Source organism: Chiloscyllium plagiosum, unplaced genomic scaffold (genome assembly GCF_037043375.1).
Source record: "Chiloscyllium plagiosum isolate Xiang-an unplaced genomic scaffold, Cpla_swu_hap1 HiC_scaffold_26, whole genome shotgun sequence".
Lineage (NCBI taxonomy): Eukaryota > Metazoa > Chordata > Chondrichthyes > Orectolobiformes > Hemiscylliidae > Chiloscyllium > Chiloscyllium plagiosum.
Window position 1 is genome coordinate 53,980,359 of NW_028270164.1, and position 72,089 is coordinate 54,052,447.

General features: G+C 46.8%; 1 protein-coding gene and 1 long non-coding RNA gene across 3 annotated transcripts in view; one reads left to right on the top strand and one right to left on the bottom strand.

The window, feature by feature from the left end:
* Positions 1-14,371: 14,371 nt before the first annotated feature.
* Positions 14,372-41,201, bottom strand: LOC148145184 (uncharacterized). The gene is made up of 3 exons (XR_015751013.1): positions 41,092-41,201; positions 30,691-30,809; positions 14,372-15,358 (listed from the first exon to the last, which is right to left on the bottom strand). It is a non-coding gene; the product is annotated as an uncharacterized LOC148145184 (long non-coding RNA).
* Positions 41,202-67,119: 25,918 nt separating this feature from the next.
* Positions 67,120-72,089, top strand: part of slc25a55a (solute carrier family 25 member 55a) — a 19,724-nt gene continuing 14,754 nt past the window's right edge. For both annotated transcript variants that reach the window (XM_043717055.2, XM_043717056.2), the window contains exon 1: positions 67,120-67,231. The gene's annotated coding sequence lies outside the window, so the exon portion shown is untranslated. The remainder of the gene's footprint in view (positions 67,232-72,089) is intronic.

Consider the following 72,089-nt stretch of genomic DNA (forward strand, 5'->3'; position numbering starts at 1 on the left):
ACCCCCAACACCATCCGCCCCCACCCCCAACTCCGTCCGCTCCCACCCCCAACACCGTCCATTTGCACCCCCAACACCATCGCTCCCACCCCCAATACCGTCCGCTCCCACCCCCAACACCATCCGCTCCCACGCCCAACACCGTCCATTTCCACCCCAACACCGTCCACTTCCACCCCCAATACCGTCTGCTCCCACCCCCAACACCGTCCACTTCCACCCCCAACACCGTCCACTCCCACCCCCAACACCGTCCACTCCCACCCCCAACACCGTCCACTCCCACCCCCAACACCGTCCTCTCCCACCCCAACACCGTCCACTCCCACCCAAAAACCCAACCGCTCCCTCCCCCAAAACCAAACACTCCCACCCCAAACCCCATCCGCACCGACCCCCAGCACCATCCGGTCCCATCCCCAACACCGTCCACTTCCACCCCCAACACCGTCCACTTCCACCCCCAACACCGTCCACTTCCACCCCCAACACCATCCACTTCCACCCCCAACACTGTCCGCTCCCACGCCAACACCATCCACTCCCACCCCCAACCCCATCCGCTCCCACCCCTAACCCCATCCACTCCCACCCCCAACACCATTCGCTCCCACCCTCATCCCCGTCCGCTAACACCCCATCCGCTAACTCCGTCCCACCCCCAACACCGTCCGCTCCCACGCCCAACACCGTCCATTTCCACCCCAACACCGTCCGCTCCCACCCCCAACACCGTCCGCCCCCACCCCCAACACCGTCCACTTCCACCCCCAACACCGTCCACTCCCACCCCCAACCCCATCTGCTCCCACCCCCAATCCCATCTGCTCCCACAACCAACACCGTCCACTCTCACCCCCAACACCGTCCTCTCCCACACCAACACCATCCGCTCCCACCCCCAACACCGTCCACTTCCACCCCCAACTCCATCCGCTCCCACCCCCAACCCCATCTGCTCCCACCCCCAATCCTATCTGCTCCCACACCCAACACCGTCCACTCCCACCCCCAACACCGTCCACTCCCACCCCCAACACCGTCCTCTCCCACCCCCAACACCGTCCACTCCCACCCCCAACACCGTCCACTCCCACCCCCAACACCGTCCGCTCCCACCCCAACACCGTCCACTACCACCCCCAACCCACCCACTCCCACCCCCAACCCCATCTGCTCCCACCCCCAACATGATCCGCTCCCACTCCCAACCCCATCCACTCCCACACCCAATACCGTCCACTCCCACCCTGCTCCCCACCCACCCCCAACACCGTCCTCTCCCCACCCACGCCCAACACCGTCTACCCCCACCCTACCCCCCCACCCCCAAACACATCCACTCCCACCCCCAACACTTTCCGCTCCCACCCTGCTCCCCACCCACCCCCAACACCGTCCTCTCCCCACCCACGCCCAACACCGTCTACCCCCACCCTACCCCCCCCCCCCCCCACCCCCAACACCGTCCGCTCCCACCCGCAACACCGTCCGCTCCCACCCTGGCCCCCCACCCCCAACATCGTCCGCTCCCACCCCCAACACCATCTGCTCCCACCCTGCCCCCCCCACCCACCCCCAACACCGTCCGCTCCCACCCCCAATACCGTCCGCTCCCACCCCCAACACCCACCGCTCCCACCCTGCCCCCCCACCCACCCCCAACACCGTCCATGCCAACCCCGCCCCCAACCCCATCTGCTCCCACCCCACCTCTGCCCGGCCCCAACCCCGTTCCTTGCCACCTCTCCGCCCCACCCTCCCAACCAACCTATTACCATTACCCCCCACCTGCATACACTTATCACCTGCCACCTACCTTCCCCCAGACCTACCCCTACCACCTATATATCTCTCATCCCCCTTCCCCCACATCCACATTCCTGATGAAGGGCTTATGCCTGAAACATTGACTCTCCTGCTCCTTGGATGTTGCCTGACCTGTTGCGCTTTTCCAGCACCACCGTTTTCTGCTCTGACTCTCCAACATCTGCAGTCCTCACTTTGTCCCTGTCTCTGTCCATACCTTTCCAAGTGACAGTTTATCTGATCTCTCAGGATTGACTCTGAATATTTACCCACCATCAAAGTAAGACTAACTGGCCTATGATTTTTGGTATTTTCCTTGTACACTTTTCAAACAATGGAACCACATTGCATTCCTCAGTCCTCTGGCACTTCCCCTGTGTCTAGTGAAGATTGCAAAATCATCCTCAGAGCATCTGCTGTTTCCTCCCTGACCGCCTTCAACATCCGAGAGAGCAATCCATCCAGCCCTGGCGACCTATCCAATTTTAAGGATTCCAACTTCTCAAACACTTCCTCTCTCCCGATTATTTTGTCCAATATTTCACACTGCTCCTCCGGGGTTACCATTCCTGATGAAGGGCTTATGCCTGAAACGTCAATTCTCCTCCTTGCATGCTGCCTGATTGGCTGCGCTTTTCCAGCACCACACTCTCAAGTCTGATCTCCAGCATCTGTAGTCCTCACCTTCTCCTGGGTTACTGTACCCACATCATCCTGTGAATACAGAGATAAAGATTTATTGAAGATTCATTCCGTATCCTCTGCATCTTCACACAAATTCTTCCTTCATCTCTGATAGTCCTACCTTTTTCTTCAACTATCCTTTTGCTGTTTATACTCTGGTAAAAGATCTGCGGGTTTTCCTTTATCTTGCTTCCTCATCTTTTTTCCACACCTTCACTTTGATTTCCTTTTTTTTAGGAGAAAGTGAGGTCTGCAGATGCTGGAGATCAGAGCTGGAAATGTGTTGCTGGAAAAGCGCAGCAGGTCAGGCAGCATCCAGGGAACAGGAGAATCGACGTTTCGGGCATAAGCTCTTCTTCAGGAATGGCCCATTCCTGAAGAAGGGCTTATGCCCGAAACGTCGATTCTCCTGTTTCCTGGATGCTGCCTGACCTGCTGCGCTTTTCCAGCAACACATTTCCTTTTTTTTTAACCTTTGGCTATCTGCACTATTGACTTTTTTGTGACAGTCATAAACAGTCTTTTCCAGTTTAACCTTCCCCTGTACCTTCTACTCATCCATGGGGGTCTAGATTTGGCAGTACCATTCTTATTGTTGGAGGGACCTGTTTGCTTTGGTGCCTCCCACTGAGTTTTCCTTGAGCCATACTGTCCAGTCCACCTCAGCCAAATCACTTCGCAGTTTTGTAAAATTTGCCTTTCCCCAGTTTGAAACTTTTACTCCTGATTTACTTCTGTCCTTTTCTGTAACAATACTAACTCTAACCGAGTGGTGGTCACTATCCCTGATATGGTCACTTCACCCACTCATCCATTTTCATTTCTCGAAATATAATCTTGAATTGCGTCTCTTCTCATTGGGCTTGTCACCTACTGTTTAAAATAAAATCCGGACAAAGTGCATGAATATTTCACCCTCACTGGCCCTTCTATTGTTTGAAACCCAGTTGATATTGGGATAGTTAAAGTCTCCTACTAGTATTGCCCTTTTATTCCTACGAGCAGAAATTTGTCTACATCTGTGTTCTTTTACCTCCCTCTCACTATCTAGAGTTCTGTAGTACCCTCCTAGTAATTTGACGGCTCCTTTTTTATTCCTAAACTTATTCCATAAAGCCTCATTTGTTAACTTGTTTAATATATCATCCCTTCCCACAACTTTATCACCAATACTGCTGCCCTCCACCCTTTTTTGTCACCCACTCTACCCTGCCTGATATTGAGATGCCACCTTTGCCCTCTTTCCGTTGCAGTAATGATGTCCTGTTGCCATGTGTCTGTGCCATCTGTGCCCATAGTTAATCAGTCTTGTTTGCAATAACTCCCTGCATTGAATCAGGAACAGCTCAACCTCATCAATTTCCTCTGCTTGATGATTTCGAATCCTTTGTCTTTCCAAGTCACTGACCATCTCACTAACTAATGTTCTACCTCTTGTTTCCTGATCTGAATCTGACCATCTAAGCCTACACATTGGTTCCCTTACCCCCTGCCATGCTAGTTTAAAACCTCACCAACTAAACTAGCAAAAGCCCCCATGAGGAGATTTGTCCCACTTCTGCCCAGGTCCAACTCACCAGAATTGTACAGTCCCACCTAGCCCAGAAGTGGCCTCAAGAATCTAAACCCATCCCCTAGTACACCATTTCTCCAGCCCATAGGCATTCACCTGATCTAACCTTTTACTCCTGCTCTCGCTAGCACATGGCACTGGGGGTAATCCTGAGATTACTACATTTGAGGCCTTGCCTTTTAATTTTTCTCCCAACTTTCTATATTCAGCTTTCGGGTCCTCATCCCTTTGTTTAGCTATGCCACTGGCTGTTCACCCTCCTGCTCCAGAATGCTCTGCAGCCGCTCCATGACATCCTAATACTGGCATCTTGAGGCAACATACGACTCTGGATTCACATTGGCAGCTGCAGAAGCCCCTATCTGTACCCTTTGCTATTGAATCCTCTTTCACTACAGCCCTGCCACTCATTTACCTCCCATTCTGTGCGGCAGAGACATCTGTGGTGCCATGAACTTGGCTGACATTGATTTCCCCTGAGAAACCACACCACCCCCAACAATATCCAAAGCGGTCTAACTGGTTGAGAGGGGGATGATCACAGGAGCTTTCTGCTCTTCCTCTGACTTTGTCTGATGGTCAACCATTCCCTTTCTGCCTGTGTAATCCCCACCTACAGTATGACCACTTCACCAAAGGTGTTGTCTATGAAACTCAGCATTGCGCATGCTCCACAGTGGAGCTTCAGCTGCAGCTCCAGCTCCAGCTCCAAAAAGCAGTGAGCCAGTATTTGCAGTTGGGCACTTCCTACACGTGTAGCCATCAGGGACAATGGAGCATCCCTTATATCCCATATTGTGCAAGAGGAGCACCCCATGGGTCTGAGGTCTCCTGTCATGATGTCTGTCTGTATTAAGCTAATTGGTTCCTTTAAGAGAAGGAAGGCTCAGAACCTTCCTTCATTTCAAACACTTCTATTTTAAAATTCCTACTTTTATTCAAGCTGATATATTGTGGTCTAATAAACTAAGAAAACTACTCTGCAGGTATCACTTACCAATTGGCTGTTTCTGTAAGTTACTTATCAGTCTGAACTTCCCAGGCTGAGTCTAAACACTGCACTTGATTTTTCAGCTTCACCTCCTCCTTGTCCCACCTAACTGCCTGCTTTCATTAAACAGCAAAGCACTCTTGTTTAGCCAAGCAGCTCTCACAGAAAGTTCTCGTTTGAATTTTTTCCAAAAAAAATTGTCTGATGTGTATAATTAGCAGCTTCTTCCAGATTAATGATGATGGATATTTCAGACTGATATAGCGCAAACACTAGACTTAATGTCTCTCCTTCACCATTGGATATTGCTATCAACATGTGGTCAATTTCTGGCAGGCCATTCAATCCCCAGCTTGTAGCAAATCAGCACTCTCACCAAGGTTGAAGGAATTCTCATGTAAGTTTGAATGAATTCTCAGTTTTCAGTGATGGTAAAGCCAGTGACATTGTCAGCACAAGTTATTCAAGGAACGTGGACATTCTTGCATCCATTCAAATTTTCTGCCTTCAACAAATTCATCAAAGAAGCTGCAGGACTGCTAAAGTTCAGAACAAATATTTAAAGGCCCATTCAATCCAACATCTTACAGATGTTTGGCACAGGAAAATCCAAACTCGCCTTTCCCTTCACTTCTCTAGTGCTATCTGCCCTTGTCTTTTCATTCTTTGACATTTTTATGTGCTGTAACTTTTAAATACTCTTTGGCCAACTCATATGCTTTGATTAATTCTCTCTGAAACTCAATGTATAGTCTTTGAGCTTTAGGTTATTAAGTTTTATTTAATCAAGTGGTTCCTTCACATCCAGTTCATTTATCAGTTCGAAAGGATTGAATCCTATGGATCATTACGAACATTCCTACTGCAAATAGGAACAACAAAAATCCTTTCTTATTCTCTTGTAAGACGTGTGCATCAGAAGCTAGGCCAGTATTTATTGCCTGTCCCTAGTTGCCCCTTGAGAAGGTAGGGGTGAGCTGCCTTCTTGAACCGCTGCAGTCCACCTGCTGTAGGTAGACCCATACAGCCATGCATGGAGGATTTCCAAAGTTTTGACCCAGCGACTGTGAAGGAATGCCAATAATTTTCCAAGTCAGGATGGTGAATGGCTTGGAGGGGAATGTGCAAGTGGTGGTGTCACTATGTATCTGCTGCCCTTGTCCTTCTAGATGGACGTGGTTGGGGATTTCGAACGTGTTGTCTAAGGACTTTTGGTGAATTTCTGTAGTGCATCTTGTAGATAGTATACACTGCTGCTACTGAATGTCAGTGATGGAGAAAGTGAATGTTTGTGAATGTGGTGCCAATTTTGTCCTGGATGGTGTCAAGCTTCTTGAATGTTGTTGGAGTTGCACCTATCCAGACAAGTCTGGGGTATTCCATCACACTCCTGACTCATGCCTTGTAGATGGTGGACAGGTTTTGGAAAGTCAGGAGATAAGTTACTGATCACATATTCCTAGCTTCTGAACTGCTCTTGTAGCCACTATGTACTAATATTGCAAATGCAGTTGAGTTTCTGGTCAATGATGACACCTAAGAATGTTGATAGACATGGACTGAGTGATGGTAATATGGTGGCTCAGTGCTGCCTCACAGTGCTGGGGACCTGGGTTTGATTCCCACCTTAGGTGACTGTACATGTGGAGTTTACACACTCTCCCCACGTCTGCATGGGTTTCCACCCACAGTCCAAAGATATACAAGTCAGGTGAATTGGCCGGGCTAAATTGCACATAGTGTTAAATGCATTAGTCAGGGGTCTCTGTAGGAGAATAGGTCTGGGTGGGTTAATCTTTGGAGGGTCGGTGTGGACTTGTTGGGCTGAAGGGCCTGTTTCCATACTTTAGGGAAACTAATCTAATACCATTTAGTGTCAAGGTGCAGTAGTTAGATGATCTCTCATTGGAGATGGTCATAGCTGCCATTTGTACGATGTAAATGTTAGTTGCCCCTTGTCAGCCCTGGCCTAGATATTGTCCAGAAACTGTTGCATTTGAACATGGATTACTTCCTTTAATGCAACCCTTAAGATATTGTTCTCAATAACTTGAATCACGATTTTCAAAGTTTGATCCCATCTTTCCAATGCACCATGAAATTTGGGTTCTAAGTGGAAGATAACATTTTGTTTTATTACAAAATTATTCATCATTTATTTGAATGTGTGCGACATACAAACAGATAAAAGTTCCAATTCTATTCTGATTAATATTCGAAACAGAAATTTCATAACAATCTGAATCAAGTCTCCCTTAATACATTCTAAGAAAAACATTCTTTGCACTTGTGACAATGCTGTCTCCTTGGCAAGGTTATTTTGTCTTTGAGTTTTTTTCTGAGATGTCGTAAAGGCAGAGGTGCCTAAATGTCTGGAAATGTCTACTTTAACAATGGCAGGGGAGTGGCCAGTACTCCCAGTTCAGTTTTCTTCTAGTTTGGTTCAGTTGTAACAGAGAAGCTGCTGGTTTAGTGATAGCAGAAGCTGCTGCAGTCCAGAGAAATGTTCCAAGCTTCAGCAGATGATTCTTGACTGACTTTTCTCTCTAAAATCTCTCCTGCCTGTAAAAACCTGTGTTTGAATTTACCTTTTGCCGAGGCATGTGTTTATAGGATGTTACGGGAATTGGAACAGATCCTTAGCTAAGTTGCTATGTCAGGTCAGTTAATTTTTTCAATAGTTATTCTAAATACTGCTTTCTTCTTGTTCATACTTTAACTGCAGTGTTTAAATAAATTCTGTTTTGTTTAAAGCTGTATCACACCTGGAATATCCACTCTACATCTGTCTTTAAAATAAGAAAAAGTTAGGGTCTGGCTACATTCTTAAAATATTTAGAGGGGGTCTGGTCTCACCCACAACACACTAGCTCTACCATTTTAATACCTATTTCCTTTCTTGATACTGCCTTTTCTGAATGGATATTCCTGCTGCTGCTGAGTCTCTCATTTAACTTCCAGGAATTGGCTTTTGTATTCCACTCATATTCCAATGGAAGGATATTACTTTATTTATTTCACTTTTTCATTCTAGTCTTCCACCTTTATTGTTTTGCCATCCATTTGTTTGTTCCCCATAACCTGTAGCTGTTCCACCCACAGATGTCTATTTGTTGAATTTCCTTGTGGATTTCCCATGTAACCATCACCCCCAGCTGTAACTATCACACGCATTTGTTGGAACCTGCTGCCTCTCTGACCTTTGATACTTGACATTTAACCAAAAAAGTTTTCAAGTTTGAAGAACGCTATTTCTGAAATCTTCCATAGTCATAATCTCCTTTACATTTCACAATTCACAACTCTGATGCAACAAATTAAATTAACCATTCCCCAAACTAGGCTGACTGCCTGAAAACAGATATACTGCTCACTCCTGGTGAACTTGTTTGCGCTGTTGGATTTAATTCACTGAACCTGGCTGAATGGAGCACTCAGGGTCACCTTAGTGTGAAGGTGGATCTCGTACAAACTCTTCGGCGGCTGAGTCTTCGTTAAGGGAATGACCATCAGGTGTCCCCTTCTTATAGCCCCTGTGTGACCCCTTCCGGAATGTTATCTGGCTTCAGCCAATGGGGTCACAGGGCAAGGGTCACAGCACCCAACGAGTTTAGGCCAGGTCATCCTGGGCATACCCACCTCCTTTCCAAGATATAATTACTCTATAACGCCAAGGGGTCTGTCCAACACTGGGGAATATCTGAGAACATAAGAAATAAGACTTCTGGCCTGTTGAGCATGCTCTGCCATTTAGTAAGATCGTGGCTGACACTCTCACAGACTCAGCTCTACTTACCTGCTCATTCATTGTATTCCTTAATTTCTTTAATAAAATCTTACAAACATTCAATGAGGTAACCTCAACTACTTCACTGGGCAGGGAATTCCACAGATACACAACCCTTTGAGTAAAGACATTTCTCCTCGACCCAGTCCTAAATCAGCTCCCCCTTATTTTGAGGCTATGCTCTCTAATTCTAGTTTCACCGGTCAGTGGAAACAACTTCCCTGCTTCTATCTTACCTCTTCCCTTCTTAACACAAACACAATGTCTGTTGTTCTGGCTGAGTACCTCTTAATGAATGTAGGTTTGTTCGCTGAGCTGGAAGGTTCATTTTCAGACATTTCGTCACCTTACTAGGTTACATCTTCAGTGAGCCTCCGAATGAAGCCTTTTCGTCTGAAAATAAACCTCCCAGCTCAGCAAGCAAACCTCCATCCAGAACCTCAACCTGAGCTACAAAATCTTCTCAAAACTCGCTACCTCTTAATGAGTTTCGGGTCATCACGGCTCTCCCATTGTAAAGGTCGACACCTGTATTCAATATGCAAGACAGATCTGGGCCAGTCCTTGTTGGCTTTTGACCTCTGATAATCTTAGTTAAAAATCACACAACACCAGGTTATAGTCCAACAGGTTTATTTGGAAGCATGAGTTTTCGGAGTGCTGCTCCTTCGTCAGGTAGCTGTGGAGGTTAAGATCATTCTCTGATAATCTTGGCCTCTTTACATTCCATCAGGCCTTGCCTGCAGAAGCTGTTTGACAATTTTACATTGAGGTTTCCTGAAGAAGGGCTTATGCCCGAAACGTCTATTCTCCTGCTCCTTGGATGCTGCCTGACCTGCTGCGCTTTTCCAGCAACACATTTTTCAGCTCTGATCTCCAGCATCTGCAGTCCTCACTTTCTCCTAATTTGACATTGAGCCTAGTTGCTTAGGCCAATGACCCTTCAGCCTCACAAAGATCTTCTGCCTCCCAATAATTTATGATTGGCTCTCAGGCAGCTTCCGATCTCCATCAGTTCAGGCGCTCTCTCTGTTCTCTTCAGTAAAAGGCACTTTAAGCCTGAAGAGAAACAGCTTGTCTTTCCTTCAGCAGTTGCTGTAAGCTGTGACTTTTAATTAAAAGCCCAGAGACTTTTACCAGCAAACCAGCTATGCTGTGCCTCATGGAAACCAGTGGAAGCAAGTGCAGAAAGTTGTCTGAGAGACAGCATTCTGACCAGTGCAAGAATAATTTCAGTAAGTGCTTTCCCAGTATTTTTATTTCATCCCTAACCCTTTCTGTTTTGTCTGTATAGGAGGGAGTTTACAAAGGGATTAGAGTTATACCCTAACAATTCATAATTTTATACCTGTATCTAGAGTCTAATTGTAATAGATAGTATTTTTTGTAAAATACATAACCTGGTCCATGCTTCTGCCAACCTAGGTCTGAATGTTAGGGTAAACTTTGACTTTTGTAACAACTCCAGGAATAATGGGACATGATTTCCAGCACACTACCCCAGTGAGATAAACTTCCACTGTCAGCCCCGGAGATCTTGCACCTGCTATCTGACACATACTGGTTTTGCTTCTGGACCTCGTTAACCTTTAAACCTCTTTGCCAAAATCAGTCAAACTCATATGCCACAAGTTTGAAATCCAAATGCTTTCCTAAAAATAAATGACATTAATGTAATATAATCCGCTTACCTTTCGTCACATATTGTATGAACTCCTACAGTACCATCAAACATCTGCTGGCGGCGCTGCTGCTTTCTAAAGAAATTGTCACAGCAACCCCGAGTTGGCAGTGGTGGGAAAGTCAGAGAAAAAATCAGTCCTGCACTGTCTGTGTGGGTCTGTGTGTGTGGGTGTGTCTGTGTGTGGGTGTGGGTGTGTCTGCCTGTGTGTGTGTGTGTGTCTGTCTGTCTGTGTTTGTGGGTATGTGTCTGTCTGGGTGTGTGTGTGTCTGTCTCTGTGTGTCTAGGTGTGTGGGTCTGTGTGTGTGGGTGTGTCTGTGTTTGGGTGTGTGTCTGTCTGTGTGTGTCTGTCTGTCTGTGTGTGGGTGTGTGTCTGTCTGTTTGTGTGTGTGGGTGTGTGTCTGTGTGTGTGTCTGTGTGTGTGGGTATGTGTCTGTGGGTGTGTGTGGGTGGGTGCGTGTGTCAGTGTGTGTGTGTCTGTCTGTGTGTGTGGGTGTGTGTGTGGGTGTGTGTGTGTGTCTGTGTGTGGGTGGGTGTCTGTGTGTGTGTGTGTGTGTGTGTGTGTATTGAGCAGTTCTTAATACAACAGTCCTGATTGTAAGCCAGGACTAGAATTTTCCCACTGCAACTGTCCCGATTGTAGATGTTGCCTGTATTTTGTCCATTTGCTGTAGGTTTGGCAACCTATAGCATACATTGTCTTAGTAGTCAAAGGGTGTGAAGTTTAGACATTTTTTACCCAAGAGGGTGATAGATGATCCATGATTGAATATAGTTAAAGCTGGTTTTGGTCTATTGGGTACCAAGGGTGTGTGTGTGTGTGTGTGAAATTGGAGTTGAGCTCTGGTGAGGAATGCTGCTTTGTGGTATTACTGTGTACAGTGTTGGCCTCCTTCTTAAAGAAGGATGTAAAAGTGTCACAAGCAGCTCAGAGAAGATTTACCGGGCGACTTGATTGAAATACGAAAGATCCTGAGGGATCCTGTTGTGTCCTCTTGAAGCAGAACCTAAAACTAAGGGTCACCTTTAAAAATCAGAGGTTACTCATTTAAAACAGATCAAGAGTAATCTCTTCTCAGCTGTGTGAATCTTTGGAACTCTCTTCCTCAATGAGGAGTGGAGGCAGAGACTTTGAATATTTGTAAGGCCGAGGTAGAGTATTCCTGAGCGAGCAGGGTGAAAAGAGCCATAGAATCCCTACCCTGTGAGAGGAGACCATTCAGCCACACCAACCCGCTGAAGACCATCCCATCTAGGCCCAACTCCCTACCTTATCCCTGTATCCCCACAGCTAACCCACCTAGCCTGCACATCCCTGGACATGATGGGCAATCTGCCTTGCCTGTGCAACTTTGCATTGTGGGAAGAAACTGGAGCACCCAGAGGAAAAGTAATGTAGATACAGGGAGAACATGCAAACTCCACACAGACAATTGCATGAGGGTGGAATTGAACCCAGGTCCCTGGCGCTGTGCTAATCACTGAGCCACTGTACTGCTCATGCTATAGGGAGGAAAGGATTGGGGTGAGATCATGCCAGTTGTGATCTTATTGAATGGCAGAGCAGGCTTGAGGGACTGAATGGCTTCCTCCTGTTCCTAATTTGCATGTTTATACTTCCTCAGAGGTAGAAAGTGAGGGCTGCAGATGCTGGAGATCAGAGCTGAAAATGTGTTGCTGGAAAAGCGCAGCAGGTCAGGCAGCATCCAAGGAACAGGAGAATCGACGTTTCGGGCATAAGCTCTTCTTCAGGAAGGAATCTTTGGAACTTTCCTGAGGAAGAGCTCATGCCCGAAACGTCGATTCTCCTGTTCCCTGGATGCTGCCTGACCTGCTGCGCTTTTCCAGCAACACATTTTCAGCTTCCTCAGAGGTAGTCTTGCAGAGGCAGACGTCACCTCCTGCCTGTGAACTGAAGACAGGATTGAAAAGCATTCGATTTAGAGAGTCTGAACGCAGAGCTGTAAAGGTCTGAAATGTTAATCAATCCCACATCTTCTGTGGGGTGACTGTAGGCAAATCAGTGGATATCCAAGACACTCCACAGTCCAGAACCAGGGGTGTTGGATTCGAAGCATTGACTGTGGCCGCTGTGTTTGTCTCATCCGCTGAATGTTTCCAGGTTTTCTGTAATTCATTTTCAAGCATCTGCAGGTTTATATACAGAGGCTATTTACTTCCAGTACGCCTGCACTCACCAAGGCACCATCACTATCCTGTAGAAACCAGGGGCTGGCTGAGAGTTTAAGGCCCACCAAGCCTTGCCTGGGTTTGCTTATCTCAAGCAGTCAGCAGGAGCTGCTAATCCGGGCAGATCTGCTGAGCAGCTACTGAGGCCGCCCCTGATTCTGGCTGAGTCACCGCTCTTACATCGCAGTTACTGGGTGAAGACAAGATCAGCCTAGCAACTGGCCTAATACAACAAGAGGCTCCCAGGCCTGCCCTGTCATGTGATCTGACCAGGCCTGATCTATATGTCACTTCCATTGCTACATATGCTTTCATACACCATCCCAACAAAAAACCTTTCAATCTTGTGAACTACCCTCCCATGCTGGTCATCTGGTTTCAGACTTTGAATAGATTTTGAGTCTTTGTATAAAAAATGTACTTTGGTGCTGAAGAGCTGATCTTCAGGATTTGGAAATGGCCACTTTATTCTCGACTCCCCACTACAGGGGATAGCAAGCTGGCCCCACTGGGCTGCTGTCAGTGTGAGACACACCTTCAGGAATAGATCCAACCAGTGTGGAGACCTGGGTAGAGAGGTGGGCAGCTTGTGTGCCTACCTGGCTCATAAGAGGAATATTTCCAAGAGCAGAGCATGTGCAGGTGCTGTCAGGTACAGAGACACAATCCACAGCTATCACTGATTTAGACTGTCATCACCAGGACCACCTCACCCACCCAGGGAGTAAACAAGGCAAACTCTAAGCACAGCTGCGAGGATACCCTCCAGAGATGGCTTTGTCAAAAGCAGACGTCCTGGGGCAAAGTTTTTACACAGAGGGTGGTTCGCATGTGGAATGAGCTTCCTGAGGAAGTGGTGGATGCGGGCACAGATGCAACTTTTAAAAGACACTTAATGACCATATGAATAAGAAATATTTGGAGGGATATGGGCAAGTGAAAGTAGTTCAGGTTGGGATTATGTCCAGGAAGGCCAGGGTCTGTTTCTCTGCTCTGCGACTCCTCCATTTTGGCCTGTCATGACTGGGGCCTCACTAGTGAGCCAAGTCCTTCACCTTGGGATGGAATGGGAACTCTGGAGAATTGCAGCTCTGCCCCACTCTGGTATCGTGTACCAACTGCTCTGAACCATTCCCGATGGTGCCTGGCACCTGATCAGCTGCCTGACCTTGTGCTCAGAGCGTGGCACCAATTGTGATCAAGATTACAAGGACTGAATGATACAGAGGGTTCAATACCAGTCATTACAGACATAGGTGATACGATGTGGAAACAGGTCATTCCTCACAAACATTTCAAGCTAGTGTTTAGGACTCACTCCAGCTTTCTCCTACCTAAGTCTACACTAAAACCCTTTATTGCATGCTCCCTTATTTGTTTATCTCAATTCCACTGACAGCAGTTTAACTACTCTCTACAGGGACTCCAATGGCAATGGAATCAAAGAATCTTCCAGTACAGGAGAGGCCATTCAGCCCATGGTTCCACATTCTCCAGAATGATCATCATTCTTTAAGGGAAGAAGTTCCTTTTCCATTCCCAATTGGGAATATTAGGATATCCCATTCAAGATATTTTGGTAACTTTCTTATATTGATGGCCCTATTTCTGTTCTTTAAAGACTTCTGTTAAAAATCACACAACACCAGGTTATAGTCCAACAGGTTTAATTGGAAGCACTAGCATTCGGAGCGACGCTCCTTCATCAGGTGATAGTGGAGGGCTCAATCCTAACACAGAATATATAGCAAAAATTTACAGTGTGATGTAACTGAAATTATACATTGAAAAACTGATTGTCTGTTAAGCCTTTCATCTGTTAGAATACAGTGATAGTTTCACTTCTTTCATGTGTAAATCACAAAACCTTTTATTTAAAAAGTTGCATTCTCGGGTTAGCTGTTAACAACGGTGATAGCTAGACAATATGTTGAAGGTGTTGGCCCCCTGTGTTCTCTGTCTATGCCATGATGCTTAGATTGATTCCAATCTAAAAAGTGAGATAACAGAGTTTTACATAAATTCATGCAGTTTTTGAGCAAAGTACAATGTAACCCTGCAAGTACAAATTCACCCACAAAATATATGTGTGCATGTGGGTCTTTGTCTGTGTGTGTCTGTCTGGGTTGGGGGTTGTGAATGTGAGAAAGTGTATTTGTGTGTGTGTAGTGAGTGCAGAGTGTCTTAAGTCTGTGAGGGGGTGCATGTGGGAGTGTGTGTGTCTGTAAGGGTGTGTATGGGTGTCTGTGTGTGCGTCTGTGTGTCCGTGTGTATGTGTGTATAGGAGTGCCAGTGTGTGTGTGAGAGTGTGTGTGTGTAGGAGTGTGTGTATGTGTGTGCGTATAGTGCAATGGTGGTCACCTGTAAAGTGACATGATCCCAAGGTCCCAGTTGAGGCCCTCCCTATGGGTACTGCACTTGGCTATCAGCCTCTGCTTGGCCACTTTTCTCTGCTGTCTGTCCCGAAGTCCACCTTGGAGGATAGTCATCTGAAGGTCCAAGGCTGAATGTCCTGGACCACTGAAATATTCCTCAACCGGGAGGGAACCCTCCTGTCTGTTGATTGTTGTGCGGTGCCCATTCATCCGTTGTCGTAGCCTTTGCTCGGTTTCCCCAATGTACCATGTCTCCAGGCATCCTTGTCTGCAACGTATAAGATAGATAACGTTGGCTGAGTCACATGAGTACCTGCCATGTACAAGGTGGGAGGTGTCCCCACACGTAATGGTGGTATCTATGTCCACAATCTGATACGTTTTGCAGCGTCCACCGTGACAGGGTTGTATGGAGTTGTCCTGAGAGCCGGGCAGCTTGCTACAAACAACGATCTGTTTGAGGTTTGGCGGTTGTTCAAAGGCAAGTAGTGGAGGTGTGGGGAAGGTCTTGGCGAGGTGTTCATCCTCATTGATAATGTGTTGCAGGTCACAAAGACCATGGCATAATTTTTCAGCTCCTGGGAAATACTGAACAACGAAGGGTACCCTGTCAGTTGCAGCCCGTGTCTGTCTCCTGAGGAGGTCATTACGGTTCCTTGCCGTGGCACGTCGGAACTGGTGGTCGATGAGTTGAGCAGATTCAGCATTAAGAGCCTTACTTTTCAATGTTATCATCTGGTAATAAACCTTACAGTGCTTGGTACGCTTTGTGTGAGACTGTCCTAACACAGAGTCTGAGGAGTGACCTTATACAGATTGATAAAATCATGAGGGGCATGGATAGAGTACATAGTCAAGGTCTTTTCCCCGGGGTAGGGGAACTCAAAATTAGAGGGCATGGATTTAAGGTGAGAGGGGAAAAAATTTAAAAGGGATCTAAGGGGCAACTTTTTTCATGCAGTGTGTGGTGTGTGTATGAGCTGCCAGAGGGGTGGTGGAGGTTGGAACAATTACAACATTTAAAAGGCATCTGGATATTTGAATGTCCAGATATTCATTTGGATATACAAATAGGTATTTGAATAGGAATGGTTGAGAGGAAAATGGGCCAGATGCTGTCAAATTGCAAAACTTGACCTACTCTTGGGAAATAAGGCAGGGCAGGTGACTGAGGTGTCAGTGGGGGAGCACTTTGGGGCCAGCGACCATAATTCTATTCGTTTTAAAATAGTGATGGAAAAGGATCGACCAGATTTAAAAGTTGAAGTTCTAAATTGGAGAAAGGCCAATTTTGACGGTATTAGGCAAGAACTTTCAAAAGCTGATTGGGGTCAGATGTTCGCAGGTAAAGGGACGGCTGGAAAAGGGGAAGCCTCAGAAATGAGATAATGAGAATCCAGAGAAAGTATATTCCTGTCAGGGTGAAAGGGAAGGCTGGTAGGTATAGGGAATGCTGGATGACTAAAGAAATTGAGGGTTTGCTTAAGAAAAAGAAGGAAGCATATGTAAGGTATAGATCGAGTGAATCCTTAGAGAAGAGTATAAAGGCAATAGGAATATACTGAAGAGGAAAATCAGGAGGGCAAAAAGGAGACATGAGATAGCGTTGGCAAATAGGGTTAAGGAGAATCCTAAGATGTTTTACAAAGACATTAAGGACAAAAGGATAACTAGGGAGAGAATAGGGCCCCTCAAAGATCAGCAAGGTGGCCTTTGTGTGGAGCCGCAGAAAATGGGGGAGATACTAAACGAGTATTTTGCATCAGTATTTACTGTGGGAAAGGATATGGAAGATATAGACTGTAGGGAAATAGGTGGTGACATCTTGCAAAATGTCCAGATTACAGAGGAGGAAGTGCTGGATGTCTTGAAATGCATAAAGGTGGATAAATCCCCAGAACCTGATCAGGTGTTCCCTGGAACTCTGTGGGAAGCGAGAGAAGTGAATGCTGGGCCCCTTGCTGAGATATTTGTATCATCGATAGTCACTGGTCAGGTGCCAGAAGACTGGAGGTTGGCTAACGTGGTGCCACTGTTTAAGGAGGGTGGTAAGGACAAGCCAGGGAACTATACACCAGTGAGCCTGACCTCGGTGGTGGGCAAGTTGTTGGAGGGAATCCTGAGGGACAGGATGTACATGTATTTGGAAAGGCAAGGACTGATTAGGCATAGTCAACATGGCTTTGTGCGTGGGAAATCATGTCTCACAAACTTGATTGAGATTTTTGAAGAAGTAACAAAGAGGATTGATGAGGGCAGAGCAGTAGATATGATCTATATGGATTTCAGTAAGGCATTCGACAAGGTCCCCCATGGGAGTCTGGTTAGCAAGGTTAGATCTCATGGAATACAGGGAGAACTAACCATTTGGATACAGAACTGGCTCAAAGGTGGTGGTGGAGGGTTGTTTTTCAGACTGGAGGCCTGTGACCAGTGGAGTGCCACAAGGATCAGTGCTGGGCCCTCTAAATTTTGTCATTTACATAAATGATTTGGATGTGAACCTAAAAGGTACAGTTAGTAAGTTTGCAGAGGACACCAAAATTGGAGGTGCAGTGGACAGTGAAGAGGGTTACCTCAGATTACAACAGGATCTTGACCAGATGGGCCAATGGGCAGAGAAGTGGCAGATGGAGGTTAATTCAGATAAATGTGAGGTGCTGCATTTTGGGAAAGCAAATCTTAGCAGGACTTATACACTTAATGGTAAGGTCCTAGGGGGTGTTGCTGAACAAAGAGACCTTGGAGTGCAGGTTCATAGCTCCTTGAAAGTTGAGTCGCAGGTAGATAGGATAGTGAAGAAGGCGTTTGGTATGCTTTCTTTTATTGGTCAGAGTATTGAGTACAGGAGTTGGAAGGTCATGTTGCGGCTGTACAGGTCATTGGTTAGGCCACTGTTGGAATATTGCGTGCAATTCTGGTCTCCTTCCTATCGGAAAGATGTTGTGAAACTTGAAAGGGTTCAGAAATGATTTACAAGGATGTTGCTAGGGTTGGAGGATTTGAGCTATAAGGAGAAGCTGAACAGGCTGGGGCTGTTTTCCCTGGAGCGTCGGAGGCTGAGGGGTGACCTTATAGGGGTTTATAAAATTATGAGGGGCATGGATAGGATAAATAGGCAAAGTCTCTTCCCTGGGGTGGGGAAGTCCAGAACTAGAGGGCATAGGTTTAGCGTAAGAGGGGAAAGATATAAAAGAGACCTAAGGGGCAACATTTTCACGCAGAGGGTGGTACGTGTATGGAATGAGCTGCCAGAGGATGTGGTGGAAGCTGGTACAATTACAACATTTAAGGGGCATTTGGATGGGTATATGAATAGGAAGGGTTTGGAGGGATATGGGCCGGGTGCTGTCAGGTGGGACTAGATTAGGTTGGGATATCTGGTCGGCATGGACGGGTTGGACCGAAGGGTCTGTTTCCGTGCTGTACATCTCTGTAACCCATGCAGTAACTTGCACTGCTTGATGTATTTGTACTCCAAGATCACTTTGTTTCTCTACTCCACATCAACTCCCTGTGAGTAATAAGTGGCCTCCCCATTCTTCCTACCACAACCTCACATTTTGTCATTGGTGGACTTCACTGGCTAATTATTTGTCTATTCTACAAGTTCATTAATGTTCTCCTCTGATTTATTGCACCCTCTTCAGACACACTCCTTGATTTGGCACTATCCACAAATTTATGATTTATGTTTTTGATTCTAAAGTCCAAATATTAACGTAAATTGTGACCAGCAATGGTGCCAGCACTGATCCAAGTCCTACTTCCCAATGTCCTGCTACTCTGAAGAGCTACCTATTACTGTGTCTCTGTGTTTTCTGTCTTGTGCTGCCTGGCAGTCTATTAAACTATGATCCCTTGACGGTATTCTCTAATTTTAATCATTAGTCTATTATGGGGTTCCTTATCAAAGGCCATTGGAAAATTCGATGAAGTTAAGTTTACTGCTTTGCCATTGTGCTCCCTCAAAACCATTCAGTAAAGTTGGTGAAGCATGATTTTCTGATTTGTAATCCATACTGACTAAACAACATTGCTTTTCACTAACTCTTCATAACTCCAGAGATGAAGGGCTTGTCATACGAGGAGAGATCGGGTACACTTGCTAGAGATTAGTAGAATGAGAGGAGATCTAATTAAGGTATCTAAGATGCTAAAGAAGATTTGCAAAGTGGATGCGGAGGGGATGTTTCTCCTTGTGAGGCAATTTAGAACAATCTCGGTTTTAGGATAAGACGTGGTGGACTTAAAACAGAGTCAAGGAGGAGTTACTTCTCTCAAATGCTAGTGGTTTCTGCAGAAATCACTATCCAACAGTGCGGTGGATGGTGGAACATTGAGTATATTTAAGAAGGAGATAGACAGACTTTTAAATTAGAAATGGGTTGAAGGGTTATGGAGAGTGGGCAGGAAGGTGGCATTGAGGCCAAGATGATGGTGTTAAATGGTGGAGCTGAGGCCAAGATGATGGTGTTAAATGGTGGAGCTGAGGCCAAGATGATGGTGTTAAATGGTGGAGCTGAGGCCAAGATGATGGTGTTAAATGGTGGAGCTGAGGCCAAGATGATGGTGTTAAATGGTGGAGCTGAGGCCAAGATGATGGTGTTAAATGGTGGAGCTGAGGCCAAGATGATGGTGTTAAATGGTGGAGCTGAGGCCAAGATGATGGTGTTAAATGGTGGAGCTGAGGCCAAGATGATGGTGTTAAATGGTGGAGCTGAGGCCAAGATGATGGTGTTAAATGGTGGCGTTGAGGCCAAGATGATGGTGTTAAATGGTGGAGCAGGCTCAAGTAGCTGAATGCTGCTGCTCTTGTTTTGTTGTTTGCCTACAAATCCAGCCAATTGGATTAATTAGATAAGAGAGTCATTTCTGTCTGTAAGGGTGCCATAAGGGTTGGCTGTTTATAGACGGCGTACAGTTTAGGCTTAGCATCATTGTAACTGACAGCTGGTCGATAAGTTCCTGATGAAGGGCTTTTGACCAAAACGTCGATTTTCCTGCTCCTCGGATGCTGCCTGACCTACTGTGCTTTTCCAGCAACAGTCTAATCTAGAATCTGGTTTCTAGCATCTGCAGTCATTGTTTTTACCTAGCTGGTCGATAAACCCATTTGGAGAAACGGATGGAAATCACATTAGGGTAGTAAGAGTAGACAATTAGACAGCTAACAGGAAATGGAGTAGGCATAAACTTGTCATTTTCAGCTTGGCAAGGTATGATGAGTAGTGTGTTTGAGAGATTAATGCTAGGTTGCCACTATTTACAGTTTATTATCAATGACTTGGATGAAGGGACTGAAAGTCACCATTTGCTGATGACCAAAACAACAGGCAGGAAGATAAGCTCTGAAGAGGACATGAGTCTGCGACGGGGTAATAGATAAACCTATCGAGGGAGTGGATGACAATTCGGTGGATGGATGTGGGTAAATCTAAACTCATCCACTTTGGCAGGAAGAATAGAAAAATAGAAGTCTTTTCCAAGGCATATACAGGCTGTAATTGCTGGTGTTGTTCGGGATCTCCACGTTCCCTGAGCAAATACAAAAAAACAACTTGTTTTGTCCCAAGTCAAGCAGGAATTCACATGTATCTGAAATGAAACGTTTCACGTAAACAGATGGAATCCAATTCTGCTCAACAGCAAGACTTGAACCTTTGTTGCAATATACCCGCCTGCGAGTAACAGAAAACACTTTGTGTCCCAGGAAATGCTGATAAAGTAGAAACAAATTCAAGAGTTGCATAGTGTCAAGATTCAACTTTTGAAAACAAAAATAACACTTTGTTCCTGGATGGTGCAATCTGGATATTACCAACTCCATGGAATTTAAGCCCATTCGTTCTTATAAACATTTAGAAATAAATTAATTTTCACAGCATTTGTTATTTTTTCTTGTTTTTCAGTGCGGAAACAGGCCATTTGGCCCAACGAGTCCACACTGACCCTCCAAAGAGTATCCCACCCAAACTCATTACCCAACATTTATCCCTGATTAATGCACCTAACCCACACATCTCTGAACACTATAGCACAGTCAATTCTCCTAACCTGCACCTCTTTGGACTGTGGGAGCAAACCCACACAGACATGGGGAGAATGTGCAAACTCCACACAGACTGTCGCCCAAGGCTGGGATCAAACCTGGGTCCCTAGTGCAGTGAGGCAGCAGTAATAACTACTGAGCTATCGTACTGCCTCAAATAAAATATTTTCTTCTTAATAAATGCATGTTTCTTTACTCCATGTAACTCCAAAGAGTTTATTTTAATTTAAGGCATTTTAATGTTACTGAAATAAAACAGTTGCCAAGTTCTCGCCCTGGATTTTAAAGCAAGACAAAAGTGTAATGGTTCCCCCCAGGGGTTGTGTGACAGGATCATTAGTCAGGGGAGGGCCTGAGGAGCTGTCATTGCCCTGTCCCATAGACAGCTGCTGCAGGGGACAAGTCAGAACCTGTGGGACTCTCAAATAGGGGATTAGTCAATTACTGTTCCCAGTTCTGTCTGTTAATGGTTCCAGTCCAGCAAGTATATCTTGAGGTGGAGTGTTTGCCCGAGGCAGTGATAGTTTTAACCAAGTTAGTGAAACACTGTATTCCAGCTCAAACTTTGTCTCTCATTCATCACTGCCTGATTCTGCTCTTCTGGCTGCTCCAATCTGTCGTTCACCACATTATTGCCCACAAGATCCTCCTGTCGCTTGGAAAGTGCAAAAAAACCATAGCAATAGCTCTGTGTGCACAGACTAAAGCTGATGTGCAAAACTGATTTAAAAATAAAAGAAATTGTAAAGGTCAGGGCTCCCTTTCACACCGTCAGCATGTCCCAGTGCTTGAAGTCATTAAGATATTTTTTAAAGTCAAGTCACTCAAAACAACTGCAGTTGCCAACTTGCGTGGTATGGCAACCGATTCATAAACTAAAACACAGAAGCCAAGTGACACAGAAAAAACCAGCATCGTACTTAAAATTACCATAATTTGAATAAAAACTCCCTAATGGAGCTCCCTGAGGAGCATAGGCTTCAGCTACAGTGGGTCAAATACACTGCAACCTCAACTAATCTCAGAATATGCAAATTTAGGCCTCAGTTTAGGAGAAATTTCTTCACTTACTAGGAGGTGAATCATCTGGAAATTTTGAACCCAGACAAAGATATTTTTAATTTGGAGAGGCTTCAGAAGAGATTTACCAGGATGTTGATGATATTTGAGTTATAACAATAGGCTAGAACTGTTTTTAAAGATAAGATTCCCTACAGTATGGGAACAGGCCCTTCAACCCAACAAGCCCACACCAACCCTCTGAAGAGTAGCCCACCCAGACCCATTCCCCTACCCTACATTTACCCCAGATTTGGCAATTTAGCATGGCCAATTCACCTGACCTGCACATCTTTTGGATTGTGGGAGGAAACCAGAGCACCCGGAGGAAACTCATGCAGACACAGGGAGAATGTGCAAACTCCACACAGATAGTTGCCCGAGGCGCGAATCGAACCCGGGTCCCTGGCGCTGTGAGGCACACAGAAGTGCTAACCACTGAGCCACTTTCTCAGTGGAGTGTAGGAGGTTGAGAGGTGACCATATAGTGGTTTATAAAATCATGAGAGGTGTACGTAAGATGAATGGTAGGTGTCTTTTCCCTAGGTTTGGGATGTTCAAGACTAGGGGAAGATATTTTTAAAGTGAGAGGAGAAAGATTTTTAAAGATACGAGTGTCACTTTTTTTTAACACAGATTGGTTTGTGTATGGAATGAACTTCAGAGGAAGTGGTGGATGACGTTTAAAAGACATTTGGATGAGTACATGAATAAGAAAAGTTTGGAGGGATATGGGCCAAGTGCAGGCAGGTAGGATTCGTTTATTTTGGGATTATGGTCAGCATGGACTGGTTGGACCAAAGGGTTTATTTCCATGTTGTATGGCTCTATGACTTTATAAGTATGACTATTCAGTCAATGAGCCTGCTCAAGATTGTGATTGATAGATTGTTGGGTGCAAAGGGAAGTGTTCACATGGGGCAAGACCTTGAAGCTGAGGTAAAAGCTCAGTTAGTCACAATCTCACTTGGTAGTGGGGCAGACCCTGATCTTCTTTCGTAAATTCTCATTAACACATTGGTGGAAACTGCTCAGAACATTAACTCAAGATTTGTAGGAGTTCAGACATTAGAGATCTATATAAAGTTATCAAGGAGATTCTGTAGCTGCAGGGGAATGTCTGCATGATGAATACATCCTGCTGATGGGTAAACAGCCTCAATTCAAGCAAACGTTCTTTTACAAATTTAGAATCAAATACAAGTTTAAGAAATAGGTCATTAAGTATTGTGTATTAACCAAAAGTGCTTGCCACTTTAGTATTACTTTCCAGCTCTAGTTCAGTAGATAATGTTATATAAAACACAAATCTCAATATTTTTTAAACAGCGCTGTCTCTCTCCCATCCTCTCAGGCAAAGAGTTCCAGATTTAACTTGTTCACATTTAGCCAATGTCCCCTGATAACTGCTAACAGAAATATGTCCTTTACTCTACTCTGCATACACAAAATTTGATACAAATTAATTCAAACTGTCTACAGCTTCCTTGGGGCAAGAAAAACAAGCCCAGCTTCTCTTTTCCTTCCCACCACTAAAATTCTCTACTTTGGCAACGTCCTCCTAAATCTCATCTCTTCCTTATCCTGGCGCAATGACAACATGGCGATCAGACCCATACCCGTTACACCAGCCTGGGCTAACCAGTGTTTTAACAATTTGAGGAAAGTCTCCCTGCTTTTCCTGGAAATCATGACTATCAAGGTGAAGAATTCTACATACCTCCTTATTCACTTCCTCTAACTACCCTGTCAGTTCCAGGCATCGGTGAGACACCATCGTTTCTCTGCTTCTCTCTAGACTTCTCGGTATCCTACCATTTATTATATATTCCCTTGCCTTCTTTGACCTACTCAGATGTATCATCTCACACATTTCTGATTAGTGGTGTCATTCCCATTCCTGTAATAGTTCCACAGACATTGATTTGCCGTATCTTGCATCAACTTGTGATAGTGATCTACCAAGTCCTGGGTGCGGTCTGAACTGGTTACACGTGTCAGGAACTATTTCAGCACACACCTTTAGTTATATTGTAAGAGAAACATATTTAACATTGAGTCAAATATGACCTTCCTTCAGCTGAACAAGAATCATATCAGACATCAAACATTAACTCCATCTGAGTATTTCCAGGATGTTCTGTATTTATTTCAGATTTGCAGCATTTTCCAGCATTTTGCTTTTATCCATAGCTACATCTTTGCTGTCCCATGACCTACTTTTAACAATGCATCCAATTCCATTCTTCAAGGTGCTATTGAAACCAGACCATATGGTGTAGGAGCAGGAGTAGGCCATTCAGCCCATCAATACTGGTCTCCCATTCAATGAGGTCATAGTTTATCTAATAATCCTCCACCCCACTTTCCTGCCTTTTCCCTTAGCTTTTGAAACTCTCACTGACTAAAAATCTATTTATCCCAGCCTTGACTACACTTACTGATCCAGCCTCAACAGCCCTCTGCAATAAAGAATTCCACAGGTTTACTACCCCCAAGAGAGAAGAAGTTCCTCCTCATCTTTGTCTAAAATGTGTGACCTCTTACTCAGAAATTCTCCCACAAGGGGAAACAATCTTTCCATATCTCCCCTGTCAAGTCCCCTAAAATCTATTTCTACTTTCAATCATTATAACAAATCACTACGCTTTAAAAAAATTCTCCATCTCCACTTCATTTGCCAATTATCTTTAAGTTATTTCCTCCCCTCCTGCCAATGGCCACAGTTCCTCCTCATTTACTTCATTAAAATCCCACCGAGCTTTTAATATCAAGAGAAGATAATCCTAGTGTCTCACATTCCCACATCTCAGGTACTATGTTGGTGCTTGTCCTTTTGGGAGCTTTTGGGAGGCAGTGACCTCATGGTATTATTGCTAGACTAATAACCTAGAAATGCAACTAATGTTATGGGGACCTGGGTTCAAATCCTGCCAACACAGATGGTGGAATTTGAATTCAATAAAGAATCTGGAATTAAGGGTCTGATGATGACCATGAATCCATTGTTGATTGTTGGAAAAACACATCTGGTTCAGTAATGTCCTTTAGGAAAGGAAACTGCTAACCTTAGCTGGTCTGGCCTACATGTGACTCCAGAACCATAGCAATGTGGTTGACTCTAGGAATTAGGGACCAGCAATAAATGCTGGCCTAGCCAGAGACACCCACGTCCCATGAATGAAAGAAAGCGATATTCTTTCTAAACTGCTGTGGACAGAATAGGGCAGATAATTCCAACTGAGGCCTACTTATTGATTTATAATGACTTTTGGCTTAATTACTTTAATTGTGTTTCTTCTCTCTCTGAAGACAGACCATGTTAAACTAGATGACACAAAATATGTTCTGTGTCAGAATGATTGAGCTACCTTATTCAGATGTTAGCTGGATGGCTAGTCTGGTAAATAATTAGACTTTCAGCATGGATTTGATCCCCATTCTGACTGAAGTAGACATGGAGCCAGCCTCCTCGTCCAGCTCCTGTACGTGGAAGGTAATGTTGCAATAAAACTACCAGCGAAATACCAACGATACCAAGGATAAAACATCAGCTGACAATGAGCCAAGAACCTGTCTCCATAGAGCACATGTGACGTGAGTACAGAGCAGCAGATAGGGTCAGTCACATGCTGCATGTATTACATTCTATCTTCATGTAAAGGTACAAAATTAGAACAGGATAATTGTTCACATTGTTCAGCAGAAGTGCTTCCAACCCTCAGATTAATAAATTCTCCTGTCAGAAGTTGAACTAATTAATGGTTATTCTCATTCAGTACTTTTGGATATAACACTGAGTGCCAGTTTGGATGTGGCTGAAACAGACTGAGGAACAGAGCCAACAACAGCAACTTAGATTCTGAGAGTTTCTTTAAACCAGTGAAAGGTCACATCATTTGTTCAAGAGTTATCAGACACCATTTGACACCAAGCCACACACAGAGACATTAGAACAGCTGACCAAAACATTGATCAAAGAGAAGACTTTAACAGAAACACTGAGGCACAGATATGTCTAGAAAGGCCATTTCAGAACTTGGGCTCAGATAGTTCTGAGAAAGCAGGGCCCCGCGATGGTGCCGTGATTAAAATCAGTGATGTGCAAGAAGCCACAATCGGAAGAGAGTTGAGATAGTGGAGGTGTGTAGGCTTGGAGAATGCTACAGAGGTGAGGGATGGTGAGGCCACCAAGGAGCACGAACAGTAGAGTCACAGAATCATGGAGTCACAGAGATGTACAGCACACAAACAGACCCTTCGATCCAACCCGTCCATGCCGACCAGATATCCCAACCCAATCTAGTCCCACCTGCCAGCACCTGACTCATATATCAGAATGATCAATTGGAGATACTGGGTAAAGATCAATGAGCACAGGGTTTGAGGAGCTGGTTGCTCGTGGAGAAATAACTTTGAGGGTTAATATTTCATTCTAATTATTATAAAATTCCCACTATTTTTTGGCAGACGAGACAAAAATGCAATAATGCTGTATTTGGTTAAGCCAAATTTAATGATTAATGATAAAGACAACTAAAGTAGTTGTCTTTATCAACAGTCAAACCTATGTCAATTGGACTTTACAGAGTGGAGGGAGGACAAAGCCATATAAAATATCGCAGTGAACAGATTATGGCAGATTGCTGGAGAAAGCATCTGTTTAATTACAGGTGAGCCCCAAAGGCATTTCACCGAGTGACGTCTTTCATCCTTTTTTAAATATACTTCAAAATCTATGGGTTCTTTTCAAATTCTGTCATTTATAAGTGGAGCACACCCACTGAACCCCAGGGTCAGTGTTTTCAAAGCAGCGTTATTCAGTCAGGAAAGCTTTCACTCATTCGGTAACAACACACTGGCATTCATTATCCTGACATAATAAATCATTAGTTGAAACTTTATTGCTGGAACAGCACAGCAGGTCAGGCAGCATCCAGGGAACAGGAGATTCGACGTTTCGGGCACAGGCCCTTCTTCAGGCCCTTCGGGCACAGGCCCTTCCTGAAGAAGGGCCTGTGCCCGAAACGTCGAATCTCCTGTTCCCTGGATGCTGCCTGACCTGCTGTGCTGTTCCAGCAATAAAGTTTCAACTTTGATCTCCAGCATCTGCAGACCTCACTTTCTCCCATAATAAATCATTACAATATTTGTGTGTGGTTGGCCCAGCTGCTTGCTGTTCACAGGAGCATAACAACTTGTTTAACCCCTTGTGAACCAGTTCAAAGGTTATTGCACTAATACCAGCAACTTTCTTCTGAGAATGATTGTATCGGGGGATAAATGGCCACTGACAGATGCAAAAGTGACTATTTACGGTTCTATGAAAGACCTTGTGCTCAAAGTGGAAAATCTCCAAATACAAATACAGTTTAACCTGGGCTGACAAATCCCACATTACTTGGCAAACATCTGCTGAGAGCAGGTGCTGGTTCATCTTGTTATTTATGTTTGGGACAAGAAAATAAAAGTGATGAATCCCTAATGAGATGATGCTTTCTGTATGTCGGCTGTGTTCAGGCAGCATTCCGTCCTCACTTGAAAATTCAGTAGCTCAAGGCCCACTGCCTAGTCTCGGCTGACCTCCCATTGAGGACCTGCCTTGTGCTAACGGCCTGAAAGGTCCACCATTTTAAAAAAGCACGATGATGTTCTCCCTGCAGTTACCGCTCAACCACTCCCATGAAACACATTTTCAGATTGTGAGCAGATTGCCGTTTGTGGGATTACACTGTGCACATGTCCTACATTACGCCAATGGCTACATTTCAGAGCTATTGGCTGCAACATGCTATGAGATAAGAGGTATACAAGCTCTTTGATTCAGGAGGAGTCGATCAAAGTGACTCTGATCTCCCCGATTTGAGCTATATTCTCTGTATGAATGCTCTTGCACTTGACTTACACATCACTGGTTGGCTGAAGGAGCACGAAAGCCACCTTCCCTCGAGCCTGCCCCTTACCCTGCTCTTTAAAGTCCTATGCTGTTATTTCCATTTATTTCTGCCCTCGAGCAGCCCACTCTTCCTGAGTGAACATAATGTGGGGGGGCACCCTCGGGTCAATCCCTGATCAGTGCTGGGTGAAGACAACAGGCCGCATCCATATTCCAGCACTCTCCTGAATTTCGAGAATTTAGAGAACAGAGTAGACCATTCAGCCCATCCAGCCTAGCTCCACCATTCAATAAAAAATTCTGAGTTGGAGCAGGGAAAATTGGATGGCAACAATGGATCATTAACACCCGATGAGAAACTAGAAGTTAAAGATGGCGGGAAAATTTTAAAAATTTTTTAACCAGGAAAGGTTTGACCACACCAACAGTGAATGGTGATCAGAGTCTCACTTGTGTGAAAGGAGTGATTTTTCCTTTCAGTGCCAGATCACTGGTGATGGGGCGAGAAGATGGAGGAGAGTGGCAGCACGGTGGCTCAGTGGTTAGCATTGCTGCATCACAGCACCAGGAACCCGGATACGATTCCAATCCCGGGTAACTGTGTGGAATCTGCACATTCTCCCCTTGTCAGCATGGGTGTCCTCCCACAGTCCAAGGATGTGCAGGTTAGGTGGATTGGCAATGGGAATGCAGGGATAGGGTAGGTGGGTGGGTCTGGGAGGGATATTCTTCAGAGGGTCAGTGTGGGCTCAATGGGCTGAATGGGGTCGAGAGTGTGGTGCTGGAAAAACACAGCAGGTCAAGCAGCAGCCGAGAAACAGGAGAATCGACATTTCAGGCAAAAGCCCTTCAACAGGAATGAGGCTGTGAGCCGAAGGGGTGGTGAGACAAATGAGTGGGGGTGGGGATGGGGATGGGATGCGGGGAAGATAGCTGAGAGTACAATAGGTGGGTGGGGGTAATGGTGATAGGGTGGAGTGGAAAGGAAGATGGATTGGTCATGAGGGCGGAACTGAGATAAGGAGAGGAAATGAGGAACCTGGGCTGAATGGGCTGCTTCCATGCTGTAGGGATTTTATGATTCTATGAGTGACAGACTGAGAAGGAGCAGGGATTATGGGAGGAAGGGGGTTAGGAGGTGAAGAGGAAGAGGAGTGATAGGGTGAGGATGTGGAGGAAGAGTGACAGGGTGAGGAGGAGGGGTTACTGGATCAGGAGGAGCTAAGACGTGTAGTGACTTGCCAGTTTTAATAAGAGCAACAGAGTGACTCAGCAGGACTGACATCCTTCCCTGTATGACTCAGCAACAATGATTCAGTGATGTGTGTTTGTATGATATTGACTCAATGGGAGATGATGAGTGATTGACACGCAAAGCTTCCTCGTCATTGAGGATGGGGATATTTGTGGAACTTGCTCTTTCAGTGAGTTGTTTAATCATCCACCACCATTCACAACTGGGTGTGCTGGGACTGTAGAACTAATATTTAGTCTTTTATCAAGGGTCTGGAGACACATGTAGGCCTGACCAGGTAGAGATAGCAAAATTGCTTCCCTAAAGGTGATTAGTCAACCAGATGGGTTTTTGATAGAATACATTACAAAAATTATTTTCTTATAACCAGACATCTAGCAAACTTCCTGAAGAAGGGCTCATGCCCGAATCGTCGATTCTCCTGCTCCTTGGATGCTGCCTGACCTGCTGCGCTTTTCCAGCAACACATTTTCAGCTCTGATCTCCAGCATCTGCAGTCCTCACTTTCTCCATCTAGCAAACTTCCCCGAGATGTTATGGTTCCAGACAGAAACCTCACATTGTTGAGCTCCCCGGTGAGGGACTGGTTTTCCCTTTCGATAGTCATCTGCCCCTCAATTACCTACAACAAGAGTCATTTCAAAAAAAGATGCTCCCCTCTTTATAGATGTGTTCCTCCCACACCAAATTAGCACTGCTGCCTCACAGCGCCAGGGACTCAGGTTCAATTCCCGCCCTGGGCAACTGACTGTGTGGAGTTTGCACATTCTCCCCGTGTCTCCTCGGGTTCCCTCCGGGTGCTCCGGTTTCCTCCCACAGTCCAAAGATGTGCAGGTTGGGTGAATTGGCCATGGTAAATTACCCGTTATGTAAGGTGAAGGGGTAAGTGTGGGGGAATGGGTCTGGGTGGGTTGCTCTTCGGAGGGTTGGTGTACTCTTGTTGGGCCGAAGGGACTGTTTCCACACTGTAGGGAATCTAATCTAATCTAATTTTAAAAGGAGCCAATTTAACCAGGCTTTCATGAGTCAACAAAAGACGAGTTTATTAGTTACTAAATTAAAATATAAAAAGAATGTAGCACAATTAGATGAGGAATAAAAGGTGTGTTCAAAATAGGATAAGCAAGTCTGTTTCTCTGGGTGTTTGGGGAAAAAGTAGATAGCAAAATATTAATAGTTGAACAATCAATTTCGGGCATGTGGTTATAATCCTTTGGTGCTGGTTCCTTTAGTGGTTAGCTGCTAACACTCAAAGAAAGAGTTATTCTTGACCTGTTTCCTCATGTCTGATTTACTAGCTAGTTGGCACCAGCTCCCAGAGTTAGAGAATCTTTTTACCTGCAAAGCAGCAGTGACTAGTGGGTGATTCCTTGTTTATGACTTTCACAGCACACCTTCTCCCACTAGAACGTACAGACCAAGTTGCAGTCAGTTTTTGACCAGTTTTTTGGATATATCTAGAAGGGCAAAACACAAAAAAAGTCATCTGAGGGGCATGAGAAATAGGTAGCCCCTTGTTATGTCTTCCTGTTGTATCACTCCCTCTCTTCCTCTGTTTGAAGTTTCCCTGACCTTCTATTGGTGCAACTTTCCGTGTGTCCCACACAGTACTTTGACACAGCACTGAATTTACAACTATGGCCTTTTTTTCTATCTCTAGCAGCCTTCTTTTAACAGCATGCAGTTTGGAACTAAAAGTTTAAAATGTCCATAATACTTTGAGGTTCTGATCTGTCAATATGATAATATGCATAAACAGGTGATTCAGCCAACTATTCCATACCAGTAGTAATGCTCCCCTCAAGTCTTCTATCAACTATCCTCAGCTAAATCTATCGTAACTAGCCAATTGTTTCTTTTTTCTCACAAGTCTTCGTTAAGCTTCCCTTTAAAGTTCTTCAACCACTTCCTGTGGCACAGAGTTCCATATTCTCAGTAATGTCTGGGTAAAGAATTTGATTTTGAATTGTCTCTTGGATTTTTTTGATGACCATCTTCTATTGACAAGGCAAATCATTTTCCAAAGTAAATCATTTTCTCTTTATTCTCTCTATCAAAAGGTTTCATAGCTTTAACCATCTCTTTTATATTCCCTCTCAGCTTCTCTCATTCAAGTAAATAGACACTTATTATGCCTCCTGAGATATGAGCACCCATTTCTGGTATCTGTAGAGTCATACAGCACTGAAGCAGACCCTTCGGTTCAACCAGTCCATGCCGAACATAATCCCAAATTAAACTAGTCCCACCTGCCTGCTCCTGGCCCATATCCCTCAAAATTGATCCTATTCATGTACTTATCTTTGAACACTGTCTCTCTGCACTGTCTTCAGTTCCTCTGTATCCTTTTTATAAGCTGGTGGTCAGAACCCCACTCCACATGATCTAGCCCAGGGTTAAATACAGGGGTAGCATTATTTTCTATCCCTGTAGATATAAAAAACCGAGTGCTTGGATGGCTTTTCTGTGGCCTCGTTAATCTGTTCCGCAACATTTAGTGATCGTATTCCTAGATGCCCTTTGTTCCTCTACCTTCCAAGTAATAAATGACATCCCCATTCTTCCTTCCAATATATATTGCATCACATTTCAATGATTAATTATATTTACCCATTATCTGCTCGTTTTTCAGGTTTATTAATTTGGTGTCATTTGCAAATTTGGAAATTATGGTTTTGATTTCAGTGTTTAAATTATTAGTTTAAATTGTGAACAGCAATGATCCCAGCACTTCCCACCTTTTGTCAGTCTGAATAACAACCGTTTATTCCTTCTTGTTCCTGAACTCCACAACTTACAACCTTAGCCTTGGGTGGATAAATAATTGCTTAGCAATACAGAATTTACACATTGCAAAAAGAAATTGAAGCTATTCATCTTGTACTTGTTCAAACCAAATGCAAGAAACAGACTTGAAAAGAGAGAGACTGTTTTACAGGGAAGATGGTGTTGATTGGCTGAAATTCACAGACCAGGGAGATAGATTCTTATTGGTCAGGGCTTTGGAGGTGCAGCAGCAACTGGCTGTCTCTACAACCTCTTTTTTTTTAATTAAGTGCGTTGTATGTACAAATTCCTTGTGCCAATACAGCAAGGCCCTTCCATTTATGTATGAACCTTATGCGACTTGAAAATGTATCACTCGAAGAGGCAGCTGATTATCTTAAACTGGTTTCTTAAAGGGCTTCGGTGAGACCATACCTGGACTATTGTGGGAAGTTTTGTTCTTGTTATCTGAGGAAAGATGTTCTGGCTATGGAGGGAGTGTAACAAATGTTTACCAGGCTGACTCCTGGGATGGCAGGACTGCCATATATTGAGACTGGATCAATTAGCTTGTTCTGCCACTCAGTTGAGAGGGACATGGATTATCAATAGAGACAGAATCAGTGGGAATGCAGGGGCCTTTCAGTAACTGTTATATTAATGAACAGAAGCAATACAATCAGTAACACAGATGTGAGCAAGAAGATAACAGTTGATGCTGAGGAGAATAGTCAGTACTCGGGTGTTAGTTAAATGTTAATTTAATTCAAGAATCGTACTAAAAGTTCCAAGTATCAATGCACACCCATAGCTTGTGGCTTTGGAGAGAGTGCAACAAAGGTTTAGCAGATTGATTGCTGGGTCTGCAGGAATGATAGCTGAAGAGAGACTGGATCAGTTAAGGCTATATTCACTAGATTGTAGTGAATAAATCTATAACATTCTACCAGGACTAGGCAGGGTGACACAGGAAGGATGTTCCCGATGACCAGGGGTCACGGTTACAGAGTAAGGCAATAACACTGAGATGAAAAGAAACTTCTTCACCCAGCGAGAGTGGGTAGCCTGTGGAATTCTTTGCTACAGAAAGCGGTTAAGGCTAAAACATTGTATGTTTCATGGAGGTATTAGATATAGGTCTCAGGGCAAAAGGGATCAAGAGGTATGGAGAGAAGGCAGGAACAGGAGACTGAGTTGGCTGATCAGCTCTAACCCTATTGAATGGCAAATTAGCATTAAAGGGGCCAAATATCTTACTGTTGCTCCTACCTTCGATGTTTCTATGTGCTGGACAAATGTTTGTGATGCTCATGTACCTAGACATCATGCCAGCATTACTCATTGGGGAGCATTTCTGCCTTTAAACTTTTTAAAAAATTAAGTTCCCTACAGTGTGGAAACAGGCTCTTCGGCCCAACAAGTCCACACTGACCCTCCAGAAAGTAACCTATCCAGACCCATTTCCCTCTGACTGGAGCACCTAACACTATGAGCAATTTAGCATGGCCAATTCACCTGACTTGCACATCTTTGGGTTGTGGGAGGAAACCAGAGCAAACCCACACAGACACAGGGAGAACGTGCAAACTCCACACAGACAGTCACCCAAGGCTGGAATTGAACCTGGGACCCTGGTGCTGTGAGGTAGCAGTGCTAACCACTGAGGCACCGTTCAAGTTTCAAATTAGCCGCAGGAGTCCATTCCTCTGGCTGCCATAGTGGAAGTGAGATGTTAAACTGAGGTGCCCTTTGCCCTCTCTGGTGAATGTAAGGGATCCCATAGCACTATGTGAAAAGAGCAGCAGAGTTCTGATTAATGTTTTGTGCAGAGAGTGAAGCAAACAAGGAGTTAATAGAACTCACGGTATTTTGTAGACAAGATATGGGTTGTTTGAAGCAGTGCAAACTGGAATCAACTGGTTGTTAGAGGGATATACAGTCAGAGTAGGGAAAGAGCAAAGCAGGCACATGCAGGCTATTCATGAAATTCTAAATCATTCAAGTAAAACACCGAATGAACTGGATCCTTACACTCCCTCAACAGGACGTGAAGTATGAGACTGCTGTACCGTACTGAAAATAAAAGGTGTGGGTAATAGTTCAGTTCAGTTTTCATCTCAGTCGGCGTGTGTGACAATGGTTGCCCTGGTATCACCAGAATCAAATTATCATCTTCAATACCCATTAGGGAGGACACCATTTAGCCTCTAACATGAGGTTCAATTCAACTCAGATAAGCTTAAAATGAAGCTTAATCAGTTTATTGTCTTCAAAATCCCTGCAAATTATTTGTCAAACCCCTCGGAAATGTTTCAGTTTTAAGGAGATAATTTCTCATTCTTCTGAACTCTAGCGACCATGGGTTGACAATCTCACCAGCAGAGCAGGCAGCAACTCTGGAGAGAGAAATGATTACGCTTTAGAGTCCTAGAGTCATAGAGATGTACACCACAGAAACAGAGCAGTCCATCCAACTCGTCCATGCTGACCAGATATCCTGATCTAAATCCTGGAATTCCCCCCCTAATGGCATTGTGGGTCAATATACACCATGTAGATGCTACGGTTCAGGAAGGCAGTTCACCATCACCTTCTCAAGGGCAACTAGAGACAGGCAATAAATGCTGGGCCAGCCAGTGACGCCCAAGTCCCATGAATGAATTTCTAAAAAATGAGAGGCTATACTGACTGGGAGAGATTCAACATGCTGGGGCTCTTTAGAAAAAGGAAGACTGAAGGGTGACCTGATGGAGATCTTCAAGATTCTGAAAAGATTTGATAATATCAAGCTAGACAAAATGTCTCCATTTGTGAGAGAGTCTGAAACTCGTGTCCATAAATGTTTGGTTGTCACTCATAAATTTAATATGAAATTAAAGAGAAACCCCTCCTGACTCAGTGGTTAGAATGTGGAGCTCTGTACCACTCGGAGTATTTGAGCTAAGTAGAGATTTACTTCAGGGGCAGATAGATAAACACTTGAGGGACAAAAGAATAGAAGGATAGGGGGATGTGAACTGGGGCCGGTGGCTGATGTTCATGTGCAGCTCACAATAACACGGACTGATAGACTTGAATGGTTTGTGTTTATACTATAAATTTTACATAATTCCATAGATGTACTCTATTTCTGTCCAGTACAGGGAATAAGGTACAGAGGAGATGGAATTACTCAATCCCTCACTTACTCAGCTCCCTGCCCTTCGTGGATTACACAGAGCTTGGTCACATGTACATAAATTCATAGAGAAATGTATTAACATTCCAGAAAATGTACCATGTTGTATCTACACAAAGGACAGTCCTCAAAGTGCAAAATCATTTTACTCGGCAGCCCTGGGAAGAAGGTTTAAAATCTGAAAACGCTGAGTGAAACTTCCTGCTTACAGGATCCATACCTGAGGCTGGTGGTTAATGCCTGGAACAGTTGGCATGTGGGTGTGGAAGCTGGAACTGCGAGGAATATTTGTTAGATACCAGCTTTCTGTAATGTGATATGAACTGCTTTATCCCAGTTACAGACGGATAGAAATATGGAATGTAACATAACTAGCCAACCTGCTCATTACAGGGACAGACTGAGGTAATCAACATCCTAGGTTAAAAATCACACAACACCAGGTTATAGTCCAACAGATTTAATTGGAAGCACACTAGCTTCCAATTAAACCTGTTGGACTATAACCTGGTGTTGTGTGATTTTTAACTTTGTACACCCCAGTCCAACACCGGCATCTCCAAATCACAACATCCTAGAAGTCACCATTGACCAGAAACTGAACTTAATCATGACCAATCATTAAGTCAAGTCACCATAGTCTTTTCAGACCATAGAAGAAAGTGAGGACTGCAGATGCTGGAGATCAGAGCTGAAAAATGTGTTGCTGGAAAAGCGCAGCAGGTCAGGCAGCATCCAAAGAGCAGGGGAATCGACGTTTCAGGCATAAGCCCTTCTTCAGGAATGAGGAGGGTGTGCCAAGCAGGCTAAGATAAAAGGTAGGGAGGAGGGACTTGGGGGAGGGGCGTTGGGAATGCAATAGGTGGAAGGAGGTTAAGGTGAGGGTGATAGGCCGGAGAGGGGGTGGGGGCGGAGAGGTCGGGAAGAAGGTTGCAGGTCAAGAAGGTGGTGCTGATTCCGAGATGGGGGGAGGGGAAATGAGGAAGCTGGAGAAATCCCTCCTCCCTACCTTTTATCTTAGCCTGCTTGGCACACCTTCCTCATTCCTGAAGAAGGGCTTATGCCAGAAACTCGATTCTCCTGCTCCTTGGATGCTGCCTGACCTGCTGTGCTTTTCCAGCAACACATTTTTCAGCTTTTCAGACCATAGGGCTGCTCTCTCATTAGAGAGAGAGAGAGGGGGTGGTTTAACCCAATGGCCACCACACCTCAGTCGAGGAGAGAAGTTGAGAAGGAATCCCCTTAATGTTAACATCAGCTGGTATGGAGATTGAGCCCACACTATTAACATCACACTACTTCACAAGCCAGCCATCCAGCCAACTGAGCTGAACCAATCCGCACAATCGAACATGTAAACCTAGCGGCCACAAGAGCAGGCCAGAGACCGGGAATGTTGAAGTGAGTAACTGACCTCTTGACTCCCCAAAGCCTGTCCACCATCTACAAGGCACAAGTCAGGAGTGTGATGGAACACTTCCCACTTGCCCTGGATGGCTACAGCCCCAATAACACTCAGGAAGCTTGACACCATCCAGGACAAAACAGCCCAGCTGGTAGACTGGTAAGCAAGGTTAGATCACATGGAATGCTGGCATTTGGATAGCTGTTTACATAAAAATTGGCTGAAGGTGGGAGACAAAGGGTGGTGGTGGAGGGTTGGTTTTCGGACTGGAGGCCTGTGACCAGCAGAGTGCCGCAAGGATCAGTGCAGGGTTCACTGCTTTTTGTCATTTATATGAACAATTTTAGATTGAACAGTTTAGGCCTACACTCTCTGTAATTTAGAAGAATGAGGGGAGATCAAATTGAGGTATTCAGGATAATAAAAAGTTTGGATAAAATAGATGTGGAGCGAATGCTTCATCTTGTGGGGTATTCTGGGCTGAGAGGCCATTGTCCTAGGATAAGGGGCAGCAAATTTAACACAGAGATGCGGAGAAACTATTTCTCCCAAAGGATTGTGAATCTGTGGAATTCACTCCCCCAAAGTGCAATGGATGCTGGGACAGTGAGTAAATTTAAGGAGGAGTAAGACAGATTTTTAATTAGGAATGGGGTAAGGGGATATGGAGAGATGGCAGGAAAATGGGGATAAGGAGCATGATCGAATGGTGGAGCAGACGCGATGGGCCAAATGGCCTCTTCTGCTCCGATATGTTATGAACTTATGAGTATAGGAGGTATGGTAAGTAAGTTTGCAGATGACACCAAAATTAGTGGTGTAGTGGACAGTGAAGAGGGTTACCTCAAAGTACAACAGGACCTTGATCATACAGACATACAGCCCGGAAACAGACCCCTTGGTCCAATTTGTGCATGCCAACCAGATATCTTCAAGCAATCTAGTCCCGTTTGCCAGTATTTGGCCCATATCCCTCCAAATGTTTCCTATTCATATACTCATCCAGATGCCTTTTAAATGTTGCAATTGTTCCCACCTTCATCACGTCCTCTGGCAGCCCATTCCACAAACACACCACCCTCTGTGTGAAAACATTGCCCCTTGGTTCCTTTGAATCTTTCTCCTCTCGCCTTAAACCTATGCTCTCTAGTTTTGGACTCTGCTACCCAGGGGAAAGACCTTGGCTATTCACTCTACCTATCAGATGGGCAAATGGGCTGTGGAGTGACAGGTGGAGTTTAATTTAGCTAAGTGTAAGGTGTTGTATTTTGGTAGGACAAATCAGGACATATACACTTCAAGATATGGTCGTGAGGGAGTGTTGCCAAACAAAGTCACCTTGGAGTGCAGGTCTGTAGTTCCCTGAAAGTGAAGTCACAGGTAAATAGGATAGTGGAGAAAGTGTTTGCTATGCTTGTCTATATTGGTCAGTGCATTCAATATAGGGGTTGGGAGGCCATATAGCAGCTATGTAGGATATTGCATTCAATTCTGGTCTTCCTGCAATAGGAAAGATGCGATGAAACTTGAAAGGGTTCAGAAAAGATTTACAAGGATGTTGCCAAGTTGGGAGGGTTTGGGCTATAGGGAGAGGCTGAATAGACTGGGACTATTTTCCCTGGAGCATTGGAGACTGAGGTTTATAAAATCATGAGGGGCATGGATAGGGTGAGTAGTCAATGTCAACATGTAAAAGGCATCTAGATGTGTATATTAATAGGAAGGGTTTAGAGGGATATGGGCCAAATGCAGGCAAATGGGACTAGATTAATTTAGGATATGTGGTTAGCATGGACAAATTGGACTGAAGCGTCTGTTTCCGTGCTGTAAAATTCTATAACCTGAGTAACTCATTTATATGTACTGTAAGGTGGTATTTTAATTTTGTGTAACCTTCAAAGATCTCTGTATTGCCTCAAATTGGCAATCTGAAATGAATCCTTAAATCTGTATTTGATATATAGGGATTGTACCTTCTACTTGATCCCTTATAGTCAAGATTAGAGTGGTGCTGGAAAAGCACAGCAGATCGGGCAACCTCCGAGGAGCAGGAAAATCGACATTTCCTTATACCATAGGACTACGTTGATTCCTTACACCCTAGGAAACCTGAAATGGGACAATTTTGACTATATGTCGGATTAGGAGATGGTTTAATCTAACAGAATTGAGAGTTTTGCTTTCTTTTGACTTCTAATGACTTGTGGATTTATCCTGCAGTTAAAGCTGTTCCCTTCCAGGGAACATTCTGGTTTAATGTTCATAAGTTGACTGGTGTGCTGTTCAGCTTGTGCTGAAGGGCTTTATCTGGGTCGCAGATGTGACATGATGACCTGCTTTTGCCATCACTTTGTGAAACATGATAGCTAAGAGAGTCGTAAACGGAAATGGGACAGTGAAGTCAGGGTGATGAGTGATGGGATGAACAGATTGCACATTTGGTAGTTTTAGGAACTATTTCAGGGGACCTTGATCATGCTAACACTTGTCTTGCCATAATGAGTCAGCAAGGACAGTGAGAGTGAGTGTGGCTTTCATAAACTTTGAGCTTTCCTTCCCAACTTTGGATAGTGTCAGGTTTGGAGCAATTATTTCCCTACTCGGTGACGAAATGGGTTCATACCATCTATGTTGACTGATTAACAACCTCGCATACATCAAAGACTTGGTCAAACACAATAAAAGTTTCAAACTATAAATGTGGTTGTTAGATTTCACTATTTTAGAATAGAACAGAAGAGCAATTTATTGTCACGTGTATTTTTACAAAACTAACAGTGAAAGTTTTATAAGTTGCCACACCATGGCGCCTGTAGTAATGATGTAAGTCATAGATTACAAGTAAAAGAAAGTAAGAATTAAGACAAAGTTCATCTCAGATCAATTTCAGTTCCGGGAAAGACAATTAAAATGATGAATGCTGGGACAGCAGGAAGTTGCTGCCAAAGAAGACCTCCACGCTGGGACAAGACCGCCAAAACGAGACAGCCCATCTGGGGCAAGGTGATCGCAATCCCAGGCCGAGGCCACCATGCCAGGCCCGAGTTAGCCATGTCAGGCCCGAGACAGCCATGTCTGTCTGAGACCACCATGCCAGGCCCGAATCAGCCATGCCAGGCCCGAGACAGCCATGTCAGGCTGAGACCACTATGCCAGGCCCAAGACAGCCGTGCCAGACCAGGACTACCATGCCAGGTCTGAGATAGCCATGCCAGGCTGCGACCACAATGCCAGGCCCAAGACAGTCTTGCCAGGCCAAGACTAACATGCCGGGCCCGACACAGCCATGCCAGGCCTGAGACAGCCATGTCAGGCTGAGACCACTATGCCAGGCCCAAGACAGCCGTGCCAGACCAGGACTACCATGCCAGGTCTGAGATAGCCATGTCAGGCTGCGATCACAATGCCAGGCCCAAGACAGTCTTGCCAGGCCAAGACTACCATGCCGGGCCCGACACAGCCATGCCAGGCCTGAGACAGCCATGTCAGGCTGAGACCACTATGCCAGGCCCAAGACAGCCGTGCCAGACCAGGACTACCATGCCAGGTCTGAGATAACCATGCCAGGCTGCAACCACAATGCCAGGCCAGAGACAGCCATGCCAGGCTGAGGCCACCATGTCAAGCCCAAGATAGCCATGCCAGGCTAAGACCTTCACACCAGGTTGAGACCACCATGCCAGGCCGTGACCACCCGCCAGGTTGTTGGAAAAACCCAAACCTGGAGACTGCCACACAGAGACCACCTCTCCGGAACAAGACCGCCACGCTGGGGTGGAAGTCTCCTTGTCGCTGGGCTCAGGCCGGGAGAAGATGCCTTCCACCGAAGCCAATAAAGGAGGTAAGATGATAAATGCAAACATTCAAAAATTACAACCATGTCTAGACTCTCTGCGTATTTTCCTGCATCCTGAGGTTCTGGAAGTGGGACATTATGCCAAGGCCTTCTCTTTGTTGCCCTTTACCAAGTGGTTGTCTCAGGTTTCCAATGCTCCTTCACCAAATGTCCTTGTCCGTCTTTCATTATTCTGATTTGCTAATTCAGAAAGATATGAATGTCAGTTGAGTTACTCTTCAGTGGTTCACAAATCTTCGGTATTTGCAAACCCAAAATGATGGTCGATCACATTTTGTTTAAATTACATCTGCAATATTGGCTTTTCCGGCCTATCTCCTCAATCTTTGCACTTGCTTCTTTGAAAGTTAAATTTGACACACTCGTCTTTCATCTTATTTAACCTCAATGTAGGTCATTGAACAGTAATGCCTAATTGGGGCTCCATTGCCTCCCTGCAAGATATTTATCTGAGGCCTAACTTTGTTCTGCCTCTTTAACTTAGTATATATCTTTTACCGTGTCTTTGTTTAAATTGGGACCATGATTAATTACCTGCTGCCTTGTATCCTCAGCAACAGTGAATATTGCAGACATCTTTGTGTTCTCGATGAACAATGTGATTAAATCTCTTTAAGTTTGTTCTTTTTGCCAGTGACTCAGAGAACAAGCAGCTCCAAATGTCGATAGGGGTGAAATCAATAGCAGTTTATTTATTAATGGATCACTCGTGACAGGTCAAGGGTCATAGCACCTGAACTAAGCTGAGTCTGTGTATTTGATGACCCACTGAGAGGCCAGCAGCATTTGAATTAGATTAGATTAGATTAGATTACTTACAGTGTGGAAACAGGCCCTTCGGCCCAACAAGTCCACACCGACCCGCCGAAGCGCAACCCACCCATACCCCTACATTTACCCCTTACCTAACACTACGGGCAATTGAGCATGGCCAATTCACCTAACCTGCACATCTTTGGACTGTGGGAGGAAACCGGAGCACCCGGAGGAAACCCACGCAGACACGGGGAGAACGTGCAAACTCCACACAGTCAGTCGCCTGAGTCGGGAATTGAACCCGGGTCTCTGGCGCTGTGAGGCAGCAGTGCTAACCACTGTGCCACCATGCCGCCCACAAAATATCGAGCTCTGTGTAGTCGAGGGAAATCCTGGGCCAAAGAGAAGAAATCTTCAAGCAGAAATAAGCCGTTGAGCTGCATTCCTGAAGAGCTGATGTCGTGCCTGTGAAGAAGTCTTGGAGTGCAGTTTTCAGGTTGGAGAGTATGAACTCAGGACAGGAGGGTGATTGCTCAGATAAGGAGCAGTTGCTGAGGCAGGTCCATGAAGGAGAAGTTCACAAAAGGGAGTTTCATGGCTGATTTGTCGGAAATGAAGCATTACATCCTTTTGTGAAGTTTAGCGAGTTTTAGCCAGTCAATAATATCTTGGGGGAGTAACTGAGAAACCTGTGTGATCCACCTTCATCACTTTTGCTTTTGATGTGTGTTGTGGAAGTGTTTGATCATAGTCTATTACCCATATGAACTACATATGAATTCTGGGTGATAGAAAGTGCACAGTGTCACATATATGGTAGAATATGTTACTGTTTAAACTTGTATAAGTCTTGTCGTTTGTTCAAAACTGAAATCTTGGAGCTAATCTCTCAGTCCCCTGTAATTTAATCTACTTTAAAAATAAGAGGCTATTTCTCCTAAACCAGATTTTTAGATAATTTGGTGATCTGGTCTAGGATCACATCAATGAAGCTTCTTTTCCAGTTGGCTTTTTCAACAGACTACAAGAAAGCAGATGGAGAGAGAGAAAGAGAGAGAGAGAGAATGTGTGTGTGAGAGAGAGAGAGAGAGAGACAATCTGTCAGAAGACCTGCTGAAAGGCAGCACAGTTGTGTGTTCCATTTTTGTCAATTTTTTTCCCTTGGTAACATTACTTTAGATCATGAAGGCATTAAACTCAGCTGGAATTCAAAAATTGACAGTCCATATTGTAAATTATATTTCTTATTTTCTGTATTTTTAATTGTGGACTGAAATGGGAAAAGGACCAGCTTGAAAACAAAAGATTATAGAAAGGATTGATGTACCTTTTAACAGCAAACTACCTGAGACTCATTGGCAGTGTTGTTTACACAGCTGCTTGAACAAGCAGTAGCGGAAACCTGGTTATGGATGAGCTGGGACCAGAGGGCTGTGTACTAGTGATTTGGTCAGAAACAAGTAGCTAATTGGTCTGTACAACTAGTGAGCATTTATTGATGACAATGGCTTCCTGTCTGCCAACAATCATGTGATTGGCACCAAGATAGCTAAACAGCTTGAAGGTTTGAATATTCTGGAGGTGTTCCCCTGAAAAAGGAGCAGCGCTCCAAAAGCTTGTGATTTTGAATAAACCTGCTGGACTATAACCTGATGTTGTGTGACTTCTGACTTTGTTTTGGAGAACTCATCAGGGGGGCAGGAGCAGTCTCTTTTCTGTGGCATAAAAACACTTCAATCCTGAAGAAATCCAGTATAATTTCCCCACATCAATTCCTGGAAGCTATATGTGTTGATCAGTAAGCCAAAGACTTTACAACTGTGAACCAGCCACCCTGTGCTTCCTGCAAACCAGTGAAAATATCTGGAGAACAAAGATTGGCAGGTGCAGTTCTGATGAGCAAAAGGACCATCTAAGCAAACCCCATGGACATGGACCACTGAACTGCCTTTCCAGCCTTTCCTACAGCCCATGACATCCATTTGTTTTTGTCTGAGTAATTGTATAGAGGAGTAGTTCATAAGGGGGTTAGAGTTTTTACTATAGAGTTACCTGTTAACAGTTTACAATTGTGTATCTGTAGTTAGAATCTGTGTAGAGTAAATAGTACTCTTGTTAAGTACACAAACCTGGTCTATGTTTTCTGTCAGACTGGGTCTAAAAGACAGGTAAATTGGGGATTCTGCAAACTTTTAAAAAAGTAACTTTTGTGATGTCTTGATTTCCAGATTGCAACTCCAGTGAGGGGGTAAGAAAGCTTGAGGGCTTGTCCAGGATAGGATAGAAATACAGTAAGGATTTGGGTGTGATGCTGTTAAGTAACACAGGGTAAGGAAAACCCTGGGTTCTGTACTACATTTCAAACATGACACTGGAAACAGCAAAGGATTTCCTGCAGATGGCAAAGCTGACCCTGGCAGCCTTAGGGAAATTTCAAAACCTAGGTTGGTGGGGTTGATGGGTAAACTGGAGGTGGCATTTCCTGTCAAAGCTTGGACAGAGATAATTGAAATATTAGCACAACACTTAGGTTTAGAACAAGTACATGAGATGCCACATACTCTGGATAGTGAAACATCAAAATCATGTGATACTCAGTTACAGTTAAAGAGCTTGAACATGAGGAGAGAATGAAGAAACTAGAAATGACAAAAAACATCAGGAAAGGGAAATGAAGTTTGAAAGACATGAAGTGGAATTGAATGGAACAGAAGTGTGAACGCTAAAATTAGAACTATAAGAGAAAGAAAGTGAGAGAATATGAATATCAGCTGAAAATGATGCAGTTAAAAGAGGATTTTTTGCAGACTCTGTTGTGGAGAATCTGAATCCCAATTCAATACCCAGCAAAGAAATGTTTAAGTTTGCACAGGCCCTACCAAAATGTTGAGAAAAAGGGCATTGAGACATTGTCCATGTCATGGAAAATGAATTGAGCAAAAGAGAACTAGACATTGGTGCTGCACAGCATTTTGATCCCACTTGCTCCAGCAGTTTTGTGGGGTTTTTCAGAGTTCCACTCTGGGTCATTCTGCATGCTTTCTGGGGATGATGACACAAGTGAACATTCAAGACATCTGGAAACTATGTGCAATGTGTCTGTCAGCTCCCTGGATAGTGGCCAGATACCTGCCCAAATTGTTGCTCGTGGTCACAATCAAACTGGACGTGGAGCGAGTGAATTTCCTTCCTGTTCAGGAATCTGGCTGGATGTTGCCAGGGAGATCTGAGCACCAGGTATGTTCAAGGGAACCTAGGGATGGCTTGGGCACCTTGGCTCTCTGGGTCCACGGTGAAATGGGCAAATGATTACCTTGCTATAAAGGTCCGTTGTGTTTGTGGTGAATTGGGAGATATGTGTATTCCACACTGTTATCCTTCAGATAAAGGAAGCAGAATGGAGATTTGGGATGGGAGATTGGCAGTAGGATCATCCAGCAATCAGCACCTTCACAACGTAAGGAGCTCAACAAGTACAAGTTATTCTCTAAGGCACCTTGGCAGGGATTTTGTTGTTAATATTGAAGAAACTGAATTAAATTGATGAAGCAGTTGTACAAGACATTAGTGAGTCTACATTTGGAGTGCTGTGGATGTAGGTTTGCTCGCTGAGCTGGAAAATTCATTTCCAGATGTTTCGTCACCCTACTAGATAACATCTTCAGTGGGCCTCCAGGCGAAGCATTGCTGATAATTCCTGTTTTCTATTTATATGTTTGGGTTTCTTTGGGTTGGTGATGTCATTTCCTGTGGTGATGTCATTTCCTGTTCTTTTTCTCAGGGGATGATAGATGGGGTCTAACTCGATGTGTTTGTTGATAGACTTGGTAGAATTGCAATGCTTAGCCCAGAGATCCACTGAAGATGTTACCTAGTAGGATGACAAAACATCTGAAAATGAAACTTCCAGCTCAGTGAGCAAACCTACATCCAGAACCTCAACCTGAGCTACGTGTCTTCTCAAAACTTGTTTGGAATGCTGTTTGCAGTTCTGGTCATCCGGCTATAAAAAAGATATTATTAAACTTGAAAGAATGCAGAAAAGATTGATGGGATCCTACCTGGACTTGAAGATTGAGTTATAAGGAGAGGCTGGATAGGCTGGGACTTTTTTCCCTGGAGAGTAGGAAACTGAGGGGTGATCTTATAACGTTCTATAAAATCACAAGATGCATTGATAATGTAAATAGGCAACAGCTTTTCCTCACGGTAGGGGAACATAAAACTAAATGGCATAGGGGTTTAAGATAAGAGGGGAGAGATACAAAGAGTCTAAAGGGGCACTTTCTTCATACAGGGGGTGGTGAGCGTCTGGAATGGGTTGCCAGAGATGGTGGTGCAAGCAAATACAATTTTGTCATCTAAGAAACAGTTGGACAGTAACATAGATGGAATAGGAATGGAGGAATAGCGACCAAACACAGGTAAATGGGACAAGTTTAATTGTGACAACTGTGTGGCATGGACAAGTTGGGCCAAAGGGCCGGTTTCCATGTCAACCTGTATGACTCTAAATGGAGAAGTGGATTTGGGTAAAATAATACCAGAGTAAAAGCAAAATTTGCTGTCATATCACTTTGAACTGAGTGAACTCGCTGTAAATGTGGCAGCGATCAGGTCTGTGCCTGCATTTCTCAAGGGGTTCTTTCCAACCTGGTCCATTGTTAGCCTATAGAAGCTGGTGTGTCAGCACAACTACAGACAGGCAGCCTATTCATTCTCACACGCAACCTAATTACGCACAGAGTCAAATGGCTTTGAACTGTCAGGACATTGTGCTATTTCAATAGTCTCCCTGAGCCAATAAGTAAATAATCACACAGAGTAAGATGATTCAGTTTCACCAGGTGTATAATGAGGTTGATATTCTTAACAGCCTGCACTTTCTGTAATTTTCAGTTTGAAATGATTAACCCTCAGGCCTAACATGGAAATAAATACTCCAGAGTTTTACAATCTTATTACAGTTTAATACAGAGTTGTATAATTGTACTCAGGAACCTAAAAGTGAAACGTGTTGTATGGAGACTGTTTGTTGGAATTTGTTTGTTGTTTCTGTCTTTTTGGAAGCATCCTTTTGTAACGTTATTTTACAAATTTTATGAATAAGGTATATTTTTGAGAAAAAAAAATCTTAATGAGGGCAGCAGTAAGTACTGTACCCAATCCTGATCTCAACCAACGATCCCTGTCGCACACTGTACATATTGAGTGCACACATGGTCAGGCATTGCCTAACCCTAAACCCCATATTCCCAATGGTCAGGCATTGCCTAGCCCTAAACCCCATATTCCCAATGGTCAGGCATTGCCTAGCCCTAAACCCCATATTCCCAATGGTCAGGCATTGCCTAGCCCTAAACCCCATATTCCCAATGGTCAGGCATTGCCTAGCCCTAAACCCCATATTCCCAATGGTCAGGCATTGCCTAGCCCTAAACCCCAAATTCCCAATGGTCAGGCATTGCCTAGCCCTAAACCCCAAATTCCCAATGGTCAGGCATTGCCTAGCCCTAAACCCCATATTCCCAATGGTCAGGCATTGCCTAGCCCTAAACCCCATATTCCCAATGGTCAGGCATTGCCTAGCCCTAAACCCCATATTCCCAATGGTCAGGCATTGCCTAGCCCTAAACCCCATATTCCCAATGGTCAGGCACTGCCTAGCCCTAAACCCCATATTCCCAATGGTCAGGCACTGCCTAGCCCTAAACCCCATATTCCCAATGGTCAGGCACTGCCTAGCCCTAAACCCCATATTCCCAATGGTCAGGCACTGCCTAGCCCTAAACCCCATATTCCCAATGGTCAGGCACTGCCTAGCCCTAAACCCCATATTCCCAATGGTCAGGCACTGCCTAGCCCTAAACCCCATATTCCCAATGGTCAGGCACTGCCTAGCCCTAAACCCCATATTCCCAATGGTCAGGCACTGCCTAGCCCTAAACCCCATATTCCCAATGGTCAGGCACTGCCTAGCCCTAAACCCCATATTCCCAATGGTCAGGCACTGCCTAGCCCTAAACCCCATATTCCCAATGGTCAGGCATTGCCTAGCCCTAAACCCCATATTCCCAATGGTCAGGCATTGCCTAGCCCTAAACCCCATATTCCCAATGGTCAGGCATTGCCTAGCCCTAAACCCCATATTCCCAATGGTCAGGCATTGCCTAGCCCTAAACCCCATATTCCCAATGGTAGATATGAGCCAATATTCACCATCTGCAGTCAGACAAGTGATACTGACATGGTTCACGTTTAGTGGATGTCTCTCATTACCTTCTGAACCACCCGTGGCAACTTTCATCCAACCGAGTGGCACAGTAGGTCAAATGCAAATTACTGCCGGTTCTGGAAATCTGAAATTCCTGCACATACTCACAAGGCCAGGCAGGATCTGTGCAGAAGAATGGGCGAAATGGGCAGAATCTCTGAGTCCACCAGGTTAACATTTTGGGATTAAATTCCCGGAACTTTCAGGTGAGTTATCAATGGTTGGGAACTTCCTTTATGCTTATTAGCATGTCATACATACTCATTAAGATTCCATTGCCAGTGGAATTACATTCCCAGGCAATAAGACTGTCAAGCAAGGCAGCCACACTGACTGACAGAAGTAACTGTTACTGCAACAAGGGAGTGTGGCTTAATTTGAAAGACAGCTCAACTCCAACTATCCAAATAGATTAGATTAGATATTTAGATTCCCTACGGTGTGGAAACAGGCCTTTCAGCCCAACAAGTCCACACCGACCCTCCGAAGAGACACCAACCCCCCTATATTTACCCCTGACTAATCCACCTAACACTATGGGTAATTTAGCATGGCCAATTCACCTGACCTGCACATCTTTGTGACTGTGGGAGGAAACCACAGCACCCAGAGGAAACCCACGCAGACACGGGGAGAATGTGCAAACTCCACCCAGACAGTTGCCCGAGGTGGGAAGTGAACCTGGGTCCCTGGTGCTGTGAGGCAGCAGTGCTTAACCACTGAGCCACCGTGCCGACCCAAAGGTGAGGAGAGAAAAAGGAGGAGTAAGGAATGGAACTGAAACAGCATGCAAGGATTTCGGGGAGTGGAGGGAGGGAAATGGGGTGCAGAGGGGAGAATCGCAGGAAGGAGGACAGTGAAAGGTGAGCAGATAAATTGAATAAGGGGAAGAGTTAGGCTAATGCCGGGCATGGGGATATGGATGGGTGTGGGATCAGGGGAGAAGAACAGGAATATCAAGGGAGATAGTGAAAGGACAGATACTCACAGGGGGAGATTGAAGAAGGACAGGGGGACCCCAGAGGAAAGGAGAAAAATCTTATACAGTGATAAGAGGCAGGGAAGGTAGAGGATGAAAGAATTAAATAACATTCTCTTAAATTATCTTGCTTTAAATGCACAGTACAAATGGGAAGATGCCATTAATTCATTAATGTGTTAATCCAGAGACCAGGCAATGTTGCAGCAGAGAGCAGCGGGAGCTGGGCGGAAGTGTAGTCGGAGCGCAAAGCCGGTCAGGAAGGTAAGTGATTGTTACTTGAGTGGGTGTGTTCTAGACCCCAGATCCTACAAAGTAGGGCCTCCCTCCCACCCTCCTCCTCTAACCTAAATTAACAGTCCACAGACTCGCCCCAAAAAGAGGGTCCAAGGAAGTTCCTGTGGATTGAAGAGTGAGGCTTTAGCTCAGGAGTCTTTGACAAGGAGGTTGAGTGAAGTGATTACGCCACAGTTGAAGAGGGTGAAGACATGACTGCCCAGCTGGTTCAGTGCGCTACGTCCTTGATGTGGGAGGTCAACGATTCTGGTGTGTCTGGCTCGTATAAGTATGGAAAGTGTGTGCACATTCAGCTACTGACCGAGCATATTGCAGCGCTGATGAAAGAACTCGAGGACCTTAGGCTCATCCGAGAGAACGAGATCTTTATGGACAAGACCTTCAGCGAGGTTATTACACCAATCATGCCAGAAGAGAGCAGAAGAGAGCAGACGATGAGGAAGGCGGAGAGGAGACAGGTGGAAGAGACCCCGGGGGAAGTACCTGTCAGGAACAAGTTGAATCTTTTGGAAACAGTAGAGACAGATGACACTGCCAGTCCGCGAGGTGGCCAGGTCTGTCAATCAAAAGTTGGCGTGGAGGCAGAGCGGAAGAGTCGGACATCGCACAGAGCCGTGGTAATAGGGGACTCCATTGTGAGAGGAACTGACCGGGGTTTTTGTGGCAGCAGACGGGATTTAAGGATGGTGTGTTGCCTTCCTGGTGCCAGGGTTAAAGACACCACAGACAGAGTGTAGGAAATCCTCAAGGATGAGGGTGAAGAGCCAGAGGTGGTGGTACATGTCGGCACAAACGATGTCGGGAAGAAGAGGAGGAACATACTACAGCGGGACTTTGGAGAACTAGGAAGAAGGCTGAAAAGCAGGACGTCCAAGGTGGTTATCTCCGGTTTGCTTCCAGTTCCTCGGGCTGGTGAAGCCGGAAACAGGGAGATAATGGACTTGAACGTGTGGCTGCTGAACTGGTGCAGGAAGCAAGGATTTAAATTGTTGGAACACTGGGGTGTATTTTGTGGTAAGCATAAATTATACAAGAGAGACGGTTTGCACCTTAATAGGTTAGGGACCAGCATTCTGGCAGGCAGGTTTGCTACTGCAACACAGCTACGTTTAAACTAAGTAGAGGGGGAGAGGGGACAAACTGGATGTTTAAGAAGGAAATTGAAGGGAAAGTTAGAACAAGGGAAGTCAAGAAAGACAACGGTATCAATGAGGCAGAAAACTCAGAAAGGGATCATGCTGTAAGGTTGAGTGAAATAGGAGTTGATGGGAAGGGTGAGAGCAGTAACAAATTAAAAATACTATACATGAATGCACGAAGCATTAGAAATAAGATGGATGAGCTTGAGGCTCTTTTGGAAATTGGCAGATACGATATTGTGGGGATAACTGAGACATGGCTTCAAGTGGACAGGGCCTGGGAAATGAATATTCAAGGCTACACGTGCTATCGTATGAACAGACTGACGGGCAGAGGGGGGTGGGGTGGCCATGTTGGTAAGGGATGATATTCAGTCCCTTGCGCGGGGGGACCTAGAATCAGGGGATGTAGAGTCAGTGTGGATAGAGCTGCAAAATACTCAGGGTAAAAAGACCCTCTAGGGAGTTATCTATACGCCCCCAAACAGTAGTATGGATGTAGGGTGTAAGTTGTATCAGGAGCTGAAATTGGCCTGTCGCAAAGATGTTACTACAGTTGTTTTGGGGGATTTTAACATGCAGGTAGACTGGGAGAATCAGGATCGTATTGGACCTCAAGAAAGAGACTTTGTGGAGTGCCTCAGAGATGGATTCTTAGAACAGCTGGTGCTGGAGCCGACCAGGGAGAAGGCAATTCTGGATCTGGTATGTGCAACGAACCAGAATTGGTCAGGGACCTCGAAGTGAAGGAGCCATTGGGAAGTAGTGACCATAATACAATAAGCTTCAATTTGCAATTTGAGAGGGAGAGGGTACAGTGGGTAGTGACAATATTTCAGTTGAATAAAGGGAACTATGGAGCTATGAGGGAGGAGCTGGCCAAAGTTCAATGGTGCAATACCTTAGCAGGGAAGACAGTGGAGGAACAATGGCAGATATTTCTGTGTATAATGCAGAAGGTGCAGGATCAGTTCATTCCAAAAAGGAAGAAAGATCCCAGGAGGAGGCATGGACGGCCGTGGCTGAGGAGGGAATTTAAGAAACATATAAAGTTAAAAGAGAAAAAGTATAACAAAGCAAAGATAAGTGGGAAAACAGAGGATTGGGAAGCTTTTAAAAGAACAACAGAGGATTACTAAGAAGGAAATACACAGAGAAAAAATGAGGTATGAAAGTAAACTGGCCAAAAATATAAAGGAGGATAGTAAAAGCTTTTTTAGGTATGTGAAAGGGAAAAAAATGGTTAAGACTAAAATTGGGCCCTTGAAGACAGAAACAGGGGAATATATTACGGGGAACAAAGAAATGGCAGAAGAGTTGAATTGGTACTTCAGATCTGTGTTCACTGGGGAAGACACACGCAATCTCCCAGAGGTAACAGTGGCTGAAGGACCTGAACTGAAGGGAATTTATATTTGCCAGGAATTGGTGTTGGAGAGACTGTTAGGTCTGAAGGTTGCTAAGTCCCCGGGGCCTGATGGTCTACATCCCAGGGTACTGAAGGAGGTGGCTGGAGAAATCGTGGATGCGTTGGTGATTATTTTCCAGAGTTTGATAGATTTGGGATCAGTTCCTGCGGATTGGAGGGTGGCTAATGTTGTACCACTTTTTAAGAAAGGTGGGCGAGAGAAAGCAGGAAATTATAGACCAGTTAGTCTGACCTCAGTGGTGGGAAAGATGCTGGAGTCTATTATAAAGGATGAAATTACGGCACATCTGGATAGCAGTAACAGGATAGGTCAGAGTCAGCATGGATTTATGAAGGGGAAATCATGCTTGACTAATCTTCTGGAACTTTTTGAGGATGTAACTCTGAAGATGGACAAGGGAGATCCAGTAGATGGACTTTCAGAAAGCCTTTGATAAAGTCCCACATAGGAGGTTAGTGAGCAAAGTTAGGGCGCATGGTATTGGGGGCAAAGTACTAACTTGGATTGAAAATTGGTTGGCTGACAGGAAACAAAGAGTAGTGATAAATGGCTCCATTTCGGAATGGCAAGCAGTGACCAGTGGGGTACCGCAGGGATCAGTGCTGGGACCGCAGTTTTATACAATATATGTTAATGATATAGAAGATGGTATTAGTAATAGCATTAGCAAATTTGCTGATGATACTAAGTTGGGTGGCAGGGTGAAATGTGAGGAGGATGTTAGGAGATTACAGGGTGACCTGGACAGGTTAGGTGAGTGGTCATGTGCATGGCAGATGCAGTTTAATGTGGATAAATGCATGTTTATCCATTTTGATGGCAAGAATAGGAAGGCAGATTACGACCTAAATGGAATCAATTTAGGTAAAGGGGCAGTACAAAGAGATCTGGGTGTTCTTGTACACCAGTCAATGAAGGTAAGCATGCAGGTACAGCAGGTAGTGAAGAAGGCTAATAGCATGCTGGCCTTCATAACAAGAGGGATTGAGTATAGAATCAAAGACGTTCTTCTGCAGCTGTACAGGGCCCTGGTGAGACCACACCTGGAGTACTGTGTGCAGTTCTGGTCTCCAAATTTGAAGAAAGACATTCTGGCTATTGAGGGAGTGCAGCGTAGGTTCACAAGGTCAATTCCTGGAATGGCGGGATTACCTTACGCTGAAAGACTGGAGCGACTGGGCTTGTATACCTTGAGTTTAGAAGACTGAGGGGATCAGATTGAGACATATAAGATTATTAAAGGATTGGACACTCTGGAGGCAGGAAACATGTTTCCGCTGATGGGTGAGTGCCGAACCAGAGGACACAGCTTAAAAATACGGGGTAGACCATTTAGGACAGAGATGAGGAGAAACTTCTTCACCCAGAGAGTGGTGGCTGTGTGGAATGCTCTGCCCCAGAAGGCAGTGGAGGCCCAGTCTCTGGATTCATTTAAGAAAGATTTGGATAGAGCTCTCAAGGATAGTGGAATCAAGGGTTATGGAGATAAGGTAGGAACAGAATACTGATTAAGGATGATCAGCCATGATCATATTGAATGGTGGTGCAGGCTCGAAGGGCAGAATGGCCTGCTCCTGCTCCTATTGTCTATTGTCTAATGTTCTAGGGACCCAGGTTTGAATCCCACCACGGGAGATGTGGACCTTGAATTCAACAGAAATATGCATAAACATTCAGAATTAAGAGGCTTATGATGACCATAAAACAATTGTCAATTGTCAGGAAAAACCCATCTGGTTCACTAATGTCCTTTAAGGAAGGAAACTGCCATCCTTACCTGGACTGGCCTACATGTAACTCCAGACCCACAGCCATGTGATTGACTCTTAACAGTCTTCTGGGCAATTAGGGATGGGCAATAAATGGTCTCATTGCATGAATGGATTTTTACAAAGAGATATGTCTGTACATATACTTCCAGCTGAGGGAATCGTCATAGGGAAACTGGAGAGTACGATTGTGTGAGCACTCAGTAAAGGTCTTGGTACTGAAGGGAAGCACTTGTTACAGTATAAAGGAGAATAAACTCTGACAACATGGAACATCAACATCTAACCATGTCCTGTTGGTCGCCTGAGATGCACCAACATTAGAGAAGGTGGTGGGGATGATTCCATATGCAACTGTTCAGGAGCATTCACTGGTTGTGTATCATAACGTTCAGCACATGGCTGAGATGAAAGAGGAAGAGGAGAGGAGGAATACCCAGTGCCAACAGAACAAGAGGGGACCAGGGTCTTCAGTGCCAGTGAATAGTGTACCGAGAGACAGTCTCCCCGCAGGTGAGTGAAAGATAGCGCTGAAGGCTTCACCAGGAACACCGTCACCAACAGCTGTAACCTCCTGCAGACAGATCTGCAACCTCATGTATAGGAGGCAGCACTATATCTGTGGTGCTGAAGGTCAGAGCAACAATAAACCTCACCATCAACTCATTTGGAACCTCAACCACGACTGGCATCTTCTAATCTACAACACACAAGTGCATTGGGGAGTTCCCAATTCCTTGGTTAAGGAAAGCTGGACAGTTTGGAGAGCCAAAGAGTCAGATTTTCAGCCTTCGCTGGGCTTTGAGGTACAAGAGGCCATCAACTGCTCACCAGGTGCCTGAAACTCCTGGCACCATCCAGCCAAGTTATTAAAGCCAGCTCAGTGTCAGCCATCCAGATCAAAGCAGCCCTTTTGATTGGCATCATGCCCACAAACATCCCCTCCCTCCACCACCGACACTCAGTAACAGCAGTGTGCATTATCTACAAGATGCACTGCAGAAATTCACCAAAGATCCTCAGACAGCACCTTCCAAACCCACAACCACTTCCATGTAGAAGGACAAGGGCAGCAGAAACATAGGAATACCACCCACTGCAAGTTCTCTTCCAAGCAACTCATCATCCTAAATTGGAAATATACCACAGTTCCTTTACTGTCTCTGGGTCAAAATCTTGGAATTCCCTTCCCAATGGCATTGTGGGTCAACCCACAGCAGGTTGACTGCAGCGGTTCAAGATGGCAGCTCACCACCACCTTCTCAAAGGTAACTAGGGACGGGCAATAAATGCTGGATAGCCAGTGATGCCCACTACTCATGACTAAAGTTTTGATGAAGAAAACCAATAAAGCAGGAATTAATTTGTGTGCCTGAGATACCTGTGTTCATCCTGAAGGTATCTTTTATGGCTATAGCCTTTTACTGGACATACCTTTGGTGAAACACTGTCAGATGTGCACATTCTCCTGGTTGTGAGAAAAGGTCAGTGAGCTCAAAGTGTAGGAGCTGCTGAGTGGTATAACGGAGTCATAGAGACAAACAGCACGGAAGCAGAGCCTTCAGTCCAACTTGTCCGTGCCGACCAGATATCCCAACCCAATCTAGTTGCATTTGCCAGCACTTGGCCCATATCCCTCCAAACCCTTCCTATTCATATACCCATCCAGATGCCTTTTAAATGCTGTAATTGTACCAACCTCCACCACTTTCTCTGGTAGCTCGTTCTATACACGTACCACCCTCTGTGTGAAAAAGTTGTCCCATAGGTCCTTTTTGAATTTTTCCCCTGTCACCCTAAACCTATGCCCTCTAGTTCTGGATTCCCTCAACCTAGGAAATAGACATTGGCTATTCACCCTATCTATGCCCCTCATGATTTTATAAACCGCTTTCCTCTGCACTGCCAACCTTACAATGCCAATACACACTCACAGCACTGAGGAGACTGTGGTACATACCCCGGCAGAGCACAGCTGATCGTATCCACAAGGGGCACTGGAGCTGGGTTCTTGCGAGCCACCCATGGCCGCTGACCTCTGCAGCCACCTCTGCCCAGGCTGCCTTCCTCGGTCGGGATGGACACTTGATGCCATCCACAGGGAAAAGGGTTTCTCTCCCCTCATGGCCACTCTTCAGGAAAACCTCAATTATTGATCCATCATTGAGTTTAGGAGTTGGTGGGTCATGTTGTGGCTCTAAAGGACATTGGTTAGGGAACTTTTGGAATATTGGATGCAATACTGGTCTCCCTGCTATAGTAAGGATGTTGTAAAACTTGAAAGGGTGCAGAAAAGATTTACAAGGATGTTGCCAGGGTTGGAGGGTTTGAACTATAGGGAGAGGCTGAACAGACTGAGGCTGTTTTCCCTGGAGCGTCGGAGGCTGAGGGGTGACCTTATAGTGGTTTATAAAATCATGAGGGGCATGGATAAGGTAAATAGGCAAGGTCTCTTCCTTGGGTTTGAGGAGTCCAGAACTAGAGGGCATAGGTTTAGGGTGAGAGGGGAAAGATATAACAAGGACCTAAGGAGGCAACCTTTTTATGCAGAGGGTGGTACATGTAGGGAATGAACTGCCAGAAGAAGTAGTGAAGGCCAGTACAATTGCAACATTTAAATGCAACTGGATGGGTATATTAAAAGGAAGGGTTTGGAGGGATATGGGTGAAATGCTGGCAAATGGGATAAGATTAATTTTGGATATCTGGGCAGTACGGATGGGTTGGACCAAAGGGTCTGTTTCTATGCTGTACACCTCTGTGACTCTATAAGTATCAGTAAAGAGTGGTGCTGATATTTGCCTTGCATGGGGTGAGGGTGTTGGGGTGGGGGCGGGGGCAATGTGTGGAGGTAGCGGGGGTTTTTGCCAGCTCCAGGGGTGTGTGGCGTGGGGTGACGAGCCGAGGATGAGTGATGCTCCTGAGCTACAGACAGCGAGTGCTGTCCGGGTTCCTTTGCAATATGGAGCTCAGGAGGTCCCCGTGAGGGTCAGGCCTTTCTGCCCACCTGCCAACATTGCCACTTTTTGGCAACTCATGCATATTCAGTGAGCTGGAGGAAGCTGCCCTACAGGAGGCTTCAGTGACATGGGTGAAGACAGGTGAAAGTTCTGTCACCAGTGCTGAAGCAGAGGCAGTTTGAGGATGTCTAGAACACCTGAGTCAGGCGGCTGCTGTCTGAAGGTGAGGATATCAGAATGGAGGAGCTTGCAGAGGTAGAGTTATACACACATGGAAGATCGGTAATAAGATGAAGTACACCCCAAATTATTTATTTCTGCTATGTTCCGGTTTCCTCCCACAGTCCAAAGGTGTGCAGGTTAGGTGAATTGGCCACGCTAAATTGCCCGTAGTGTTAGGTGAAGGGGTAATTGTAAGGGAATGGGTCTGGGTGGGTTGCTCTTTGGAGGGTCGGTGTGGACTTGTTGGGCCGAAGGGCCTGTTTCCACACTGTAAGTAATCTAATCTAATCTAATTCCACATAACCAGACAGCTTGTCAACATAATCAGTTTAAAATCTGATATTTGGAATGAAACAGAAATCAATCAACATTTGGAAGAGGAAGATGACAGCAAGGATTTAGGCTCATTCAATAAAATCTTATGATGGGAAGGCAGGAGGATTCCAATTTTGGAGGATCAAATAGCCAAACCGTTGGGCTTCTCCTTGCAAAAGTATTCGGAGGGATGGATTACGTGGTGTACCTTGCATGCAAAGACCTTCACTCAGCGTAACTGTAACTGATAAGATGGTATGAATGGCATTTTGAGCATATCCTGCCTGCAGACCCAATGAACTTTCTGCTCAGATATCCCTGTAAATATGCAGCTGGCAGGCATGGAACCTAACAGCAGGGGTTCTCTCCCAGTCACACTGCCTATGGAGCAAACTGGAACAAGGAGCTGCTTGAGCAACACTGGGGCTACCCTGCTGTAATGATGGCCTGGGCCCTGTGGAGAAATAAGGTGCTACGCGGTTTTGGTGTTAATCTATAGAATATCCTTTATCATCACATGTACTCAAGTCCAGGAGTGCAGTGAAAGGTTTTACAATGCCACCTCTTATGGTGCCTCATCATGTATAAGTACCTCAGTAAAAATCTTAGATACAGAAAAAGAACAGGAGAAGAAAAGTAATTGCAACATATTCCAGTGTTTAAGGAATAAGTTAGAAATAAGATGTAGTTAAAGGATTGACATTACAGTCAGATTTTAAAAATTTCCCTTAAACATGACCTTGCAGCAGCTCAGCTCAGGGGCTTCCACACGTGGTCAGGCTGCCCGAACCAGACTCCGGTCCAACCACTATCCCCACTCCGCTCCAGGCCTCCAGGCAACTCTGTACCGGCTCTCAGCTACTCCAAGGTAAATTCCAAGACAGCATTCCCCGTGCCAGCCTCCACCCAGGACACATTCATCCCGCCAAACAATGCTCCAGGAGTGCATCTCCATCCTGGTCACTGCTCCGGGATTTGTCTCCATCCCGGTCACTGCTCCGGGATTGCTTCCCCATCCCGGTCACTGCTCCGGGATTGTGTCTCCATCCCGGTCACTGCTCCGGGATTGTGCCACTCCTCAGCCCACTGGCTGAATTGATCAAGATCCCATTGTACGCTTAGATAACCTTTTTCACTGTCCACTCCAATTCTGGTATCATCCATAAGTGTACACTCAAATTATTTATATCAGTGATGAACAACCATGGTCCCAGTGGATCTTTGGAGCACACCGCTGGTCACATGTATCCAGTCTGAACAAAAATCCTCTGCTGCTACCCTCTGTCTCCTACTGTCAAGCCAATTTTGTATCTGATGGCTAGCTCTCCCTGGACCCCATTTGATCTAACTAGGAGAAAGTGAGGACTGCAGATGCTGGAGATCAGAGCTGAAAAATGTGTTGCTGGAAAAGCGCAGCAGGTCAGGCAGCATCTAAGGAGCAGGAGAATCGACGTTTCGGGCACAAGCCCTTCTTCAGGAATGAAGTTATGCCTGAACCATCGATTCTCCTGCTCCTCAGGTGCTGCCTGACCGGCTGTGCTTTTCTAGCACTATACTCTTCAATTCTGATCTCCAGCACCTGCAGTCCTTATTTTCTCCTAGCCTGACTAATCAGTCTACCATGTGGAACATAGTCAAAGGCCTTGCTAAAGTCCATGTAGACAGTTTTTAGTACTCTGCCTTCATTTATCTTCTTGGTCATCTCCTCAAAACATTCCAGCAAGTTTCTGAGACATGATTTCCCATGCACAAATCCCTGCTAACTATCCTTAATCAATTCTTGCCTTTCCAAACACATGTAGATCCTATCTCTCAGAATTGTCCTCCTACACCTTAGCCACCACTGATGCCCGGATCACCGGTCTGTAGTTTCCTGGCTTTTCCTTGCAGTCTTGCTTAATTAATGGCACACATTAGCCACCCTCCAGTCTTCTGGCACCTCACCTGTGGCTGGCAATGATACTAATATCTCTGCTATGGCCCTGTAATTTCTTCTCTATCTTCCCACTATGTCCTTGGATACACTTGATCAGGTTCTAGAGATTTATCTACCTTTATGTGTTTGAGACCTCCAGCCCCAACTCTTCTCGAATGTAGACTCTTTTCAATCTGTGATTATCTATTACCCCAAGGTCCCTGGCTTTCATTTCTTTCTCCACAGTAAATACTGATGCAAACTATTCGTTTAGGATCTCACCCATCTCCTGTGGTTCCACAGGAGATGTACTACTAAGACTTTATAAAGCTCTGGTTAGGCCCCATTTGGAGTACTGTGTCCAGTTTTGGTCCCCACACCTCAGGAAGGACATACTGGCACTGGAACGTGTCCAGCGGAGATTCACACGGATGATCCCTGGAATGACAGGTCTAACATATGAGGAACGGCTGAGGATACTGGGATTGTATTCGTTGGAGTTTAGAAGATTAAGGGGAGACTTAATAGAAAAATACAAAATAATACATGGCTTGGAAAAGGTGGATGCTAGGAAATTGTTTCAGTTAGACGAGGAGACTAGGACCCGTGGACACAGCCTTAGAATTAGAGGGGGTCATTTCAGAACAGAAATGCGGAGACATTTCTTCAGCCAGAGAGTGGTGGGCCTGTGGAATTCATTGCCACGGAGTGCAGTGGAAGCCGGGACGCTAAATGTCTTCAAGGCCGAGATTGATAGATTCTTGTTGTCTAGAGGAATTAAGGGCTACGGGGAGAACGCTGGTAAGTGGAGCTGAAATGCGCATCAGCCATGATTGAATGGTGGAGTGGACTCGATGGGCCGAATGGCCTTACTTCCACTTCTATGTCTTATGGTCTTATGGTCACACATAGATGGCCTCATTAATCTTTCCCTAGTTACTGTACCTAATATACTTGTAGAAACTCTTTGGATTCTCCTTAACCTTATCTGCCAAAATAAAACTTTTAAAATTTGTTACAGATTTGTCTTAGATTTTTGGAGCCATGTTATTGATGAAGGAGAAATAAGACATACTGGAATTGAGGGAAGTGGTTGTCTTGTGCCTCCATTTTGAGGTATACAAGACACATCAGACTCATATGGCTCCCTTTGCAAGTTTTACTGTTCTCAGTTCTGTTGAACCATTTTATTCTAAAGCACTCTATCAAGGCACCTCTCAACCCTTCAACTTTCTAAAGAAACATGTGAGGAAATAAAGTGATGCAGCTCCTTAAATAATACTGGATGATACTCCCCATGCACAGCATTTACCTGAGGAGTAAAAGGGAGTGGAATGACGTGCAGTTGAGTGTGAAGGTGAATCCAAGTTCTGGGGCTGAATGATAGGATGTGATTGTGTATTCACGGTTCCAGCGTTGTGTAACATATGCAATGATCTCACATACAGTGGAGTAGGAGATGGCCTGGTGGTTAACGACCTGGCACTAGTAATCCAGTTAACACTCCAGGACATCAGTTCAAAACCAATGTGGCAACTGGAAATTACATCCAAGAAATTTGGAAATAAATGCTATAAAACCATCGATTGTCATAAGAAACCCATCTGATTCTGAGAACATCAATGTTCTTAGATTGGCATCCACACTGAAATGTTTAACTGCGCTCTGAAATGACTGAGCAAGTTATTTACTTCCATCAAACTGCTATAGAATTTTCAAACTGAAACCAGTCAGCATCGGCTTAGACTCTACAAAAACAGCAATGGCCCTCCAGCCCTGTTGACCCTGCAAAGTCCTTCTCTGGATGTTTATGGTAAATTTGGGAGAGCTTTCTCACAGATTAGTCAACCAATAACTTGATACAGTCGCACTCAGGGAATCATATCTAACACCAGCATTACCAACTCAACACGTGGCAGTCCCACCAGAGGTGGTAGCACATTGGTGGTTCAATGAGAGTGCAGGAGGGCATACCAAGACCCAACATTAGGAACCTAAAACTGGATTATCAACTGGTGAAGCTACAAAAAAGAATAAGCAGCAAGTGACAGGCAGAGCTGACTGATCCCACAACTAACAGATCAGATCGAAGTTCTGCAGTTGTGGCACATCTCATTGTGAATGGTAGTGGACAATTAAATAACTCACTGGTGGAGAAGGTCTCCAAATATCCTCATCCTTAGTGGGTCATGATCCTGGAGCTGCCTTCCTAATCATACTGTGAGGGATTTTCCCACAGACACTATGGGCTACAGTGGTTCAAGAATGCATGGGAAGTTAGGAATAGGCAATAATCGCTGGTCCTTCCAGCGAAGTCCACATCCAATGAGAAAAAAAAAGTGATCGACGTTGTCTACTGGGGGACTGGGTGTGTAATGTCTGGTCATATACAACAATGTCTGAGATTTCAATGTACCATGGCATCTGGGGTCTATGATGGTATCAATCTGTATGTTTCTGTACAATGGGATCTGAAGGTGTATGATGCTGGGAGAAGCTCCCTCATCTTTTTCAGAATAGTGGCACATGACCTTCCATAAGCCAGGTCGCAATTTAACATCTTATCTGTAAGATAGGATACAATAAACCAACTCAAATAGCTTCTGACAAATGCAGAAAGAGTGCAGAAGCTACTCAGTCCTCTCCTCAGAGCACAATCCTAGTTCCTGATCCCATCCCAGATCATGCAATGTCCTCTTTTGGGTTTCTTGTTCACAATACTTGAGGTCTACTGTTTGACCTCTTCTCATTCCTGACTGCCTCAGGTATTACTGAGAGGTTACACAGTACCTTTCATACTGCGGGGCTAAACTTCTGCCTTCAGTCTTTGGCAGTGATAGAACAAATTATCCAGCCATGTTGGAACGCAGCCTAATTTAACTCTGTAAAGAATCTGTGATCTGCGCTATCATCCACCCCATATCCTCAGGACTATTTCCATTAACTATGCTGTCTAAGCTGCTTTCACCCAGCTTTAAAGAAAGTGAATGATAATCCTCAGGTGCCTGTCTGTCTGCTGATCTATTGCTTGGGAAAACAGAAGATATGAAAAGGCATTAAACGTTCTTCTAATTACAGGTCATGACCCCTGCATTCCTCTGTTTTTTTCAATTATGATTATGTACACACTGTTATTAGAGATGTTTTGACTCTTAAATGACTGGCTCAGCTGCTCTGCACTTTTTTCAAATGTGTGTGATTAACGGCATTCTTCAGGTGCAGATGGGGTTTCTCAACAACAATCTTGCTGAGCTTTTAATGTGAACTTATTTTCGCTCCATGGAGCTGCTGAACCAGGAAACACCCACACGCCTGCACTACAACAAGTGTTGGGCTCTCAGTTTGTGTGGTCCCTTTTAGTTGAAGGGAAAGCATGTGTGAACTCTGCCACTGACTATCTTTTTAGCATCCTAGATAGTGGAGAAGTCCATTCAGTTAATCAGGCTTGATCTGCTGTTCAAAGTGATCGTAGCTGAGCTGTAGCTCAAAATCACTTTTTTTTGTCCCATATTCCTATCCACTACAGTCTTGAACATTGGAGTTCTCTGTCTCTTGGAATCCACACCCTTTTATGTGGGCGTATGTTGTAGTTTGCAAATACCTTTGTATGAAAGTGTGCTTTTTGATTATCAATGGCCTGTTTCTCAAATTTATACCATAACCTCTTGATTTTCACTCCTCGCTCAAGAAAGTTATTTATCTATAGCCACTAGTCCAACTATTTTAATCATTTGCTCACAGTTTGATCAGATATTCTTTGTATAATCGAACTGTTCTGAAACGTTAATCCACTAAATTGCAAAGTACAAAGATGCAAGCCACACTGGGTGTGTCTTGGATTACAGCGTGAGTAGTTTTGTTCCCCTGACAATGGAATCTTAGGTGTCTGCAAGGCGTCTCCAATTCGCGTTGGGCTTTACCAGGAACACTGCAGGAGGCCAGGGATAGAGATGTGAGACAAAAAAAAACAGCAGATGCTGGAATTCAAAGTAGACAGGCAGGAGGCTGGAAGAACACAGCAAGCCAGGCAGCATCAGAAGGTGGAGAAGTCAACATTTTGGGTAACCCTTCTTCAGGACTGGGGGTGTGTGTGTAAGGGAAGCTGCAGATAAAGGGGGTGGGGGGGGGGGCAGGATGGTGTGGTGGGGATAGGTGAAGACAGGTAGAGGGTACGGCCTGGTTGGTTAATGGGAGGAATGTACCTGGTTGGTGGCTGGAAGGAAGGGTGCGCGTGGAACTCACACAATGAACTAAAAGGGCAAATGACAAGCTCTGGATCATGATTGAGGATCAAGCTGAAACCTCCTGCAGAGTGGTCACCCCTGCTGCATTTGTTCTCCCTGATGTGGAGGAGATCACACTGTGAGCAGCGAATGCAGGAGACGAGATTGAAAGAACCACAAGTAAATCAATCCTTCACTTGGAAGGGATGCTTAGGGCTTTGGGCAGTGAGGAACAATGAGGCACATTGCAGCCTTCTGGACTCCACAGTCTGAAATTGTTGAACTCAATGATAACACTGTGCTCCATTTTGATTTTGACCTCACAGTCCCTCTCCCAAATGTCAGTCTATGCTAGTGGTTTTGAATAAGTGTGCTGTGAAAATTTTGGGAAGCTTCACTGCTTTACCTGAGCATTGAGGCTGGGCTGTGCTCCCAATTTCCTCCACACCCTCCGGGTGGAATGGTGGCTCAGTAGCTCAGTGGTTAACACTGCTACCTCACAGCGCTGGGGACCCAAGTTCAATTCCAATCTTCAGGCAACTGTCTGGGTGGACTTTGCACATTCTCCCTATGTCTGCATGGGTTTCCTCCTACAGTCCTACAGTCCTACAGTCCAAAGATTAGGTGGATTGGCCATGCTAATATTGCCCACAGTGTCCAGGGATGTGTAGGTTAAGTGGATTAGTCATGGGAAATGCAGGGTTTTAGCAATAAGGTGGGGGAGGTGAGTCTGAGTGGGATGCTCTTCAGAGCTTCAGTGTGGACTTGTTGAGCCAAATGACCTGTTTCCACATTGTAGGGATTTTATTCTAAAACCTCAGAGTTTATTATTGTAGGTGACATCTGTTGATAGCTGTCCCTATCAACAGAGCAAGCGGCCAAAGCCACACATGCATTGACTTGCAATTTTGTGTAGACAGAATGAAAAACGTGGGTAGCTGTGGAAATGTTTGCCTTATTGAAGTGTACCTTGATAATAAAATGGGTGGAAACCACTAAATAAAACACCAAAAGAAGTGCTGATGCAGGAAATCAGAAATAAAAGTAGAAATTGCTGGAAAAACACAACAGGTCTGACAGCATCTATGGTAAGAAATCAGAGCCAATTGTTTGGGTCCAGTGATTCTTCCTCAGGACTGATGGCAGCTAGGAAAAGGTTTTGTATATGCAGAAGATAGGATATGGGGAAGAGGGTGAGGAGTAAATGATAGGTGGAGATAGAGCCCAGAGAGAAAGAGCAGTTGGACAGATAAAGGAAGATGAATGGCTGCTAATGGGGACTATTAGTGGCTAACAATGGGCTGTATGCAATAACAGATGATAACAAGGCCCACTGTGTGGGGATCGGGGTAAGGTCATGGATGAAAGTGCCTCAATCTCAAAAATTATAGAATTCGATATTAAATCCAGAAGGCTGTAGAGCTTCAGAAATGTTAGCCATGGATATTGGCCACAAATTAACACCCCACCCTGTTCCCTGGCCAATATCTCTGTCCCAGGCTTGCTGCAGTGCTCCAGTGAAGCTCAGCGCAAGCTGGAAGAACAGCACCCAATTTTGCGCTTGGGAACTCTGCAGCTTTCAGGATTCAATTTTACGTTCAGCACTTTTAGGGAGGCACTTTCTCTCATGTCCTTACCCCAATCCCCATATACTGGACCTATGGGCTCTTTGGGTACTACCTCCACCTGTCACTTACTCCTTGTGCACTTCCACCACCCTTTCTTCCGCATGAGAACCAACATTTTCCTAGCTACCATCAGTTATGTACAAGGGTCACTGGACCTGAAACATTAGCTCTGATTTTCCTCCACAGATACTGCTGGACCTGCTGAGATTTTCCAGCAATTTCTGTTTTTGTTTGTGTTGGTTGGGAATCACTCTTGATTTCATCTTTTTGCTTTGAATCCAGAGCTGACCTTTATTCTGCTATTTACACTTACTTGAGGCCAATGCTCTGGCCTTTTTGCCACTCCCTTTGCCTTTTTTTTTCTGCAATATCTTCATTATTTAATTCCCTCCTCCTTCTAATCTGCCCTTTCCATGTCTTTCCACATCATATAACTCATATATGATTCATTTATGCCTCTTCAGTTCTGAAGAAATCACTAGACTTGAACTTGGCATTGCACAAGTGACTAAATGCTTTAAACCCAACTCCACCATGAAGCAGACGGTGTTACTGTAGGTAAGGCTAGGATGATGGTTTAGGCTGAAACCATAGAGAATTATATATCTTCTAAATTAACTTGATGCCATTCTATTTCTCCTAATCTCTTCCTGACTTCAACTTTTATTTGGTCTATGAATGCACCACGTGGTCTCTCCCCCTTCCTGGCACTCACAATACTCTTGTGCCTTTCTTCTGTCAGACACCCAAGAGCTGCCACCTCCTTAACAACTGATGCCAGAGTGTCAAATGTAAGAGGAACAGAAAGACTGATGAAGATCACTTTGAGGAGAATTCTCCACATTCAATAATCTGACACAATCTGCAGCTAAATGCGGGTGAAAGACCTGGCAAGTGTCCTCACAAGAGTTCAGCTGAGGATTCAGATGGTGTAATGATGGAAGTAGCCTACATGAAAAGTCCAATGAGCACTCGGTGCATTGTGCAGGGCTGCCAGAGGGTCTATTATTCTGAAGCCTGAAGGTTTCAGCTGCAATTTGGTACAGGCCATTACACAGAAGTAGGCTTGAAATCCTACTTCCCAGTGTGGAAGTGGTCATCTCCATGGAAGCACGCGTAAACCTGACCCTATGAGATACGTGCTACAAGAAGACCAAACTTTTTCCAGCCCTCTTGAGTACATGCCAGGTTCATCAGAAGTAAAACATCTTAAACTTTGCTTGGGAAAACATCACTTTCCTGTCAAGTCCCCTAAGAATCCCCTAAATTGCCCATAATGTTAGGTGCATTAGTCAGAGGGAAATGGGTTTGGGTGGGAGGGTCAGTGTGGACTGGTTGGGCCGAAGGGCCTGTTTCCACACTGTAGGGAATCTAATGATCAATCTTAGATGCTTCGATAAGGTCACCTCTTGTTCTTCTAAACTCTACCCAGTACCCGGATCAGTCTAGTGAACCTTCTCTGGATTGCCCCCAAGCCAGTAATCCATCCTTAGATTCCTGTTACACTTTTGGAGACAAAGCCAGATACAATGACTCATTATGCTCTGCAATGTAGCTGAGATTTGATTGTGATATACAATAGTTGGGGTTCCAGTTAAATGTAGACTTGCTCTAGTAGACAGTTACAGCCTACTTATATGGAAAGCATGATTTGGAGGTGCTGGTGTTGGACTGAGGTGTACAAAGTTAAAAATCACACACCACCACGTTATCGTCCAACAGGTTTATTTGGAAGCACTAGCTTTCGGTGCACTGTTCCTTCACCAGGTGGCTGTGAAGTACAAGATCCTAAGTCACAGAATTTATAGCAAAAGTTTAGTGTGATGTAACTGAAATTATATACTGAAAAAGACCTGGATTGTTTGTTAAGTCTCTCATCTTTTAGAATGACCATGTTGGTTTCGGTTCTTTTGTATGTAAATCCCAGAACTTCCTTCAAGTTACATTCTCAAGTGAATTTTAACAATAGGTGCCTCGTTGGCCCAGATAAATGAATCCATGTAAGATTCTGTAAAGCTGTTTCTTTAGATTAGGATCTGTCTGGACACTGGGGCAGAGACAGCCTCACGCAGGACAGCTCACACCTTCAATGGCACCCACTGTTAAAGCTCACTTGAGAATGTAACTTTAAAAAAAGGTTCTGGAAGTTAAATATGAAACAACTGAAACCACTAGGGTGATTGTCAAAGATCAGAGACTGAATCCAGGTCTTTTTCAATCTATAATTTCAGTTACACCACACTGTAAACTTTTGTTATAAATTCTGTGTACTATGATGTGGTGGCCCACAACCACGTGATGCAAGGGGCTGTCTCGCTCACCCCTGACCGCTGGGGATCACGCGCCGAACATGCAGGGGGAGGCTTGGAGCAATCTGATTGGTTCAAAGCGCCGTCGCTTTGTGATTGGCCAGACCGGGAGTCGAACCGTTTACGCTACGTCAATTTGAACAATGAAACGGGTGGGAGCCAATAGGATCGCGGTTCGTCAGCGGTGGATGCTCACTGGCGGGCCGGGGCAAGCTAGTCCCGCCTCCTGAAGGTGGCTATCCAATGGCATGGCGGAGGGTCGGCGGTGCGCTGCGCGGATTGGCCAAGGGGCGGTGAGTGGTTCCGCCTCCCAGGTGGTGTCAAGCCGGCGGGCAGCGGGCGCGCTCTTTCGACGGGAGGCCGCCGACACGACAACATCCACTCGGCAGCTGAGTGTATCCCTGCCCGGAGTCCCACAGCCCAGCCCAGCCCAGCCCGCTGCTCCGTCACTCCCCGCGGTGAGTAGCGCTGTAGTCCGCCCCTTGGGGACCGGCCTGTCTGTCTGCGGCACCCCACCCGCCCGCTGAGGGTGGTGTCGGTGGGTAGGAGGGGGTTTGGGCCCTGCCCCCTGGCTGGGGCTGGGGGAGGGGGAGGGGAGGGGGAGGTTGTGACCCCGCGCGGGCAGCTCTCCCCCCGATGTGTCATGGGCGGTTAAATCCTCCCGACACCCACCGCTTTTATGGTGATACTGGAGCCGGGCGGTTTAGTCAGTGCGGGGGGGGGGGGGGTCGGTGGGTGCGGGTGGGGGGGGGTCGGTGGGTGCGGGTGGGGGGGGGTCGGTGGGTGCGGGTGGGGGGGGGTCGGTGGGTGCGGGTGGGGGGGGGTCGGTGGGTGCGGGTGGGGGGGGGTCGGTGGGTGGGGGGGGTCGGTGGGTGTGGGTGGGGGGGGTCGGTGGGTGTGTGGGCGTGTGTGGGGGGGGGAGGTCAGTGTGGGCGTGTGTGGGGGGGGAGAGGTCAGTGTGGGCGTGTGTGGGGGGGGAGGTCAGTGTGGGCGTGTGGGGGGGGGGAGGTCAGTGTGGGCGTGTGTGGGGGGGGGAGGTCAGTGTGGGCGTGTGTGGGGGGGGAGGTCAGTGTGGGCGTGTGTGGGGGGGAGGTCAGTGTGGGCGTGTGTGGGGGGGGGAGGTCAGTGTGGGCGTGTGGGGGGGGGGGAGGTCAGTGTGGGCGTGTGGGGGGGGGGAGGTCAGTGTGGGCGTGTGTGGGGGGGGAGGTCAGTGTGGGCGTGTGTGGGGGGGGAGGTCAGTGTGGGCGTGTGTGGGGGGGGGAGGTCAGTGTGGGCGTGTGTGGGGGGGGGAGGTCAGTGTGGGTGTGTGTGGGGGGGGGAGGTCAGTGTGGGCGTGTGTGGGGGGGGAGGTCAGTGTGGGCGTGTGTGGGGGGGGAGGTCAGTGTGGGCGTGTGGGGGGGGGGAGGTCAGTGTGGGCGTGTGGGGGGGGGAGGTCAGTGTGGGCGTGTGTGGGGGGGGAGGTCAGTGTGGGCGTGTGTGGGGGGGGAGGTCAGTGTGGGCGTGTGTGGGGGGGGAGGTCAGTGTGGGCGTGTGTGGGGGGGGGAGGTCAGTGTGGGCGTGTGTGGGGGGGGGAGGTCAGTGTGGGCGTGTGTGGGGGGGGGAGGTCAGTGTGGGCGTGTGTGGGGGGGGGGAGGTCAGTGTGGGCGTGTGTGGGGGGGGAGGTCAGTGTGGGCGTGTGGGGGGGGGAGGTCAGTGTGGGCGTGTGTGGGGGGGGAGGTCAGTGTGGGCGTGTGTGGGGGGGGGGAGGTCAGTGTGGGCGTGTGTGGGGGGGAGGTCAGTGTGGGCGTGTGTGGGGGGGAGGTCAGTGTGGGCGTGTGTGGGGGGGGGGAGGTCAGTGTGGGCGTGTGTGGGGGGGGGGAGGTCAGTGTGGGCGTGTGTGGGGGGGGGGGAGGTCAGTGTGGGCGTGTGTGGGGGGGGGGAGGTCAGTGTGGGCGTGTGTGGGGGGGGGGAGGTCAGTGTGGGTGTGTGGGGGGGGGAGGTCAGTGTGGGCGTGTGTGGGGGAGGTCAGTGTGGGCGTGAGTGTGGGCGTGTGTGGGGGGGGGAGGTCAGTGTGGGTGGGTGTGTGGGGGGGTCAGTGTGGGTGGGTGTGTGGGGGTCAGTGTGGGTGTGTGGGGGGGGAGGTCAGTGTGGGCGTGTGTGGGGGGGAGGTCAGTGTGGGTGTGTGGGGGGGGGAGGTCAGTGTGGGCGTGTGTGGGGGGGAGGTCAGTGTGGGCGTGAGTGTGGGCGTGTGTGGGGGGGGGAGGTCAGTGTGGGTGGGTGTGTGGGGGGGTCAGTGTGGGTGGGTGTGTGGGGGTCAGTGTGGGTGTGTGGGGGGGGAGGTCAGTGTGGGCGTGTGTGGGGGGGGAGGTCAGTGTGGGCGTGTGTGGGGGGGAGGTCAGTGTGGGCGTGTGTGGGGGGGAGGTCAGTGTGGGTGGGTGTGTGGGGGGGTCAGTGTGGGTGGGTGTGTGGGGGGGTCAGTGTGGGTGGGTGTGTGGGGGTCAGTATGGGTGTGTGGGGGGGCGGTCAGTGTGGGTGTGTGGGGGGGGGCGGTCAGTGTGGGTGTGTGGGGGGGGGCGGTCAGTGTGGGTGTGTGGGGGGGGGCGGTCAGTGTGGGTGTGTGGGGGGGGGGCGGTCAGTGTGGGGGTGTGTGGGGGATCAGTGTGGGTGTGTGGGGGGGGAGGTCAGTGTGGGGGGGGGGAGATCAGTGTGGGGGTGTGTGTGGGGGGGGGCGGTCAGTGTGGGGGTGGGGGTGGGGGGGGGGGCGGTCAGTGTGCGGGTGTGTGTGGGGGGGGGCGGTCAGTGTGGGGGTGTGTGTGGGGGTGTGTGGGGGGGGCGGTCAGTGTGGGGGTGTGTGTGGGGGGGGCGGTCAGTGTGGGGGTGTGTGTGGGGGGGGCGGTCAGTGTGGGGGTGTGTGTGGGGGGGGCGGTCAGTGTGGATGTGTGTAGGGGGGGCGGTCAGTGTGTGGATGTGTGTAGGGGGGGCGGTCAGTGTGGGCGTGTGTGGGGGGGGGTCAGTGTGGGCGTGTGTGGGGGGGAGGTCAGTGTGGGCGTGAGTGTGGGCGTGTGTGGGGGGGGGAGGTCAGTGTGGGTGGGTGTGTGGGGGGGTCAGTGTGGGTGGGTGTGTGGGGGTCAGTGTGGGTGTGTGGGGGGGGAGGTCAGTGTGGGCGTGTGTGGGGGGGAGGTCAGTGTGGGTGTGTGGGGGGGGGAGGTCAGTGTGGGCGTGTGTGGGGGGGAGGTCAGTGTGGGCGTGAGTGTGGGCGTGTGTGGGGGGGGGAGGTCAGTGTGGGTGGGTGTGTGGGGGGGTCAGTGTGGGTGGGTGTGTGGGGGTCAGTGTGGGTGTGTGGGGGGGGAGGTCAGTGTGGGCGTGTGTGGGGGGGGAGGTCAGTGTGGGCGTGTGTGGGGGGGAGGTCAGTGTGGGCGTGAGTGTGGGCGTGTGTGGGGGGGAGGTCAGTGTGGGTGGGTGTGTGGGGGGGTCAGTGTGGGTGGGTGTGTGGGGGGGTCAGTGTGGGTGGGTGTGTGGGGGTCAGTATGGGTGTGTGGGGGGGCGGTCAGTGTGGGTGTGTGGGGGGGGGCGGTCAGTGTGGGTGTGTGGGGGGGGGCGGTCAGTGTGGGTGTGTGGGGGGGGGCGGTCAGTGTGGGTGTGTGGGGGGGGGGCGGTCAGTGTGGGGGTGTGTGGGGGATCAGTGTGGGTGTGTGGGGGGGGAGGTCAGTGTGGGGGGGGGGAGATCAGTGTGGGGGTGTGTGTGGGGGGGGGCGGTCAGTGTGGGGGTGGGGGTGGGGGGGGGGCGGTCAGTGTGCGGGTGTGTGTGGGGGGGGGCGGTCAGTGTGGGGGTGTGTGTGGGTGTGTGGGGGGGGCGGTCAGTGTGGGGGTGTGTGTGGGGGGGGCGGTCAGTGTGGGGGTGTGTGTGGGGGGGGCGGTCAGTGTGGGGGTGTGTGTGGGGGGGCGGTCAGTGTGGGGGTGTGTGTGGGGGGGGCGGTCAGTGTGGGGGTGTGTGTGGGGGGGGCGGTCAGTGTGGATGTGTGTAGGGGGGGCGGTCAGTGTGTGGATGTGTGTAGGGGGGGCGGTCAGTGTGGGCGTGTGTGGGGGGGGGTCAGTGTGGGCGTGTGTGGGGGGGGGGAGGTCAGTGTGGGCGTGTGTGGGGGGGGGGGAGGTCAGTGTGGGTGTGTGGGGGGGGGGAGGTCAGTGTGGGCGTGTGTGGGGGGGAGGTCAGTGTGGGCGTGAGTGTGGGCGTGTGTGGGGGGGGGAGGTCAGTGTGGGGGGGTCAGTGTGGGTGGGTGTGTGGGGGTCAGTGTGGGCGTGTGGGGGGGAGGTCAGTGTGGGCGTGTGTGGGGGGGAGGTCAGTGTGGGTGTGTGGGGGGGGGAGGTCAGTGTGGGCGTGTGTGGGGGGGAGGTCAGTGTGGGCGTGAGTGTGGGCGTGTGTGGGGGGGGGGGAGGTCAGTGTGGGTGGGTGTGTGGGGGTCAGTGTGGGTGTGTGGGGGGGGAGGTCAGTGTGGGCGTGTGTGGGGGGGAGGTCAGTGTGGGCGTGTGTGGGGGGGAGGTCAGTGTGGGCGTGAGTGTGGGCGTGTGTGGGGGGGAGGTCAGTGTGGGTGGGTGTGTGGGGGGGTCAGTGTGGGTGGGTGTGTGGGGGGGTCAGTGTGGGTGGGTGTGTGGGGGTCAGTATGGGTGTGTGGGGGGGCGGTCAGTGTGGGTGTGTGGGGGGGGGCGGTCAGTGTGGGTGTGTGGGGGGGGGCGGTCAGTGTGGGTGTGTGGGGGGGGCGGTCAGTGTGGGTGTGTGGGGGGGGGGGCGGTCAGTGGGGGGGGTTGGGCGGTCAGTGTGGGGGTGTGTGGGGGATCAGTGTGGGTGTGTGGGGGGGGAGGTCAGTGTGGGGGGGGGGAGATCAGTGTGGGGGTGTGTGGGGGGGGCGGTCAGTGTGGGGGTGTGTGTGGGGGGGGGGCGGTCAGTGTGCGGGTGTGTGTGGGGGGGGGCGGTCAGTGTGGGGGTGTGTGTGGGGGTGTGTGGGGGGGGGCGGTCAGTGTGGGGGTGTGTGTGGGGGGGGCGGTCAGTGTGGGGGTGTGTGTGGGGGGGGCGGTCAGTGTGGGGGTGTGTGTGGGGGGGCGGTCAGTGTGGGGGTGTGTGTGGGGGGGGCGGTCAGTGTGGATGTGTGTAGGGGGGGCGGTCAGTGTGTGGATGTGTGTAGGGGGGGGCGGTCAGTGTGGGGGTGTGTGTGTGGGGGGGGCGGTCAGTGTGGAGGTGTGTGTGGGGGGGGCGGTCAGTGTGTGGATGTGTGTAGGGGGGGCGGTCAGTGTGGGGGTGTGTGGGGGGGGGCGGTCAGTGTGGGGGTGTGTGTGTGGGGGGGG